Source organism: Salvelinus namaycush, chromosome 37 (genome assembly GCF_016432855.1).
Source record: "Salvelinus namaycush isolate Seneca chromosome 37, SaNama_1.0, whole genome shotgun sequence".
Classification (NCBI taxonomy): Eukaryota; Metazoa; Chordata; class Actinopteri; order Salmoniformes; family Salmonidae; genus Salvelinus; species Salvelinus namaycush.
This window is the reverse complement of record NC_052343.1, coordinates 22,342,079-22,407,490: the sequence shown is the minus strand read 5'-3', so window position 1 is coordinate 22,407,490 and position 65,412 is coordinate 22,342,079. Positions and strand designations below refer to the sequence as shown.

At 41.6% G+C, this 65,412-nt stretch overlaps 5 protein-coding genes across 7 annotated transcripts; 4 read left to right on the top strand and 1 right to left on the bottom strand.

The window, feature by feature from the left end:
- Positions 1–4,812: 4,812 nt before the first annotated feature.
- LOC120031155 (frizzled-6-like) lies at positions 4,813–19,753 on the top strand. Its single transcript, XM_038976755.1, has 8 exons — positions 4,813–4,926; positions 6,819–7,130; positions 10,826–11,022; positions 11,321–11,729; positions 13,632–14,234; positions 16,731–16,879; positions 17,095–17,532; positions 17,652–19,753. Exons 2-8 carry the CDS (start codon positions 6,945–6,947, stop codon positions 17,806–17,808), a joined length of 2,139 nt encoding a protein of 712 aa, XP_038832683.1. The 5' UTR covers positions 4,813–4,926; positions 6,819–6,944; the 3' UTR covers positions 17,809–19,753.
- Positions 19,754–24,154: 4,401 nt separating this feature from the next.
- On the top strand, positions 24,155–27,605 carry LOC120030905 (collagen triple helix repeat-containing protein 1-like). The gene is made up of 4 exons (XM_038976414.1): positions 24,155–24,193; positions 25,563–25,781; positions 26,088–26,304; positions 27,260–27,605. The coding sequence occupies exons 1-4, from the start codon at positions 24,155–24,157 to the stop codon at positions 27,400–27,402; spliced, it is 618 nt and encodes a 205-aa protein (XP_038832342.1). The 3' UTR covers positions 27,403–27,605.
- A 2,221-nt stretch (positions 27,606–29,826) lies between these two features.
- On the bottom strand, positions 29,827–38,578 carry LOC120031276 (mitochondrial folate transporter/carrier-like). The gene is made up of 7 exons (XM_038976952.1): positions 37,955–38,578; positions 37,551–37,701; positions 34,569–34,654; positions 33,707–33,861; positions 31,626–31,739; positions 31,248–31,393; positions 29,827–30,960 (listed from the first exon to the last, which is right to left on the bottom strand). The coding sequence occupies exons 1-7, from the start codon at positions 38,172–38,174 to the stop codon at positions 30,837–30,839; spliced, it is 996 nt and encodes a 331-aa protein (XP_038832880.1). The 5' UTR covers positions 38,175–38,578; the 3' UTR covers positions 29,827–30,836.
- A 147-nt stretch (positions 38,579–38,725) lies between these two features.
- Positions 38,726–41,341, top strand: LOC120031394 (tRNA selenocysteine 1-associated protein 1-like). Of its 2 annotated transcripts, none has more exons than XM_038977124.1 (7): positions 38,726–38,836; positions 39,245–39,342; positions 39,508–39,607; positions 39,823–39,875; positions 40,103–40,259; positions 40,352–40,385; positions 40,568–41,341. In XM_038977124.1, the coding sequence occupies exons 1-7, from the start codon at positions 38,813–38,815 to the stop codon at positions 40,711–40,713; spliced, it is 612 nt and encodes a 203-aa protein (XP_038833052.1). In that variant the 5' UTR covers positions 38,726–38,812; the 3' UTR covers positions 40,714–41,341. The 2 variants fall into 2 exon arrangements, with proteins under 2 accessions (XP_038833052.1, XP_038833053.1); XM_038977125.1 differs by having other exon boundaries at positions 38,772–38,831.
- Positions 41,342–43,912: 2,571 nt separating this feature from the next.
- On the top strand, positions 43,913–52,106 carry LOC120031132 (syntaxin-12-like). Of its 2 annotated transcripts, none has more exons than XM_038976723.1 (10): positions 43,913–44,006; positions 44,992–45,146; positions 45,589–45,658; positions 47,472–47,565; positions 47,959–48,096; positions 48,261–48,304; positions 48,424–48,535; positions 48,948–49,020; positions 49,177–49,259; positions 51,445–52,106. In XM_038976723.1, the coding sequence occupies exons 2-10, from the start codon at positions 45,047–45,049 to the stop codon at positions 51,535–51,537; spliced, it is 807 nt and encodes a 268-aa protein (XP_038832651.1). In that variant the 5' UTR covers positions 43,913–44,006; positions 44,992–45,046; the 3' UTR covers positions 51,538–52,106. The 2 variants fall into 2 exon arrangements, with proteins under 2 accessions (XP_038832651.1, XP_038832650.1); XM_038976722.1 differs by having other exon boundaries at positions 48,258–48,304.
- Positions 52,107–65,412: the final 13,306 nt, after the last annotated feature.

Genomic DNA, 65,412 nt, shown 5'->3' with positions numbered 1-65,412 from the left:
ATACAGTTACAGCTCATATAAGGAAATCAGTCAATTTAAATAAATAAATTAGGCCCTAATCTATGGATTTCACATGACTGGGCAGGGGTGCAAACCGGATGTGGAGGTCCTGGGTTGGTGTGGTTACACATGGTCTGTGGTTGTGAGGCCGGTTGGACATACTGCCAAATTCTCTAAACCGACGTTGGAGGTGGCTTATGGTAGAGAAATTAACATTACATTTTCTGGAAACAGCTTTGGTAGATATTCCTGCAGTCAGCATGCCAATTGCACGCTCCCTCAAAACTTGAGACATCTGTGGCATTGTGTTGTGTGACAAAACTGCACATTTGTTTGTGGCCTTTTATTGTCCCCAGCATAAGGTGCACCTGTGTAATGATCATGCTGTTTAATCAGCTTCTTGACATGCCACACCTATCAGGTGGATGTATTATCTTGGCAAAGGAGAAATGCAAGGATGTAAACAAATTTGTGCATAGACTGAGAAAAATAAACTTTTGTGCATATTTTTTATTTCAGCTCATGAAACACACTTTACATGTTGCGTATATATTTTTGTTCAGTATACATTGATAAATCATGGCTGATGGGTCTATGAGACAGTATAATGGCCTCTTTAAGATTGAGGAACATCAAGTGCCCGCTGGGGAAATTATTTGGGGTCATTCTGTAAGCTGCATGGTCAGATTTCAGAGTCATTGCCAGATCAACACAGCCTCAGAAACAGACACCCTGGCTGTCAACCTCGGCAGCTATTCCCCAGCCCCAGCCACTTTCTGAAGCTATGTCCCAGCCAGCCCCTGCGCTATTCCCTTTCTGTCTCACTGAAAAGGACACTATGACGAAACAGCTTTATGCCATGAGTTCAGCGGGTAGGCATGTGAGCAATGATTGATGCAGTGATGGAAGATTGAAGATGTCTCCCTGAACTGACATTCTCTGCATACAGTGCCTTGCAAAAGTATTCATCCCCCTTGGCGTTTTTCCTATTTTGTTGCATTACAACCTGTAATTTAAATGGACTTTTATTTGGATTTCATGTAATGGACATACACAAAATAGTCCAAATTGGTGAAGTGAAATGAAAAAAATTACTTGTTTATAAAAAATTTAAAAAATTTAAAACTGAATATGTATTCACCCCTTTGCTATGAAGCCCCCAAATAAGATCTGGTGCAACCAATTACCTTCAGAAGTCACATAATTAGTTAAATAAAGTCCACCTGTGTGCAATCTAAGTGTCACATGATCTCAGTATATATACACCTGTTCTGAAAGGTCCCAGAGTCTGCAACACCACTAAACAAGCGGCACATGAAGACCAAGGAGCTCTCCAAACACGTCAGGGACAAAGTTGTTGAGAAGTACAGATCAGGGTTGGGTTATAAAAAAATATCTAAAACTTTGAACATCCCACCGTTAAATCCATTATTAAAAAATGTCAAGAATACGGCACCACAACAAACCTGCCAAGAGAGGGCCGCCCACCAAAACTCATGGACCAGGCAAGGAGGGCATTAATCAGAGGGGCAACAAAGAGACCAAAGATAACTCTGAAGGAGCTGCAAAGCTCCACAGCGGAGATTGGAGTATCTGTCCATAGGACCACTTTAAGCCGTGCACTCCACAGAGCTGGGCTTTACGACAGAGTGGACATAAAAAAAGACATTGCTTAAAGAAATAAATAAGCAAACACATTTGGCGTTCGCCAAAAGGCATGTGGGAGACTCCCCAAACATATAGAAGAAGGTACTCTGGTCAGATTAGGCTAAAATTGAGCTTTTTGGCCATCAAGGAAAATGCTATGTTTGGTGCAAACCCAATACCTCTCATCAACCCGAGAACATTTAAATGTCTTGGAATGGCCTAGTCAAAGTCCAGACCTCAATCCAATTTAGAATTTGTGGTATGTCTTGCTGTACACCAGCGGAACCCATCCAACTTGAAGGAGCTTGAGCAGTTTTGCCTTGAAGAATGGGCAAAGATTCCAGTGGCTAGATGTGCCAAGCGTATAGAGACATACCCCAAGAGACTTGCAGCTGTAATTGCTGCAAAAGATGGCTTTACAAAGTATTGACTTCTGGGGGGTGAATAGTTATGCATGCTCAAGTTTTCTGCTTTTTTTGTGTTGTTTCTTGTTTGTTTCACAATAAAAAGTATTTTGCATCTTCAAAGTGCTAGGCATGTTGTGTAAATCAAATGATACAACCCCCCAAAAATCTATTTTAATTCCAGGTTGTAAGGCAACAAAATAGGAAAAATGCCAAGGGGGTGAATACTTTCGCAAGCCACTGTACCTCATACAAACTTTCTCTCTTTCCAGCATTGAAAATGTACTGTCGATGATTCAGGAACAGAACAGTCAAAGTTGATTATGTCATAATTCAGTGCCACATGCCATTGTCAGCAAGAGGTGCTGCCGCTGTTATCATGCATTGGTCCAGGAAGCTACATTGGTGTCACAAAGCTTAGTACTTCAAATACATCAGCAATTCTTCAGCCCAACTTCACATGGAAAATTAAATGAACAAGCTGTCACAGGCTATGGCGTGGGTTCTTGGCATTACCCTCTAGCCGTGAGGCTGAAACTCAGTAAGCTGGTATTGGGCAATGACAGTTATCTTGGATTCATCCCAATGAGAACAGCCTGCTCTGTTGAATCCATCAGTTCCCAAGGAAAATATTTATGATGCAGAGTTATCATGGCACTGAAAGTAAATGAGCAAAGGTTGATTTCAAACAACAACAACAGAGCATAATGTTACTTCTGATTGAATCTAAAATATGTATCTGTTTCCTTTCCTCGGATAATTCTTTTTATAACTTTATAACATATAAAACATGATTAATCACCCTCCAGGTATGGTATCAAGACTAATTCAAGGTTGAGTAGGCTAAGTAAGAATTGTGTCCACAAATGTACTGAAATTTCTATTATATGTAAATAGTTTATGATTAGTGAAAGCCATAATGTAGTTATTTTGCTAGATACTTCACCCTATTAGCAGAAATCGTATTTTTTCAAAGTAATTTTAGCTGTCGGCTGTGGCGTTAGCTGTTCGGTCTGAACTGATTCAAACTGATTCACAAATCATGGGAGTGTATCGTGCTATGCAGACTGACTCCATCTGAGGCAGATGCTGCTAGGCAAACCCCTGCACTTGCCAGGGTGTTGCTAAAGCCAATGTGAGAAACGTGCTAATAAACATTTGTGCTATGAAACAAAATAAATACGTCACTCTGCCCCACAACAATTATTTGCTAGATTCATGATAGTGTTGTTCGACAAAGCAAGGAAAGTAAACTTCAAAACTTTATGCTTTATTGGAATTTGCAGCTGTTGCTGGTAAGTAATGAATCTGCTAGCTTCTGACATGACTTTCTATATCTTTAAGTGTCTGATATCGCTGATTAAGACATTTCAATTAGGTCTGAATGGTGAGGAAACATGATAGGGTTGATGGACATAGACGGGGAAAACAGGACATAAAGTCCAAGACACGATCCAGTGGGATAATCAGAAGAGTGAAATACATGTGTGATTAAGTTAAAGATGCAGTCCGGGATCTTAAGCACAATACATTTGTTAACATATTGTACGAAGTGGATTCAAAACATTTCATACAAATTGCAAAAATGTAAAAATGTAACTGTTAATGACAAAGTACACCATTGGATTACATAGTAAACAAAAAAATGTGTACCCGTTTTGCTTTGTGAGCACTACATTCAAAACTACTGTCTGAAATTATCCAAAAGTTCTGGAGCATCACTTTAATGTTTGCCTGATGACAAACTGAATTATTCAGCTCCATTGTTCCTACAAACCAACGTCATTGGGCGTGGCGTATCGTTTCGCCAGAGCAAGGAGTTTGAGTAGACAGGCATCTTTAATTCTGTACCATCAGGATGCAGTGGTCGTCCATTTATGGGTACATGATGGAGGCTACTTGTGTGAAAGAAACAGCTGCTGATGGGACAGCGTGAATATAAGTGTTTTTCAAGTTAAAGGTTTTCTAGTAAATCTTTCTTTTCTGAAGGCAAGTCAAGTGCTATGCTGCCAGACCCAATCCCCCCCAGTTGAGAAAAAAGGAATGGGCAGCACCTTTGACCAAAATTAGAAGGTATAGAATGCAGCCGAGATTGTAGGCTATTATTGTGTTGATGACATGTGACCCCCTCAACACGACTTCAGTTACTGTAGTGCACTGCCTCTCATTTGTTTTTATAACCTGATAGGCCTACTATCTAGTCGCTAAGTGTCTCAACTCAAGACTTCTCAACTGTATGTGTCAAGATGTTTCCAGACATCAAGATAAAGATGATGGCTAAGTCCTATGCATGACATTTAGATTTTTGTTACCGTTTTTTGTCCCCAAAATTGGCTACAATATGATACACTGTAGGCCTATGCTTTGTAGAACCATTCCTGCCATCTGCTGGCGAACCCAGTCAATCACATAATACAACCATGATCAGCATTTCTTTGTGACATTTCATCTGCAGCCTTTTTATGTGAATTTTGTATCTTTAATGTACAACTTGAATTCTCCCCTTACAGTGAAAAATATAATAATTTAACAAAAATCATCACTAAATTGTACAAAGTTGATACAGCGTTATGATGCATGTATTATCTGAGATGGAGGACTATCCATCTACTTTGAATAGTACCACTATAAAATACATAATGTTTGTGGCTACACTGTCTACGCTTGATAATAGCACTTGCATATAACAACGGCCAGTATTTCCCCGGATTGTTACTGTATATGGGTGTTGTATCGAACACGGAGTCAGACAGGATGTGGAGCTGAAAGGAAGAAGGCGGGGGATAGTTCAAAGTCGCTGGAAACATTGTCGCAAAATCCGAAAGGATTGCAATGGAACGATGCCCTTTCTTTAGGAAAAACTAATAACGAAAGGGTAAGTGTAATTGTGTGACTTTTCTGTCCTTGTCTAAATAGATGTTACATTCGAAACTTATCGAGGCCCTTTCCAAGGCACTGAGACAGGGATATTTACTAGTCGCACTTCCCGAAGTTGGCTGCCAGACATGGGGAACAAATGGAGTTTCCGAATGCCAATTTGGGAAAAACATGAAGAAAGGAACTGTATATTCCTATTCTAAGTATTCCATGTAACTGCAGTGTAATTTTCTTAAACCTTTGATAATAGGGTTTATTCTGAAGTAGTTGTTTTTTACTTTAAAAATGAAAAATCGATGTTTTTTAAAATAATTTGACTGGAGTGTACGTGAATTGTAACCAAGTCAAACCATTTTACTATTCAATAGCCTTTTCTCAGTGCTATTTTTGTTAGTAGCCTAATTTGGGGATCGAATATGTTTTTTGTTGGCTCAACTATTCCAAGCTACTGAACATAATAGAAAAAGTCACGTGGTTCGCTATATGCAAATCGATACAGCAGCAAAACATTAGATTGTTTGGTAAAATCATAATAATAATAATAATAATTAAATCAGTTTTGATTGATTTGTTTGTTTATTGTTAAAGCAATTCTCTCCACAGCTCAAACACACACATACATGTAAACATAAACAAAACAACAAATAAAAAACCATACAAAAGTGCATAGGACTATTGCAGCAGATTAAAAAGGGAAATATGTGATTTATCTTCTGCAGTACAGCAAATTATACACTTATTGAATGCAAACTGCATGCATTCCAGACAGTGCTTTCTGTGAATCATTACCTGTGTGAGATTAGATGGCGTGGCATGCTCCAATCAGACATTGTTACGTACCAGACTTCACAAGACACTTAAAGCTTTAAACCTGTATCAACAAGCTGATGCTGTTATTGAATTAGTTTGCAATTCAGTGTGCAATTCTACCACATAATCCACTGCAGAAGAGACTGGACAGATGTATTTCTCACTAGCAATAATCCACTCAGATCAATATGAATTATCTGTGTGTAACCTTTATTTAACTAGGCAAGTCAGTTAAGAACAAATTATTATTTACAATGACTTTGTAAATTTTATCACTAAGGTGTTAGAAATATTGGCGTTCAAGGCCCAATGCAGTGAAAAAACGTGATTTCCTGTGTTTTATACATATTTCCACACAATGAGATTGGAATAATATTGTGATAGTGCCCTTTTAGTGTAAGAGCTGTTTGAAAACGCCACCTGAAATTTCAGCCTGTTTTTCTGGGATGGTGTTTTGGCCTGCCTGGTGATATCAATTAGTTAATAGACCAATAAGAAAGAGAGTTCAAAACCTCTCTGCCAATAACAGCTAGTTTTTAGTTATTTCAGGAGTGAGACCACTCCCAGACAGTCCAACCAAATATCTTTGCTAATGTAACAGTTTAACTTTAGTCCGTCCCCTCGCGAACCAGGGACCCTCTGCACACATCAACAACAGTCGCCCACGAAGCATCGTTACCCATCGCTCCACAAAAGCTGGGGCCCTTGCGGAGCAAAGGGATCCCACAACTTCAAGGTCGCAGAGCAAGTGGCGTCACCGATTGAAAGGCTATTAGCGCGCACCACCGCTAACTAGCTAGCCATTTCATTTTTTGGGGGGGGGACCACTTTAATTGAAAACAATCACAGTAAGGTACTTAGTTGTAACTAGAAATGATTTGATATTGAGAAAAAAACTGCTGCACACGACCTTTTAATGCTTTGGAACCAAACTCCATACTAGCCCTTCAAAACATACCAGATAAATTATACTCTGTTCTTTTTTAAAGCTTGCGATTTCCGAACATGCCACCGTGCCGATGATGTGGTGGCTGATGGGAATGTTTTACCTGTCATTACTCCTTTTGTCTCCATGGATAGGACCCCAGCAAGCCTAGAGGAATGTGGATGAAGAGTGATTTGGGCCCCAAAATAAAGTTATCCCTCCACTGAACCAAATAGAGCTGTTTATACACAAAGAGTTTAGCCTAGCAACCGGCTGCCACCATGATGATATCCAGGCTGGTCTGGGTGTGCCTGGCACTGATAGGGGCGAGGAGCTGCCACGCCCACAGTCTGTTCACCTGTGAACCCATCAAGGTGCATCGCTGCCTGGGGATGCTCTACAACATGACCTTCTTCCCCAACATGATGGAGCACTATGACCAGGACATAGCAGCCAGCAGGATGGAGGTGAGTGTTTCTCACTGTGATAAAACCCTTAGATTTCCCATCAGACTTGGAGCATAGAGGGGACATTTTTGTAGGGTTTTGATACATTTTTCGTAAGGGGAAATCAAGTCTAAAATGTCAGAGGAAATTACCAACTACAGAAGCCTTTTTAAACCTCAAATACCCAACATGTTTTAAATGACCTGCATCACAGGGAATTTATCCTGCTGCAGGATGATCAAATTAAGATCGTACATATGTAATAGCTTTTTTTCATATGTTTGCCTTGAATCCAACAGGTGCAAAAGGATAATTGTGTATTAAAATAACTATTTTTCAAACCATTCTCTATGAACTTGCTAAGATGTAGAGGAAATGCAGTCTTTTTAATGGAAAAATATTTCCTTAACTTCTTGAACAGCACTGTTGGTTAAGGGCTTGTAAGTAAGCATTTCAATGTAAGGTCTACACTTGTTGTATTCACCGCATGTGACAGTTTAATTTGATAGCTGAGTATTGAAGCTTGTGTCTTAGCATTCTCAAAGGTCTTCCATCCGCTCTCGCTGTAGATGCAGTGTTCAGTTACATGTAATGTAGTTTACGAAAGTTCAATCAGAAGACTGCATGCTCGTTTAACTTCATCCAGTCAGCATAACATAATTCACTTTTGTTTCCTATTCTACTGGCATCCTGGGAGTGAATACAAACGTATCATCGTCAGCATAGCGTCCTGTTTCTTCTCTTTCCTATTAGCCATGTGTGGAACGTCATTCACCTATTTACCTTATAGCCTATAAGCACGGCACAATAATACACATTCCTCACGCTTGCCCATGGACTCACTTTTGCAATGATCACCTTCCTCTCTCAACCAATGGGTGTAAATCTAAGGAGGTATTTATATGTCAACTTACCCTCGTTCTCTCACTTGCTGTTTTTCAGCAACATTTTTCAACAACCATCCACCTCCCCACCGCCACCAGTTATAATAGCCTTAAGGCCCGCCATTGGAACTCCTTTCCCCCAGTGGGGGGGTTTCGATGCCAGCAGTCTCGCATAGGGCTACCAGCCATCTTTGCCATAAGAGACCGACCCTACCGTTATGCTTTTTTACACAGAGCAGGACATAGTTCGGAACGCAATCATGGTTCCATTAAGACACCGTGGAGCTGGTGTGAGATATGGGTTGGAAAAGGTACCTCAATGCAGGGATGGGAGATACCTGAACTTCAATAGAGGAGGCACTACCGTGTGAATGTTCTCTTTTTGCTTTGAAATTGTACTCCAAATGTTACCTTTATCCACACTGATGCATTGAGAAGATTGAAATACTGCTAGTTTCCCCACCACACTGATACATCAAGAAGATTGAAATACTGCTAGTTTTCCCCCAAAACTTCCCTTTTCGTCCTCATGCTAGCTAGCAGTAGCCACCGCAGCCATTTTGGAATGGTAGTGTCAGCCAATCAGCTCCCTTGTTGTTCATTCCATAATGGCTGCTGTGGCTACTGGTAGCTAGCATGAGGACGAAAAGGGAAGTTTATGGGTGAAATGTTATTCATATTTTCATAATTTAATAATTAATAAACATTTAAAAAAAATAACTGCCAGTAATCTGGTGTTTCTATGTCAAACGGTTTTGTTATATTTCAGTCTTCTGTGATGTATATAAAGTGTAATATTGGGATGCAACATTTTTATTTAATACATTTCAACTATATTTCTGACATGGTACAGGTGTTTTCTTTTTTTAAAGCCCATAACCATGTGTGTGAGGTGTATATTTGTTTAAGACTACCAAGAAACACTCTGTGTGACCCTGATTTAGCCCACTGCTTTCACGACTTCCGCCGAAGTCGGTCCCTCTCCTTGTTCAGGCGGCGTTCGGCGGTCGACGTCACCGGCCTTCTAGCCATCGCCGATCCACTTTTCATTTTCTATTTATATTTTGTCTTTGTTTTACACACCTGGTTTCAATTCCCCAATTACATGTTCATTATTTAACCCTCTGTTTTCCCCATGGTTTTTGTGCGTGATTGTTTTATGTATGTTCGGTCCGTTATTGTGGGTTCGGTATTACGACATCTTATTGGAATATTTGAGTAAAGTTACTTGTGTTACTCATCTCTGCTGTCCTGCGCCTGACTCCTCTGCACCAGCTACACCCAGACCATTACAACTGCAGTAAAAGGTTAATTGAGTCATTGTTACCCATAGTCAAGGGACCTTGTGTGGAAATCCACAGTAGAGGGAACAAGCTTTTTGAATGAGGATATACAGAGGCCCCAATTCCAATACACTCTAAATGTATTCCTATTTACAGTGGCTCCACAGAAAAATACAAGAAACGGCAGACTAAGAAGAGCTCTTTGAGATGTAGTTTGGAACCTCTAAAGAAGTGAAACAAGGACTCATACAGTCGGAGAGCCAGTTCCCCAGGCCCCATCTAGATCTGGGCTGCAGCCAGCCTGAGGCTGGAGAAACCATCAGGGAGAGAATGTTGAATAGTGTAGTTGTTAGATTGGCCCTGTGTTGATGGTTGGATTGATGGGGAAATGTTGCTTATACAGTGTAAACATCGGCTGGATTTACTGCCTCCAGCAGTCATAGTTCTTTCTGCACAACTGCATTTGTAAACTGAACAGGAATGTTTGATAACATGGAGTATCTGATCCAAACCAAGTGGCCCTTAGATTAAGATGGCCACATGATACAGTCTGTAACCTTTGAAGGATCCAGTTCTAATTGTTTTGGGAATGATTTGTGGCAGTCGTTACAGATGGTATCTTAAGCTTTTGTGATATGGTCGTTACTTCGACAAGATCTGTTTATTTGGAAAAACTCTGTTAAGCGTGACTCAACAATGCCAAAAATCACCATTCATGCTTTGGAAAGATATGTTTTCATACTTTGGTAGAAATCACTGTGAACTGTTTACCGGTTGTTAGATCAGAGCAGCAGCTTTAGTGTGATGGAATGGATACTGAGCAGAAACCCAACAGTTCTGTCCAATCCAGTCAACATCCCTCTTGACTCCTGGTTTCCAAATAGTCCCAGAGTCATTTCCTGATGCCGACCCCCACCCCCCTCTACTCAAACCTGTTGAAACTGAGACAGCCTGTGAAAGGAACCCTTTGTGTGGCACCATAATACAGTGCAGTACAGCCTTATGTACTGTAGCCTTTTTAGCTTTTCCAACCAAGTCACATGTACAGGAAAATAAAACAATTTTATTTATGGATCTGCCCATGGCAAGGGAACTGCATGGACTGTATTGTGGCCGTGAGTGACGGTATTAACCTCACGTTGACTGACTTTTTAATTACAAACTGTTGTGATGTCTAGATGAATCTAGTTGAAATCAATATTGGTTATTGGATTAAAAACATGCCTGACCATTTGTTCAGCTCCACCCTTACAGGTACAGCTACAGGAACATGGTACTAGTATTTACTCGGGTAGCAAAATTCCAGTAACTTTCCCAGGTTTTCCCAAAATTAGGACAGAAATCCAGAAACTACAACCAGGACTTCTGGAAAACCTTTGAATTGAGGGAAAGATACTGGAATTTTGCAACCCTAGTATTTCTTGAACCATAAAAATCTGAATGGATCTATGTCTATCTTTCTCCCTCTCCTTCTTTCTTTCTCTCTCTCTCTCCCTTTCTCTCTTTCTATTTCACTCCCCCTCCCCCTTCCCTCCCTCTGTCTCCATAGCCCTTCATGCCGCTGGTCAACCTGCGCTGCTCTCCGGATGTACATCACTTCCTGTGTCAGGCCTTTATCCCAGCATGCACTGAGGACACCAAAGTGATCCGGCCATGTCGTGACCTGTGTGAGAAAGTGAGGTCAGACTGCAGGAAGGACATCGGCACCTTCGGCATCACCTGGCCTCCGGAGCTGAAGTGCGACAGGTAAATGTGACTGACTGAGTTGAACTCAATTCTCCAGGTCTCAGGCCAGGTTACACATCACGTGTGCGAGGTTCACTGAGCCACAACATCTGTTACATACATAGGCGTGTTGTACTGTGCCAAGTTGTATAGATGAAAAGGCACATGCCTGACTTTTTTCAGATGACCAAATAGTAAGCGTTTATAAACTGCTTGCTAACAGCCAGTTGACCAGTTATTACATTTATCAGCACTACGTTTTGAATTGGTATTCATTTAGTTATGGTTTTGATTCTTCACCCTACATTTTCTCCTCTAGATTGGAAGATTGCCTATACTCTCCAGATGGCTCAGTCCTGCCACCAACCAGACTGACCACACCCAAGACCTCTCTGTCTGCCAAGAGGGACATGGGCTTCTGGTGCCCCCTTCAGCTGAAGACCCGACCCGGCCAGGGATCCACGTTCCTGGGTGCCGGGGACTGCGCTCCCCCTTGCGCCAACATGTACTTCAAGCCCCATGAGATCGAGTTCGCCAAGACCTTCATCGGGGTGTGCTCCATCGTCTGCCTCTGCGCCACGCTCTTCACCTTTCTCACCTTCCTCATCGACGTCAAACGCTTCCGCTACCCCGAACGGCCAATCATCTTCTACGCCGTGTGCTACAGCTTCGTGTCGCTCATCTACTTCATCGGCTTCCTGCTGGGGAACAATGCATCCTGCAACAAGGTCTGTGTATGTCTGTGTCTGAAATGGCAACCAATCCCCTGTATTGTGCACTCCTTTAGACCAGAGCCCTATGGACCCTGGTCTAAAGTATTGTACTACAGTGCATTCGGAAAGTATTCAGACCACTTTTTCTACATTTTGTTACATTAGTCTTATTCAAAAATGTATTTAATTGTTTTTATCCTCATCAATCTACACACAATACCCCATAATGATGAAGCAAAAACAGTTTTACATTTTATGGGAGGCAAATGTATTAAAAATAATAATACAAATATCACATTTACATAAGTATTCAGACCCTTTACTCAGTACTTTGTTGAAGCACCTTTGGCAGCGATTACAGCCCTGATTCTTTTAGGGTATGATGCTACAAGCAGCTTGGCACATCTGTATTTGGGGAGTTTCTTCCATTGTTCTCTGCAGATCCTCTCAAGCTCTGTCAAGTTGGATGAGGTGTGTCGTTGCACTGCTATTTTCAGGTCTCCAGAGATGTTCGATCGGGTTCAAGTCCGGACTCTGGCTAGGCCACTCACGGACATTCAGAGACTTGTTCCAAAGCCACTCCTGCATTGTCTTGGCAGAGTGCTTAGGGTCATTGTCCTGTTGGAAGGTGAACCTTTGCTCCAGTCTGAGGTCTTGAGCGCTCTGGAGCAGGTTTTCATCAAGGATCACTCTGTACTTTGTTCTGTTAATCTTTTCCTCGATCTTGACTAGTCTCCCAGTCCCTGTCGCTGAAAAACATCTCCACAGAATGATCCTGCCACCACCATGCTTCACTGTAGGGATGGTGCCAGGTTTCCTCCAGACATGACGCTTGGCATTCAGGTCAAAGAGGTCAATTTTGGTTTCATCAGACCAGAGAATCTTGTTAGTCATGGTATGAGAGTCCTTTAGGTGCCCCCTGGCAAATTCCAAGCGGGCTGTCATGTGCCTTTTACTGAGGAGTGGCGTCCGTCTGGCCACTCTACCATAAAGGCCTGATTGGTGGAGTGCTGCAGAGATGGTTGTCCTTCTGGAAGGTTCTCCCATCTCCACAGAGGAACGCTGGAGCTCTGTCAGAGTGACCATCAGGTTCTTGGTCAACTCTCTTACCAAGGCCCTTCTACCCCGATTGCTCAGTTTGGCTGGGCGGCCAGCCCTAGGAAGAGTCTTGGTGGTTCCAAACTTCTTCAATTTAAGAATGATGGAGGCCACTGTATTCTTGGGGACCTTCAATGCTGCAGAAATGTTTTGGTACCCTTCTCCAGATCTGTGCCTCGACACAATCCTGTCTCGGGAGCTCTACGGACAATTCCTTTGACCTCATGGCTTGGTTTTTGCTCTGACATGCACTGTCAACTGTGGGACCTTATATAGACAGTTCTATGCCTTTCCAAATTATGTCCAATCAATTTGAATTTACCACAGGTGGACTCCAATCAAGTTGTAGAAACATCTCAAGGAGGATCAATGGAAACAGGATGCACCTGAGCTCAATTTCTAGTCTCATAGCAAAGGGTCTGAATAATTATGTAAATAATGTATTTCTGTTTTTAATTTTTAATAAATGTGCAAAAATATCAACCTGTTTTCACTTCGTCATTATGGGATATTGTGTGTAGATTGAGGGACAAAATGAATTTATTCAATTTTAGAATAAGGCTGTAACGTAACAAAATGTAGAAAAAGTGAAGGGGTATGAGTACTTTCCAAATCCACTCTATGTAAGGAATAGGGTGCCATTGGGATACAGCCCATGTCTTGTGATGTATGTTTTATGACGATATCTGAAGTCATGTAACTATATATTGTGATGTTTTATATGTATGCCAGGTATACTTCTTTTCCTAGCAAACTTCTCTATGGGACATAAAAGTAGTCATTCATTCGTTAATCTATTTATTCATTCATTCATTCCAGGCGGTGCACCCGGCTGCCATGGACACGGTAGTGCTGGGCTCCCAGAGTAAAGGCTGTACGTTACTCTTCATGCTACTCTACTTCTTCTCCCTGGCTGGCATCGTCTGGTGGGTCATCCTCACCATCACCTGGTTCCTGGCCGCCGGGCCCAAGTGGAGCTGCGAGGCCATCGAGAAGAAGGCGGTGTGGTTCCACTCTGTCGCTTGGGGGATCCCCGGCGCACTAACTGTCATGCTACTGGCTCTCAACAAGGTGGAGGGAGATAACATCAGCGGGGTGTGCTTCGTGGGGCTCTATGATCTGGACGCGCTGCGGTACTTTGTGCTGGCGCCGCTGTGTATCGGGGTGGTGGTGGGGCTGTCTCTGCTCCTGGCTGGGATCGTGTCGCTCAACAACGTGCGTCAGGTGATCCAGCACGATGAGAGGAACCAGGAGAAGCTGAAGAAGTTTATGATCCGTATTGGGGTGTTCAGTGGTCTGTACCTGGTGCCCCTGGTCACTCTGCAGGGGTGTTATATCTATGAACAGAGCCAGCGCTCCACCTGGGAAAACACCTGGATCAATGACCGTTGCCAGGAGTACAGTATTCCTTGCTCACACAAGGTAACACACGCTTAGCACTAGAACATTTTCATAATAATTTGATATCTCTATGAAGATATACCACTGCAAAATTAATCTAACATTAATAGATGTTAAAAATCATTGCTCTTCTTATGCCTTCTTTCAGCCACAGTAAAATGTATGATTATATTTGGCAGATGTTTAAATGAAAATGGTCTCATTAAGCAATAAGGCACGAGGGGGTGTGGTACAACATCCGTAGAGTATGACCCTACCTCACACAGGAAGTTGCGCAGGTCCTAATCCCAGCACTTGTCCTCTCCCGTCTGGACTACTGCAACTCGCTGCTGGCTGGGTTTCCCACTTGTGCCATCAAATCCCTGCAACTTATTCAGAATGCTGCAGCCCACCTGGTTTTAAAACTTTCCCAAGTTCTCCCATGTCACCCTGCTCCTCAGCACACTCCACCGGCTTCCAGTCGAAGCTTGCATTCACTACAAGACCATGGTGCTTGCCTACGGAGCACTGCCTCTCCCTACCTATGCTCAAGCCCTACACCCCAACCCGAGCACTCTGTTCTGCCACCTCTGGTCTCTTGGCCATCTCACCCCTATTGAAGGGCAGCTCCTGCTCAGCCCAGTCCAAGCTCTTCTTTGTCCTGGCTCCCCAAGGGTGGAACCAGCTTCCCCCTGACAGCAGAGTCCCTTTCCATCTTCGGAAAGCACCTGAAACCCTACCTCTTCATAGAGTATCTTAAAAAAATACTCCCAAAAGGGATAATAATAAAATATTCCTGAAACAACAAAATTGCACTTGACCCCCCCCACCCTATTTCTAGCTTTGCTGATAGCTACTTTATTGAGAAAAAGTATACTTACTGTGATATGTGGTTGTCCCACCTAGCTATCTTAAGAGGAATGTACGTCTCTCTGGATAAGAGCATCTGCTAAATTACTCAAATGTAAATTCTCTCAACCAGCTTCACCTGGAATGCTTTTCCAACAGTCTTGAAGGAGTTCCCACATATGCTGAGCACTTGTTAGCTGCTTTTCCTTAACTCTGCGGTCCGACTCATCCCAAACCATCTCAATTTGGTTGAGGTCGGGAGATTGTGGAGGCCAGGTCATCTGATGCAGCACTCCATCACTCTCCTTCTTGGTAAAATAGCCCTTACACAGCCTGGAGTTGTGTTGGGTCATTGTCCTGTTGAAAAACAAATTGTAGTCCCGCTAAGCCAAAACCAGATGGGATGGCATATCGCTGCAGAATGCTGTGGAAGCCATGCTGGTTAAGTGTGCCTTGAATTCTAAATAAATCACAGTGTCACCAGCAAAGCACCCCCACACCATAACACCTCTCCTCCATGAATCACGGTGGGAACCACATGCGGAGATCATCCGTTCACCTACTCTGCGTCTCACAAAGACACGGCGGTTGGAACCAAAAATCTCTAATTTGAACTCCAGACCAAAGGACATATTTACACCGGTCTAATGTCCATTGCTTGTGTTTCTTGGCCCAAACAAGTCTCTTCTTCTTATTGGTGTCCTTTAGTAGTGGTTTATGTGCAGCAATTCGACCATGAAGGCCTGATTCACAGGTCTCCTCTGAACAGTTGATGTTGAGATGTCTGTTACTTGAACTCTGTAAAGCATTTATTTGGGCTGCAATTTCTGAGGCTGGAACTAATGAACTTATCCTCTGCAGCAGAGGTAACTCTGGGTCTTCCATTCCTGTGGCGGTCCTCATGAGAGCCAGTTTCATCATAGCGCTTGATGGTTTTTGCGACTGCACTTGAAGAAACTTTTAAAGTTCTTGACATTTTCTGTATTGACTGACCTTCATGTCTTAAAGGTATGATATACTGTCGTTTCTCTTTGCTTATTTGAGCTGTTATTGCCTTAATATGGACTTGGTCTTTTACCACATAGGGCTATCTTCTGTATACCACCCCTACCTTGTCACAACACAACTGATTGGCTCAAACACATTAAGAAGGAAAGACATTCCACAAATTAACTTTAAACAAGGCACACCTGTTAATTGAAATGCATTCCAGGTGATTACCTCATGAAGCTGGTTGATAAAATGCCAAGAGTGTGCAAAGCTGTCATCCAGGCAAAGGGTGGCTATTTGAAGAATCTCAAATATGAAATATATTTTGATTTGTTTAACAGTTGTTTGGTTACTACATGATTCCATATGTGTTATTTCATAGTTTTGATGTCTTCACTATTATTCTACAATGTAGAAAATAGTCAAAATAAAGACAAACCCTTGAATGAGTAGGTGTTCTAAAACCCTTTGACCGGTAGTGTATATGGCTAATATTCCACGGCTAATGGCTTGGCCATATACCACAAACCCCCGAGGTGCCTTATTGCTATTATAAACTGGTTACCAACTTAATTAGAACAGTAAAAAGTATTTTTATGTCATACACGTGATGTACCACGGCTTTCAGCCAATCAGCATTCAGGGCTCAAACTACCCGGTTTATAATACAGTTTATAACACTGTAATGTTGTGTTTCAGACTACAGAGTCTGGTCGCCCGGACCTGTCCCTATTCCTGATTAAATACCTGATGACCCTGGTGGTTGGGATCTCAGCTGTGTTCTGGGTCAGCAGCAAGAAGACCTGCTCAGAATGGGCCTTCTTCTTCAACAGGACCAGGAAGAAAGAGTAAGGACATTTCACTAATGCCTGTCTCTCAACTGCTGAAACAAATCATATTCTTCCATGGATTGTATCCCAAATGGCACCCTAGTGCAAAAGTAGTGCATTATATAAGGAATAGGGTTCCATTTGGGAAGCAACTTGGGTTTTACAGTATGCAACATTTACAGATTGCAGATAGATATAATTCTACTGTGTTCTAATTATATTTCTCTATCCAGCCCCATTAGTGAGAGCCGTAGAGTTCTCCAGGAGTCCTGTGAGTTCTTCCTCAAACACAACAGCCGTGTCCAGCACAAGAAGAACCACTACAACCCCGGCTCCCACAAACTCAAGGTCATCTCCAAGTCCATGGGCACCAGCACCGGTGCCTCAGCCACAGGCAACCACGGCACCTCAGCAGTGGTCAACCATGAGGTCATCCGGAGTCAGGCTTCTTTCTCTGAGGCCAGGGGCTCATCTGAGGCCTCTGCCAGGGAGCAGCTGGAGAGAGGCAGCTCCACCCGTGGCTCCAGGCTGGGGGAGAGGGACAGGGAGAAGCAGCCCAGTGGACAGGCCCTGTCTGGGGGGAGAGAGGGGGCAGAGAGACGTAGTAAAAAGGGCAGCTCCAGCAAGGTTAGCAGCCGCTCAGAGAGCTTCCACAGAGTCCCAGAGGGAAGGTAAAGACAGATACTTTCACCCTTTTGCCCAAGTACTTTCTGACCTATACATACGTACTTCAAAAGGTTTTGTCCGCTCCAATGTTTATAGGTTGTTTTTTTACAAACTTGTCTTGTAGGATGACTCCCCGGAGTGAACTATCAGAGACGAGACAGGTGCCCAGTGGACAGCACCTGGCTTTAAGCCACTCCCACAGCGGCAGTGCGAAAGGCTCTGTCCCTCACCTGGTTCGCCAGTTACCGGAGGAGAAAAAGGACAAGGACAGCAGCTTCTGAGCCCAACCAGCAGGCTCCTATGATACTTAACACCAACAAAGATGGGTGACTCTGGTCCTCAGGGGCTGGACTGAGTGTCTGCTGGTTTTTGTTCTGTTCTTCCTTTCAAATGAGCAACTGATTTAGCCTGTCATACCATACCAGATGTGTACACTCTCGGAACAATCAGTGATATTAGTGGATCGATTAAGTACCTGAGGGAGAATAGAAAGTTGAGAAAATCCAAAGGACAGGAGTTTTCCTTCACACCACAGAGACCGGAAGGAGGAGACTAGGTGGGCCACCAGGGTCCTAGAGAGCTCCCTTCAGTGACCGACCCAACAGGTGTAGCTACTGTACATCAGTCAGCTTGACTGGATCACTGGCCACCAAGGTGAATGAGGTTAGAGAATCATGCAGCTCTTCAGACCAACGGTTGCATTTCCCTGCTGTAAAACAGTCACTTAGGTTGACATATTGTTTATTTACTTATGAAAGCTGTACTTTTCTGAGGGTAGATTGATATGTAAAGTGTGTAGAATATACACTGGCAATATTTATGTAAACTATTTTATTTTTTATCACTGGACTAGTCTTTACACTGAGTTTAAGCGCTTGAAAATCGTGAATGTTTCACCAAACAATCAGAACTTCAAAGATATCTAGCTGTGGTGGTTAACTCTTTTTATTTTATTTTTGTATTCAAATGGTTAATGTCATGTGTATGTAGATAATTCCATCATGAAACAATGAGTAGCAAGCATAGCAGTTCTGTAGTTAAAGTAATTGCAGTAGACAGGTTCTGACTACCAATACACTCAGTCTGCTACTCTACTTTTCATTCCTTTTCCATTACAGTGTTCTTCAGTATATCTATAAATAGTTACATAAGCATTTTTCAATTTTGCTGACTCTCGTCATGAACTTCATTTCCAGTAAATCTGAGTGGAGCATGTATTTTTTATACTACAGTTTCTAGAAGAATGTGCCTTGTGAACTAAATCATGGTCTTCAGATAACCTACTTTTTTGTCTGTCTACCTACAGATGCTTTACATGTGTGACATAGTCATTCCATGTGCATATTCATCTCCAGTGAAATATGTGGACAAAGTAACCAGGCTTATTTCTGACTCTTGACATTATGTAAGTTGTTGTGGTTTGACATCTCACTACACTAGAGGAGTTACCACTTAGAGATGAACCCAGTGCAAAGTACTGAACCCAGTACTGTACAATTTGTACAGAGATCGGATGTCTTTTTTTGGAGTTTATATTTCTGTTACGCAATTATCTTTAAACCAAATATATATAGTATGTATACCTAACATACTAACTGATGATCCAATATGAAAACAGTAGAAAAATCAGAGACGAAATCCAATCCAAAGCATGTACCTAGTTGAGTTGATCTATTTTGACCAATGTGTGGCTTTTGTTCAGTATTTAAATTGTCATGATTCTTACTGGTAATCCATGAACTGTGTTTGACGACACATTTTTCTTGCAAGCATTTTCCCGAAAGGCCTGTTGGGAATAAGTCTTGCACCCTTTATTAATAAAAAACATTTATCCATCCATACATACATACATACATACATACATAAATAATTTGAGAAGTATTTGAATCCCTCCATGCTGAATTGTTTTATTGTCTTTAATCTGACCCTGTCCTTGATCTTCATCCATATGTATTGTATATTATTATGTGGCTATCAGAAGACAAAGGTTACAGCTAAAGGGAATTTGTTCTCTTGCTTCCATTCCTTCACACATGACTAATATAACCACTACTCATCCTTGATTGCATATAGACTTGTTTAGGCTATAGATGTTTTAAATATATTTTAAATTCCCTGTACATTTTTGTGAACTTTTGTAGTCTTATGTTGTATGTACTATTTGATATATATTTTGTATCAGTTATATTTCCTTTTAATAAAAGATTATTGAATAAAATAAAATAAAATTTGTCTCATGAATGGATGCCTAGTTTTGTATCGCCCATACACATAGTGAACCATGTTGTCATGTTTGTGTTAAATTCCGCGATCAAAACAACTGGGAACTCGTAACTTGCAGACTTCTGACTTCAGTGCGTTCAAGACGGGAAAAAACTAGCTCCGACTGGGAAAAGTCTTTTTCAACGTTCATCCAACTCGGAATTCCAAGTCAGAAACTCTGGTGTCTTTCTAGAGCTCAGACTTTGCGACCTGAAAATAACTGACATCATGATTTGACCTCGTTCTTTTCTGGGTTCCAGTTGTCTTGAAAGCACCAATAGACATAACCTATAATTGTTTGTAGTCATCAACATAATCATCATCAGCTAGTCTACAGGAAAAATACTTAAAGATCTCAATTAAATACGCCTCCTTCTCAAAACCCATTGGAGGAGAAGATCAGAGGGGAGGGAGCTCTGCCTTTCTCATCCAATGGGTTTGAGAATATTTATTTTTATTTTACCTGGTAAATTGACTGAGAACACAATCTCATTTACAGCAACGACCTGGGGAATAGTTACAGGGGAGAGGAGGGGGATGAATGAGCCAATTGTAAGCTGGGGCTGATTAGGTGACCGTGATGGTATGAGGGACAGATTGGGTATTTAACCACCGGGGTTAACACCTCTACTCTTACGATAGGTGCCATGGGATCTTTAGTGACCACAGAGAGTCAGGGCACCCGTTTTAACGTCCCATCCGAAAGACGGCACCCTACACAGGGCAGTGTCCCCAATGAGGTGAGGCGAGCGGACACAAGGAGTATGCCATTGAGTTCTTCCCAATTTCATGAAATAACAGACTAGAATACCCACATATAACTGATTCTATACATTGATGTGGGTCTACAATATATGAGAAATTACATAGTTCCATTTTCCCAATCTGTTATTAGTGGTGGGGCACCGGGCAGCCCACAACAACTGTAAACAAGCTGAAGCATAATCAAGATGTTGGGCTCTATTCAATCTCTAACGCTGAAGACATTTCCTCTTTTGTTCTTTATTGCTCCTCTATTATTCCTCAAGCAAGGTGGGAGGCCGATGACATCACCGATTCCCATCACACCAACTCCTTGAAGTTTGCAGTTGTGAGTAAAAAGCACTCTTTTGCTCAGCAACAACAAAATAATCTCCCTTTAGTGTGTGCACTTTACGTTATTTATACTTGAGATATCGCTTTTCAACAGTAAAAGTTCAAAATTCGCTGGAGCCGTTTGTTGTGAAGCAATTGAGGGGGAACAAATAGCCTAAACGGGTCTTGAACAAGTGACCATGTGGTTAACACATGTTCCACTTCCAGACCAATTGACACGCAGTAGGCTCACATTAAGATAATTTATATTTTCAAATAACATTTTATTTCCCGCCCATGACAACTTCTGAGTAGGTCCAGACATTTGACAAACTTTAGTGGCAAAAACTCATAAATCATACGCTATGTGAGAACACATTTATAGGCAGAGCATAGGCGCGCTCTAAACTTCCCTCACCCCCACTCACTTGAAATACGGCGCAGCAGAGCAGCAGGGAAGTGCTGTGGTCTCTCTCGATCTTTTGGGAAAATAAAAGATGGTATCAGCTCTAACTCGTCTGCTGCTCCTCACCTGCGTGATTCTACCTTTCCACGGAGCAGAGAAATTGAGAAAGGCACTTGACAGGAAGGATGTTGAATACGAAAAGGTAAAAAAACATCTCAAATAAACTATTTTGGGTTAAAGCTGCACAGCCCTCAAAGTCCCGAAAACTACAGAATCTCATCCCGATTCATTTAACCAAAGTTTAAGCCTTTAATTTTTGCAATTTTCTTTCATTATTTCATCCTTTAAAATATCAAACGTTTTTTTTCAAACATATTTTATTTTTTAGTGATTTTCAGTTCTATATCTACAGTACCATAATTTTGAGTGGGCTATGGATGATTGGTGCCACGTTGACCAGTGGCCACTCGCTAATGTTCTTTCAATATTATATGGCATATTGGGCATAATTGATGCAAACAAGAAGTTGGCAAAGGTCCAGCATGCAGAAGAATAACAAAGACCCAGACAGAAGTCATGAGGGGTCTGGCTGGTTCATTGTTTGTTCACTGGGCACAGACGTCAGCTCAACTTCTAGTTTTGATTTACATTTGGTTGAGTTGTCAACTAACGTGAATTCAACAAAACATGTCACCATGTCATTGGATTTAGGTTAAACATTGGGTGAAAAAAAGACGAAATGTCATTATGTTGATGACTTTTTGCAAATTCAATTAGTTTTTCACGTTGATTCAACTCGTCACATTGGAATTACGTGGAAACGACGTTGTTTCAACCAGTTTTTGCCCAGTAGGTTTAGCCTACTGTAAACTAGTGGGTGTTTGCTTTGGTGTAGTCCTAGTGCATACATCTGACCAGCAGTAAAGGACTGCATGGTAATAACTGAGTAATGTGATTTGATGAACATCATCTTGTTATTATCTGTCTAGTGTACTGGAAACGATGCAGACAAACCAAACTGCACCAGAATCTCTGCTGAATCCGATTCAAGAACCTCTTATTTGAACAACATGGTAATAATCTCATCCTTTCCAGAGCATATCGTTTTTTTATTGCCACTGTAACGTTACTGTGTATTCTGTATGTCTGTAGCAGCATGCTCTCACCCTGGTTTGAAGTCTGCACACGGTTTGCTGAGACGTCACTTTTTTCTCTATGTTGGGTCTTCTTTTTGTCCAGCTCGTTTGAAAAGTTTGGATCTGTGTAAAACCTAATTGAGTCCAAACTTAACGTATGGTGTGTTGGGGATTTCTCAATGTTAGTCCACAGTTACAATAACAGTCACTTTCTCTATTATCACAGCAGAAGTATGTTTGTGTGTGTAAAGTATAAACACTTTATATTATACAGTGGGCTACTGCAGTTTGTTCAGCACGTTTCGGATTAGTTAATAGGAAAGTCAGCTGTGTAGCTGAGCGGAACAGAGGTGCCTTTCATGGCTTTTGAATTCTCTCCAGAAACAAATCAAACCCTAATAAACGTCTGAGACATTCCCTCAACGGTGGTCTTATAATGATATTGGATCCAGTCCTGTTTGGCTCAGTTGATAGAGAATGGCGCTTGCAATGCCAGGATTGTGGGTTGGAGTCCCGGGACCACCCACAAGTAATGTATGGATAAAAGTGTCTGCTAAATGGCATATATTAATAAAGGATAATAACCACATTCAAATATATTTATAGTCACAGAGGCATTTACATATTGTCACTTATAGGCTACTGTATTATGCATCCCAAATCCCATGCATGTGCTCAAGTGCTTTTATAGGAGAATACTTGGTTTATCTTAAAGTCACAATCTGTCATTTCAACAGCATGACCCTGGTACTTTGTTTGGTAAGCTGCGGGACCCAGACACATCACTCCCCCAGTCAGAGCAGACCCCCTAGGTGGCTCCACCATAGTCACTTAATGGCAAAAACAGACCCGTGTCCGGTTTTCCAATAGCGATGGAATGTAGGCTTGCGAGTGTTTTAACGATGCATCTTTCCTACAAAAGCCGAAGATATATCAGGCGTTTTCCTAAACACCATGCAGAGAGAATTGTCGCTGTGTATCGTTGGAGCATGTGTTGATACTGTTAGGATCGAAAGAAAGCGAGTGCTGCTCTTGGATCAGCTTTCTCCATCAAAATCTTTCTTTAACATTATACTTATTTCACAATACTGACGACGGATCAGCTCCTAGACCTAGAGAGATATTTGTATTTATTTATTTTTTATTTTACCTTTATTTAACTGGGCAAGTCAGTTAAGAACACATTCTTATTTACAATGACGGCCTAGGAACAGTGGGTTAACTTCCTTGTTCAGTGGCAGAACGATATTATCACAGATGGCTGGAAATATTGAGTGGTATTATTCTAATGATAGAATTGCACTAAATCACTGATTTGGCAGATCATTGTGCACATGTTAGGCTACACATCATAAAATATGTTGAGACAAATTAAAGACAGCAAAATATAACTAAATTTATTGAACATGAAATGTATTTCAATATGATTGAAATAGGCCTATAGCTTACTGTTTATATTTTAATTCGGCCATCTCTCATTTGAAACATATTTTTATAGGTCGCTAGTTTGTATCAATTGCAAGGACATTGGCAGCTTTGAATTTCTAGTCAACTTTGTTCTGAAGTTTTCATGGTCACAGAGACAGATGTGATTCTATGTTTAGCAGAGATCTTCTGTGTATAAAGTGACGTGGGAGGGCAAGATTTCGAGTGTTTTCAAGTGCAACGTTAATAACGATGGTTTTGGGAAACAGCTCGGAGATATAACGATACTCCTACGAAGGTTCTAACAATGAACTTAGTCTTAAGATGCTTTTGGGAAACCTGGCCCAGGTCTCTTCAGGCCTGGTATATTGCTCAGTATACCATTTGTGTCTTGACAGCTGGAATTTAAATATGGCATGTAATTCCATAGCCTACCCCATTTTATATTTGATTTTTGCATTCCTGAAATGCTCATTGTCTAAAAGTAATATGAACAATATCAGCTCAAGTTAGAACAAGTTCTTGAAATAACCAGTTCACTGTAATATAAGCTGACTTTGTCTTTGGTTTCTTTTTTGTTATAGAAGACTCAGTCTTTGCACAGCACAGCACAACCTAGCACAGCACAGCTGCATGACTAATTCCTAGACGATTCTCAACGGTTACTAATGACTCCATTGAGCACTGGCTAACTTTTTCCTATGTCCTTTTATATCCTTTAAGTGAATGTTCTTGATCTGAGAACAATGCTACATTATTTATTCTGATACAATGTGCTTAACTAAGAGTATCACAAGTTTGAATGTTAAATACTGGACTCTAGGCCTAGTACATCAGACAACAGCACAGAAAAATTATTCCTGATTTCCCCCCATTTACATCTACTCAGTTGCAGATTCACCAAGTATATCTAAGTATGAGAGTCTTGCGATAAACAGTCGTGTTAGAGAAGCATGGTTTCTCTGTGTGTGTGTGTGGTATGGTTACTTTGGCCAGCCAGCCTGTCTGTATGTCTTTGAGTCACTGTGAGTAAGAGGGAGCATCTGTTTAAACAAAACAGAACTGGACATTGAATCATGCTGGTCTGTCTGTCTCAAGTCACCGACTGACCACAAACACAGGAACACAGATTTACACTCTGAATTCCTGATTCATTCACTCTATCACTCACTTAATTTGGTCACAAATGGCTCAGACATTTGACATCTTCTTTTGCACTTTTGTGATTGGGAGTCAAGTCCCCCTGGACACAAACTGGTTGAATCAATGTTGCTTCCACATCATTTAAACAAACAAAAATCAATGTGATGAAGTTGAATCAACGTGGAAAACTGATTGGATTTGCAAAAAGTCATCAACGTAAAGGAATTTTTTCACCCAACCTTTAACCTAAATCCATGACAAGGTTCACATTTCTGTTGATTTCAGGTTGAATTCACGTTAGTTGACAACTCAATCAACTGTACATCAAAACTAGACATTGAACTGACGTCTGTGTCCACCATTATCCATTACAGGTCTAGATGTTCATTGTCATGAATGTGGGCACATACATTTGATGTAGTTCATATGATGCTTAGATGACAACCTGGTATTTCTTAACTCTAGGTGGTGTGTTATTAGTGTGGTTATTAGAACAGTCTGTCTCTCCTTCTTGTTCCCCATTATAACAGTGTCTCTCTCTCTCTCTCCCTCCACCTCTTCCTCTCTCACTCCCTCTCTCATTCTCCAGTACAACAGCTGCCCCCAGGGTCCGGCTGGCACCCCTGGAAGGGAGGGTAACCCTGGCACCAATGGCATCCCTGGGACCCCTGGCATCCCGGGGCGCGATGGCATCAAGGGGGAGAAAGGAGAGTGTGTGAGTGAGGTGTTTGAGGAGCCCTGGAAACCCAACTACAAGCAGTGTGCCTGGAACTCACTCAACTATGGGATCGACCTGGGCAAGATAGCTGTAAGTAGCAGGCAATGCTCATTAGACAGGATCTGGGGCACGGAGTAATATAGTTACATCAGCATTATTACTATATTGATCATCCATAATAATGTTGATTGTGTTTGTTTAGAGAAAAACATTTGTTAACATGTTATTTTCATTTGCTCTTAAGCCTGTGTACTAACAGTGTAATTACTAGTAACAACATTCTATTATTCACACTGAATTGAAACGAGACATGAATACAAAACATAAAACATTGAAGATGCTATCATTGGATGCTAGTGTTAGGATTTCCTCTCCGCCTCTCGTGTCTCCCTGTAGGACTGTACATTCACCAAGCTGCGGTCAGACAGTGCCCTGCGTGTGCTCTTCAGCGGCTCCCTGAGGCTGAAGTGTAAGACAGCCTGCTGCCAGCGTTGGTACTTCACCTTCAATGGAGCTGAGTGTACAGGACCTCTGCCCATCGAGTTCATCATCTACCTCGACCAAGGCAGCCCTGAGCTCAACTCCACCATCAACATACACAGAACCTCATCTGGTAATCAACCTTATACTCACTATACACAGAACCTCATCTGGTAATCAACCTTACACTCACTATATACAGAACCTCATCTGGTTACAGATTATACCACCAACATGTATAGCTCATCCGGTAAGTGGAACGGAGCTAAACTGAGATAGTGTAGCTAGGGGTAGCTATTTGTTTGTGGTGGTATTTTGCTTATATATCTCAAATGTGAAATTTATTGTAGCCTTAAAATATTAATAATATCTCTACTATTACTGTTTAAATTCCACTGTGAAGCAAGACATTTGGCATACGGATGCCTACTCCATAGTTTTTCTTCTTTAGCTGCCAAGTTCACCAGTGTAGCAAGACCAAAACAAAGCAATTAACAGCCCTCGTCTTGGCACACATACGGCAGTGTGGGTGTTCAATGTAACTCAGGAAGTTGTCTTGAAAATAAACCTCAATTACTTTAGTTTTTCTCTCAGTGACACTTTACCTGAATTTAGAGTAACTTCTCTTGTCTTGTCCCAGTCTAAGGGTTTTGTGAGGGGATCTATGACCTGTGTATTCCTCTTGTCTTGTCCCAGTTGAGGGTTTGTGTGAGAGGATCTATGACCTGTGTATTCCTCTTGTCTTGTCCCAGTTGAAGGGTTGTGTGAGAGGATCTATGACCTGTGTATTCCTCTTGTCTTGTCCCAGTTGAAGGGTTGTGTGAGAGGATCTATGACCTGTGTATTCCTCTTGTCTTGTCCCAGTTGAAGGGTTGTGTGAGAGGATCTATGACCTGTGTATTCCTCTTGTCTTGTCCCAGTTGAAGGGTTGTGTGAGGGGATCTATGACCTGTGTATTCCTCTTGTCTTGTCCCAGTTGAAGGGTTGTGTGAGAGGATCTATGACCTGTGTATTCCTCTTGTCTTGTCCCAGTTGAAGGGTTGTGTGAGAGGATCTATGACCTGTGTATTCCTCTCGTCTTGTCCCAGTTGAAGGGTTGTGTGAGGGGATCCGGGCAGGCCTGGTGGACGTGGCTATCTGGGTGGGGACCTGTGCTGACTACCCCAGAGGAGACGCATCTACAGGGTGGAACTCCGTATCCAGGGTCTTCATAGAGGAGCTGCCCAAATGAGGCCGTCTTTATTAAGTGATGGGACCAGGCCCCATAGAGAAAGAACCCCTAACAGTCCTTCTGAAGCCTTTGACTACATATCAGTTTAGTTTCTGGATGTGTTCCTAGTCTTTGACAATGTCCTCTGGCCAATCAGACAACTTCAGTTGTGGCTAAAGCCTACTACAGGATCACTGATGTTCACTTGAATGTTTTGTACTACAGCACATAGGTAGGGTCTAGTTTATTGGCCACCTGAAATTAGATTTATTCCTCATTAGTCCCATTCCTGTTTAATAAGGCAAGATTTTGGCTGCGCTTGTAATCTGTTGAAGTCGTACATTTTTAAATGAATTACTGTCAATAAAGTAATATTTTGTATGAATCAAGCATTGTGTTACTCATTACACTATAACATGTTTTCCTATCAGAGAATATATATATTTTTTTAACATTTGTGAATTCATAAAGAAATGCATTTAGATTTAGATGCATTTAAATGCATTTAGACATAGTTTTTTCAAGTGACAAGTGAACACAGCATAGCTGTTAAATTTAATCTGAAGCTAAAGAAAATCTACCAAATGTTTTCCTATCAGAGAAGAACATTCTTTGAAAATTGCTTTGTTGTTATGCTCGTCGTTTGAATGAGGAGACCAAGGTGCAGCGTGGTAGGCGACTTGAAAATAAAGGAGAGCCGCACACTCTAGGAGCTCAGATGCAAAAATGTAATTACCAACGTTTCGACAGCCAAGCTGTCTTCATCAGGGTATAATCACAAACACTGCGGAATGACTCGTTTATATAGTGTCAAAAGACACACAGGTGTCTGTAATCATGGCCAAGAGTGGCCTAATATCATTGGTTAATTCTCAAATATTAAAATGACATACAAAGAACAGCATACAAAAAACAAATGGATAGCATACGATCATAGATTCATTTTAGACTACACAAGCCCACAAACAATTACAATGGCAAAGTCACAATAGTCACAAGAATGGCTTCAGATCAAAGTCTACGTTGAGACCGAAGTGAGCAAGGGTCTTTAAGTTAAAGATCCAGACAGCCTCTCGTTTTAACAATAAATTATCAAGGTCACCCCCTCTCCTAGGGAGGGTGACATGTTCGATGCCAATATAACGCAGAGACGAAATCGAGTGGCCTGCCTCCAAAAAGTGGGCCGCAACTGGGTAAGTCAAGTTTTTGCACCTAATGGTGCTACGATGCTCTGAGATATGTACTTTTAATTTGCGCTTTGTTTTACCCACATACTTTTTACCACAAGGACTGGGATCGATCAAAGGTGGCGAACATCTTACTTTTATTAAAATGAACACTGAAAAACAACAAAATACAAAACGAACGTAAAGTTCTACAGGCTACACAGCAACTATACAAAATCAAGATCCCACAAACTAAAGGTGGGAAAAAGGCTGTCTAAGTATGATCCCCAGTCAGAGACAACGATAGACAGCTGCCTGATTGGGAACCATACCCGGCCAACAAAGAAATAGAAAAACTAGAATGCCCACCCAAATCACACCCTGACCTAACCAAATAGAGAAATAAAAAGGCTCTCGAAGGTCAGGACGTGACATTTGTATGACCAAGTGTTATGAGAATTTTGTTCTCAATGTTCATAAACTGAACTTCAATTAACATACTCTGTCTGTTACTAAGAATTTGTAAGGTTCTTATTAAAATGAAACAGACAGAGGCCAGTCTACCATAGTCAGCATGTTTATTTACGACAGACAAATCTATGGATATAGCAGCCTACAGCCTAATTTCGTCTGTCAAACAGGTAGACCTATCTCTTATTTCTTAAATAGGAATAAATATGCTCCAACACAAAGCCCTCTTGTTGTCAGTAAAGTCTAAAATGAAGACTGTGCCTACTCGAATTTGCCTACTTTCAGCACCATGAGCTATCCATTTCCAATTGTGCCGCGGCTTCTGCTTCAAGTTTCAGCACCACAATGTAAATTACTCAAATCTGGCTTATTGTGACGTCAATAACTCTGATAAATACATCATGGGCAAGTGTTACGAGAATTTTGTTCTCAATGTTCATAAACTGAACTTCAATTAACATACTCTGTCTGTTACTAAGAATTTGTAAGGTTCTTATTAAAATGAAACAGACAGAGGCCAGTCTACCATAGCCAGCATGTTTATTTACGAGAGCTCTGCCCATCCTTACATGTACATTGGTTTATATACCTCTCATTTCGTCATAACTGTCCCTCCTCCTCTAAGACAATGACAATATAGTTCACAAGTCTTCTCCTTCTCATACATTGTCTGCCACCTGTTATACAATCTACTTCAAGCCCAAGGTCTCTCCCCTCCCTGGGTGGGGACAGAATGTCCTGTAAGGAACACAATAGTACAGCTTGTCTGTCGATAGCTCCTCTTATCATTTGTTTCACACTTGCACCCTGCTTACATACTAAAAAGTAACAAAAAGTCCTTGTTCTAATTCTGACTAAAACTACACACATCAGATTTATAGATTTATGATTTTAATAAATTTCATACAATCATACAATGACAGGGTAGAATTCTGTTAGTTATAGTTCTACGTTAAATGTATACATCATTTAGTCATTATTCATAAAAATCATAACACCAGGTGAAATCATAAAGAAATGCATGTGCTGATCCCTTTTTCCAAATGACACGTGAACACAGAACAGCTGTAAAATGTAATCTGAAACAAAAAAAAGCTAACAAATACAAAAGCAACAAAGGTTGAAACTTGAATAGAATATTTTACCTGAAAGAAATTGACTAATGCCAATTCAACACTGATATTTCAGATGAAGACTTCTGAAATTAACAATATTTCAAAGATGTTGAACAGTGCAATCAGTCTTCTGTGATCATTTCCTATGACATAATCAACATGAAGGTTTACATGCACTACAGTATGATGCCAATAAGTTAAATTAAAACAAATTGGGGGTACATTAGTACCCTGAAAATAGCAGGTATGCTCTTTAACACACACACACCACAGCCAGCAGCATTGAAAGAATGGTTGATTTTTTCTTTGATGTTTCACACCCACATCCTGTACAGTACCTCCAGTGAGGTCTGTTCTTCTGTGATGCATCCAAGAGACAGAGAGACCAGTCTTTAATTACCAGCATTGTCAACATCATGTCTCTGAGAATGCCAAACCTCAATTGCATACGATAGACGCGAGTCCTGGTTTATCATAGTGGTAATAAGATCTAATTCCACCACATGCTTTAGGAGTTACTTTATGGTTGTTTTGACTCGGCTGCCAGAAGTGTATCCAGGTGATATGTCCGCTCCAGTTGTCCAGTTACCTGCTGTGACAGTTCTGGAGACTTCAGTTCATGGCTTATCTTATCTAGCACCACATACACTGTCTGAGTCCCTTCCTATTTGTGGTCCTTCCATGGCTGTCTCCTTAGTCCTCCTCACTTCTGGCCCATCAGGAAGCGAGACATGTTCTCATAGACCACGAAGGTGATACAGCATGCTGGGGTGACACGGATCAGGTTGGGCACCATGCCTTTATAGAACCCTACAGCTCCCTCATTCCTGTGGAGGAGGGGCCAAAAGAAACACAGTAGTCACTATGTGGGAGAAAAAAACTGACTGAAATGGCAGCATTGGTATGGGCGTTAGCAAGCTTTCTTGTGGCTCTCTGTCGAGTTAAGAGTTTGAAGCTGCAGATCTTAGTTGCTTCACACTGTTATGTTACCAAATCCCATGAACATGGTTATATGCCCACTTAATAGTCAATTATACCAAGTTTTGGCTAGTTAACCTAAAACTAGCTGTTTTCCCTGTATGTACAGTAAACCAACAGTGTGGTCTTGGCCTACCTCCATGTCCTCCTGACCACATCCAGGACTCCATTGTACTTATTATGCTGGTCCTGCAGGCGAGCCCGCACCACCTGGTAAGGGTATGTGGTAGCCACAGCAAATATTTTGGATAGAGCTGCCATTGTGATGTATTCCAATGCATTCTGGTTAGACGGAGAGAGAGTGGGAGAGAGAGAGAGGTTGGAGGAATGATGCCTTAGAGTCACTTCTTTAATAAGCATTACGGTAATTCTTCCAGAAATCCTGCAACACTTAGATGTATGTGGGTTTTCTTTATAAGTACTTTAAAGGTTTATTCCCCATATAGTTGAGTCATTAAAAGTAGGTGTGGTTATAGAAGTCTTAATGTTTCCTCACTCTGCAGTCTGCACTCACCAGTTTAGCTTCTGAAGGCATTTTCTTGTATTTGTTGTAGTCTCTCTTCAGCTCCTCATAGGCCATGAACTGCAATGCCCCGTGTGATGTGCCAAACAAACCAGGAACATACCCCTGGAGGATTAAACACTGGGGTCATTATCTGTACCTGACAAATAAACTTTTAAATGAAATGTTATATACTAACTTCCAAATCCAATTGATATGATCATGGTATTTATAATATTGAAAAATACTTATAGCTGATATAAAAACACTAATATCTTGAAAGACAATTTATCCTATCGACTACCCAGGCTGTTCAATTCCGGTCCTGGAGGTCCGAAACACTTGTTTTTGTTTCTACCTGGTAGTTAATTGCACTCAACTGGTCTCCCAGGTCTGAATTAGTCCCTTATTAGGAGAAGATGACAACCAGAAGTGTTTTAGCCCTAGAGGACTGTCATTGATCAGCCCTGCCATGTGCATGATCTACTCCTACTAACACTGACTTTGCTGATAACTACTTTATTGAGGAAAAAATGTACTTATTACTATGACTGTGAACAGCTGTGTAAAGTAGTTAAGTAAAAATACTTTAAAGTACAACTTAAGTAGTTTTTTTAGGTATCTGTACTGGTTTGGTGCCGCCTGGTTTGCTTAATATAAGGAATTTGAAATAATTTATACTTTTACTTTTGATACTTAAGTATATTTTAGCAATTACATTTACTTTGATACTTAAGTATATTTAAAACCAGATACTTAGAATTTTACTCAAGTAGTATTTTAATGGGTGACTTTCACTTTTACTTGAGTCGTTTCCTATTAATGTATCTTTACTTTTACTGAAGTATGACAATTTGGTACTTTTTCCACCAATGACTGTGAAATGTGGTTGTCTCACCTAGCTATCTTAATTAAGATGAATGCACTAAATGTATATCCCTCTGGATAAGAGTGTGCTAAATTGCTCAAATGAAAAATGGAGGTACTGCCCCCTAGTGGTAGTCTATAAAACATGCATTCAAATCTTATGCAACTACAGTACATACGTAAAACTTAGAAATGTGAACTATAGATATGTCACTCATTGAAAGAAAGTCTAAGAAGTGGTAGATCTGTTCTATGTGGCTATTTCTATGATTCTGGTTCTTAAATTTTGTTTTTGCCTATTTTACTTTCGGTTTTGAACACCAGCTCAAACATCTGAAAAAACAATGTTTGGGTATGGAAAAGCTATTTCACAGCGGGTTAGATGGTAGAATGATTCTCTACACTACACTATACTTGCTTGTAAAATGAAATGAGGCTAACTATTCGAATTTGAGCAACCAGGAAATGGTGGAGCAATTTCTGCATAGTGCATCTTTAATAGCAGGGGCGTTTATTTTCTTCAATCACTGAACACAATCTGTGCTTATTAGAGACAGGCTTCTATTAGAGACAGGCTTCTATTTGAGCCAGGCGGCTATTTCGTTAATGCACACAACTTTTGCACAATGAAAAGTTGAAAAGACTACCACACTGTTTATTGTGACCAGTATAAACATTATAATAACAAATCCATTGTAGATCAGACTTGCAAAGACAAGGCTGCCAAATCATACCCCAATTTCACCCATCAGCTCCATGGAGAGCTCCATTTCATCTCGTGTTTTCTTTTTGGTGGCGCCATGGCTAGCAACAATGACAGAATTAAATAAAAAATGTTGATTGTGGGAATATCAGAGCTTTGTCCATGGTAACCTCGTAAACAATTCATTTGTGTGTTTATTTGGAACAGTGTTTACAGTGTTTATTTGACAGTGTTTATTTGAAACAGGCTTTTACTTGCTGAAATGTTTGCCGATGCCCGGCTATTAAAAAGGACAGCTATTTGAGACTCAGCGTTTAATTGAAGTTTTATGGTACAATGCCTAATTTTAGGCTGTGAGGGATCATAAGGAGAAAACATGTTTACATGTGACACCATTCACATGTCCTGCACATTCACTGGACCTGGACTTGACTTCTAAGCAGACAAGAGTCCTAATAGCCTCTATTCAGGATACAGCCATCATACATACTGATGACAAAACCTGGGTTATACTGAGCCTCACCCTGTACAGTCCAGGTATCCCCTCATGCCGGTAGATCTTCACCAGTGCATCTATCATCCCTTTATACTGTTTCCTGGTGGGATCAGCGTTATACTGCAGCACCAGGCGAGTCTTAGTCACCCAGATAGGGTTGGTTAGGGTGAGAGTCAATACACCTGGAGACGGAGGAAACAGAGGTGAGTTTCTGAGCTAACACACACACACACACACACACACACACACACACACACACACACACACACACACACACACACACACACACACACACACACACACACACACACAACATGAATTAAACCAAACTACAAGCTCTACACTACACTACATGGAGCCTGTGAAGCATGGAGCTGGTGAAGACATCCCTATCTCATTATGTTGAATTAAAATCACTTGAGGTTGGTAGAACATGATACAGGGCAGTCAGTGTCTTTCTTCCCTTTACCATTGTCTGTCAGTGAGTGCAGTTGGATTAGTTTATTCCACTGAACTCTCTAACATGATTAGGGTAAATCACATGACTGTATATAGCCAGAAAAATGATAAAATGTCAGCAAATTGACCAGTAACTATATACATATGTACTTTTTCCTTAGTCAGAGTCAAATATTTTGTTCCAACCAGTCAGTCACACACCTGATTCAACTAATCAAAGTCTGGACTAGTGGAGCAGACTATGATATGTTTATTTAGGTGTGTAACGGTAACTGTTTGATTGGAATGAAAGCATGGACCCACCCACACTGGTCCTATGGGGATAGATCAAACAGTGTTGACCTTCGAAGTTGTGGTTATAGACATTGTATTGACCTCACGCCACCATCAGTGTGTGTGTCCCTGGGGTCTAGACAGAGGCAGTACTAACCTGCTTGGGTGGCTGACAGCAGGTGTTCTGTGGCACTCAGTTCAGAATGACGGCCTTCCTTAGTGTACGCCTTGATGGCATTGTAACTGTGGGGTAAGTTAAAACAAACAGAACAGAAAATTAATTGGACACTTCAATAGACAAATCCCGAAGCTACCATTGCTATTTAAAAGTGCTATTGTCAACAGTCATGTTAAGTTATGAGTTCATATTTGATTGGATAGATCAGAGGGTTTCAAACTGGGCTACAGGATATCCGCCATCATGTGAAAAATAATTATATTATGAATATCGCTAACTGCAACAGAATACCATTGTGTATACCATTTTTATGTCTCTGTGTCCAGTATGAAGGAAGTTAGAGGTAGTTTCACAAGCCAATGCCAACTAGAATTAGCGTAATGACTTGAAGTCTACACGAACCGTTAGCATGCTAGCTGTTCCTGTTCAACCGACTCTGGGGAAGTCTCAAACTACCACTTTAATATGGAGGAAATTACAGTCATTGGAGCTAATTACAGGTTTTTTTCTGTAAAGGAAATTCTTAGGCAGGCCGTGGTCATTTTCAGGACAGAAAAACTGTTTCAGTGTCAACTTAAAGAACCAAAACCAGATAGAAAGCATGCTATATATACACAATACAAGTCAAAATTTTGGACACACCTACTCACTTATAACAGAATCAATAGACATGTGCCCTGAATGCGATATAAAAAAATAATAATAATAGATTCTCCCTGACTGTCTAGCTATTATTTGACTGTTAGTACTCAAATATGGTATTATTAAAAATATATACAGTACCAGTCAAAGGTTTGGACACACCTACTAATTTTAGGGTTTTTATTTATTTTTACTATTTTATAAATTGTAGAATAATAGTGAATACATCAAAACTATGAAATAACACATATGGAATCATGTACTGTAGTAATCAAAAAAAAGTGTTGAACAAATCAAAATATATTTTATCTTTGAGATTCTTCAAATTAGCCACCTTTGCCGTGTGCTTTGCACACTTTTGGCATTCTCTCAACCAGTGTAACCGATGTGAAATGGCTAGCTAGTTAGCGGTGGTGCGCACTAATAGCGTTTCAATCGGTGACGTCACTCGCTTTGAGACCTTGAAGTAGTGGTTCCCCTTGCTATGCAAGGGCCGCGGCTTTTGTGGAGCGATGGGTAACGATGCTTCGTGGGTGACTGTTGTTGATGTGTGCAGAGGGTCCCTGGTTCGCGCCCGGGTCGGGGCGAGGGGATGGATGTAAAGTTATACTGTTACACCAGCTTCATGAGGAATGCTTTTCCAACAGTCTTGAAGGAGTTCAAACATATGCTGAGCACTTGTTAGCTGTTAACTCTGCGGTCCAACTCATCCCAAACAATCTCAATTGGGTTGAGGTCGGGTGATTGTGAAGGCCAGGTCATCTGATGCAGGACTCCATCACTCTCCTTCTCGGTCAAATAGCCCTTAAACAGCCTGGAGGTGTGTTTGGGGTCCTTGTCCTGTTGAAAAACAAATAATTGTCCCACTAAGCGCAAACCAGATGGGATGGCATATCGCTGCAGAATGCTGTGGTAGCCATGCTGGTTAATTGTGCCTTGAATTCTAAATAAATCACAGTGTCACCAGCAAAGCACCCCCACACCATAACACCTCTCCTCCATGAATCACGGTGGGAACCACATGCGGAGATCATCCGTTCACCTACTCTGCGTCTCACAAAGACACGGCGGTTGGAACCAAAAATCTAAAATTTGGACTCATCAGACCAAAGGACAGATTTCCACCGGTCTAATGTCCATTGCTTGTGTTTCTTGGCCAAAGCAAGTCTCTTCTTCTTATTGGTGTCCTTTAGTGAAATAACACATATGGAATGAAATAACACATATGTTGAAATAACACATATGGAATCATGTACTGTAGTAACCAAAAAAAAGTGTTGAACAAATCAAAATATATTTTATCTTTGTGATTCTTCAAATTAGCCACCTTTGCCATGTGCTTTGCACACTTTTGGCATTCTCTCAACCAGTGTAACCGATGTGAAATGGCTAGCTAGTTAGCGGTGGTGCGCGCTAATAGCGTTTCAATCGGTGACGTCACTCGCTTTGAGACCTTGAAGTAGTGGTTCCACTTTAGTAGTGGTTTAGTAGTGGTTTCTTTGCAGCAATTTGACCATGAAGGTCTGATTCACAGTCTCCTCTGAACAGTTGATGTTGAGATGTGTCTGTTACTTGAACTCTGTGAAGCACTTATTTGGGTTGCAATCTGAGGTGCAGTTAACGCTAATTAACTTATCCTCTGCAGCAGAGGTAATTCTGGGTTTCATCATAGCACTTGATGGTTTTTGTGACTGCACTTGAAAAAACTTTCAAAGTTCTTGACATTATCAGGATTCCCTGACCTTCATGTCTTAAAGTAATGATGGACTGTCATTTCTCTTTGTTTATTTGAGCTGTTCTTGCCATAATATGCATAATATGGACTTGGTCTTTTACCAAATAGGGCTATCTTCTGTATACCACCCCTACCTTGTCACAACACAACTGATTGGCTCAAACACATTAAGGAAAGAAATTTCACAACTTAACTTTTAACACGGCACACTTGTTAATTGAAATGCATTCCAGGTGACTACCTCATGAAGGTGGTTGAGAGAATGACAAAAGTGTGCAAAGCTGTCATCAAGGCAAAGGGTGGCTACTTTGAAGCATCTCAAATATAAAATATATTTTGATTTGTTTAACACTTTTTAGGTTACTGCATGATTTCATGGGTGTTATTTCATAGTTTTGATGTCTTCACTATTATTCTACAATATTGTCGCCTTGAAGTAAAAAAACAACAACCTGGGATTGACTACTAAAATAAAAAATAAATGTCAGCTGATGCATGCATGCTGTCATGTCATCTAGCGTAATATTGTAAAGTTATTATCCCAGAGAAAGTAGACCAGTTTTACTTCTTCTGGTTATACATACAAGAAAAAGTAGAGTCCCCATGATGCCCCAGCACCCCAGATGTTTGGGGTGACTCCTTGGTAGAGTCCACGAACCCCCTCCTGCTGCCACACATTTTTCAAACAATGGATAATGCCATTATATTTTGGTCTCAAGTCCAGTCCATCACTCACTGCAAAGAAAATACAAGGCAGGGGAAAATATACACTGTCAGAGTCAACAGAACATCAACTGTCCATGCAAGTTATAGCCAGGTAGCTAGCTACTCCTATGTTATTACCATGTGCTGATTGCATCATTTGCAGGTTCCCAATCTTACACCTGTCAAATGTAGAAGTTAGCTAGCTGCTGCAAATCCTTTTTAGTCCGGACAAATAAACAACTTGTAGCTAAGAGTTTTAGAACCACACATTGACATACGTTACCTGCAAACCTGATTTTGACTAGGTCAAGAGGGTGAAGCACCAGTGTTGACACGACTCCTCCACTGAGTCCTGCAACCAAATTCTCTATTTTGACATGGCTGTAGACTTGCTGGATGTATTCAGTTATGGAGAAAGGTGTGCTACTTCCAGGGGATCCCGAAGAACCAGGAGCAGGAAGTCCTGTTGCAGCTGTCTCTTGATTTGAAGCAACAGGACTCATGTTTAGCTAGTTATTCTGTGAATTTAGCTAGAAGTTAACGTCAGCTACTTGATTATTCAGATGTTATTCAACAGAACGCGTACGGTATCATGCTACAGTAAAATCTAATCCCGGAATCCAAAAGGCACATACTTGAAGTAATCACATCATATTTTAAAACGTTTTAGTGACCCACGTTTTTGTCATGTGGACAAGCTACATTTCTGTCTGGCACGACCTTTCCAATGACTCGTTCGCAGCAGTTATGCCGCGTTCAAACCAACTGGAGGTTTCCGACTTCAGTAAGTTCAAGACAACTGGGAACGAGCTCCGCTTGAGAAAAATCGTTTTGAACGGTCATCCAACTCAGAATTCCAAGCCGGGAACTCGGGCCCCTTGCTTGAACTCCGACTTTCCAACTTGAAGATGACTGCCGCTCTTTCCGAGTTCCCAGTTGTCTTGAACGCACCAAAAGCACCAATATGTTTTAGGAAATGTGACGCAATGTGGAGGACTTTACTATCCCATAATGCAACAATGAACAGCACACCCCCAACCACCAGCCACAAATCCTCTAGATGGCAGTCTGTAGATTTGCAACAGTCGCAGCGTGTGTTATGAAGCTGCACTTACGTTGGTGATCTGAAATTGTAAACAAAATGAGTTGCTTATGGATGGGTAATGTAAGTCCTGATATGTTATTATAATAACGTTGCATGCATAGAAAACTAGCATTAGCATATCCTAGCTCTTGTGTGACTCCCACTTTAGGATAGCTAGTGTTACCAACCCTCAGTGCTACCACCATGCGAGAAACTAGCTCGTTAGCTAATAGATGCACCCTCAGGCATTTTCATTATTTGGCCAACGTTAACTAGTTCTTGCTCACTGACAAGCCCTAAAGAGCCTCTAGTCTCATGAAGCCTGTCATTTCCAGGTGATAAAGACCACACCAAGTCAGTGACCCTGAATGTTTGAGAATATGTTAAGTTGAATGTAGCTAGCTAGCTACATTAAGTTACAGAGTGTAGGTAGCTAGCTAGAGTAGAGGTTTTCTGTTCAACTTAGTGTTTTTCTCTCATCCCCTGTAGCTAGAGCCTTACATGGATGAGAAGTTCATCTCTCGTGCATTCGCCACCATGGGAGAGCTTGTGGTGGGGGTGAGAATCATCCGGAACAAAATGAACTGGTAAGAAGGGAGAACATTAGGCTACTGCAATAGAAGGGTTATGACTGATATACTTTTTGTCTTTGGGAATGTCTAGTAGCCACTGTATATTACTATCACTATTCAACAACAGAAGAAATCGCACAAACACGACACGTACATGTTTTGGTCCTTCACTTTGTGTAGGGGTGCGGCAGGCTATTGCTTTGTTGAGCTGGCGGACGAGGCCACTGCTGAGAGGTGTCTAAGGAAAGTCAACGGGAAGCCTCTCCCTGGAGCCACACCGGTACAGGGCCACCACACACACACACCACTTAATGATTCCACATTGATTTCCAATCTCGAATCGACCCATACCTCCTTCACCTATCTCAGGCACTCTGAGAGGATTGGATATGTATAGGGCATATGGTGAACTCTTGATATACCCATTAACTTTATTAGAGATAAATAACGTCTGGAATAATCCATTCTGAACAAAACACTCTCTCTTTTCTACAGCCGAAGAGGTTCAAACTAAACCGTGCCACGTATGGAAGACAAGGAGAGAGCAGGTATGTACTGCATGCCACTGAACTTACTTTGTCCAGGGACTAACAGAGCCTCCTTTCATACAGTAGAGAAGGTAGTTGTGTGTAGATGAAGGAAGACACTTTTACTCCATTCGTTTGGTATGTTCCCAAATAATCCACGCTTTTCATTCATTACTCATTATTAATAGCATATTGATTTTTAATAAATATTATGTTTATTCATAAAGGTTTTCTTTCCTGTAAAACAGAGGTGGTTACTCAGACAACAGGTACAATCAGCCATACTCGTACAACAACAGCCAGTACTACCAACAGTACCCTGACTACTACTCCAACTGGGGGTATGAGCAGAACACAGGCAGCTACGGAGGTTACAACTACAACCACTATGACTATAGCAACCAGGTGTGTTCTCCCACCCACCCTCTACTCTATCGCTCTTTACATATACATAAGCGGTACCATGTTGTGAGTAAAGACCTGTCTCTTTGTTTTAGGGTTATGGGGAGACTGAAGATGATGGGCTGGAGTGTGAGTGCTCTGTTTTCTTTCATTTCTCAATCTTCATTGTACAAAAAAGCAGCTTAAGAATTTGACATAATGTATTGAACCCAGGCCTGGAGTATAGCCTACAAACTGTCCAGTCTGTCTGATCTTCATGGCTCTCGTGCTGTGCGATCTTACTGTGTGCCTTGTGTGTGTGCCTCCTGCAGACCCAATGGTGGTACTGGATGTGGTGGCAGCCAACAGGCAGTACATGGAGGACAGTGAGGAGCTGTATGATGCCCTCATAGACTGCCACTGGCCTGCCCTGGAGCCTCCTGGTCCTACTGCTGCTGCACCATCCAAGGCACAGTAGAGCTAGCAGACCCCCTGGTCGACAGACAGCAACAGTCGGACTCTCTCAACCTCTTGATGTGGATTGTTTGGAACAGCCCAGTGTGAAGGTTCAAAGGCATCTCGTCCTGCCTGCCAAGAGTAGCTGGTCTTCAGTGTCTCGTACACTTGCAATGGGCTAAGCGAACAGACCACAGTGTATGATTCGTGTGAACCCAGCTCCAGTGACTGAAAGGATGCCCCCCTCATGTCTGAATTTTTATTGCTCACCCCCACTAATTTCTTTGGGGTTATTGGGCACTGGTTTGGTTCCATTTGCCCAATGAACAGGTTTGTTTCGGTGCTTGATGTCTTTGTAATCATATCTTCAAGGACCGCGGTGCTAGTTTGAGCCTGTCTTTTCCCTCCCTCACATAGCTACCCTTTTCATATTTATTGTCCACACTGGAAAATAGAATAAGATTGAAATATAATCCCTATTCGACACCCTATTCAACCTATTGATTAAAAAATCTAGGGTCACTTGCTTCTTATTGTGGAGTGGAAGACTGTGTAGTGGGTGTTTTAAACCTTTCTCCTCCATGTTATAATTTGAAAGCTGTGGTACAGACAGAATTGTTGATTCTGCTTTATGTAAATATTCGTCAACAGAAGACAATGTGGAGGCGCGTGTATTCACTTTATAATAACTTACATGAATAATACATTATAAATGCTTAATAAATTATAAATGCTTTAAAAATATATATATATAATGAAATACTTTAATAAATAGGTTATGAATCCTTAATCTTCAGAGTTATTATAAAGTGTAACTGTTTCATCAATGTCAAATGTGATGTCCTGTATAGCAGGATATGATGGTATTCTTTATGGCTAGTCTACAGATCACCTCATATTACTGTAGTAGAAATACAGTATCAGATCAGCTTGTTCAGTGTTAATTAGCTCCGAGACCACATGCTGACTGCAGCAAAGAATATCAGTATCTACAAGCTCAAATCACCAGTGTTCATATTTCTTGCTTTTGACGATAAATACTTGTGACATTGATGCTCTAAGACCGGCATGTATTAAAATGTGGCCCTAAAATAATCTGTTACTCTATTTGAAAAGATTAACTACAAACCTGCTCCTGTAATAACAGAGTAGAGAAGCACAAAAACTATGATATATGTTTTTGCTCCATGCACTTGAAAATCCATATTTTACTAGTTTAAATTCACCAGATGCCCAGTAATTAATTGAGGGGAAAGTAGTCCTTCCTAGAATCCTCAATTATAGGCTGGAATCAGAATCCTGAAACAATAGTAAAACAGCCATTCAGTTTGCATCTGGCTACCTCAATCATTCCACACACCCAGCACCAGAGAGAGAGTATCGTTGCAGACTGTTCTCATAGACTCAATGTAATATAGTATACGTATATCCAGATGTTATGTTTCGTTTGGTATGTTTACATAGGTTTCTTATGGCAAAAACAAAAGTAGGTTGGTCAGTCGGTTGGGATGGGTGGATCATGTGAACGTCTAGCAGCCCGAAGGTTGCGAGGTCGAATATCAATATGGAAATGTTTTGCATTTTAGCAACTACTTAGCATGTTAGCTAACACTTCCCCCAACCCTAACCCCTTTACTTAACCCTTCCCCTAACCTTAATCCTTTTAGCTAACCCTTCTCCAAACCTTAACCCCCAGAGCTAGTTAACATTAGCGTTAGCTACCTAGCTAACGTTAGCCACAACAAATTGGAATTTGTAACATATCATACGTTTTTCAATTGGTAATTTACGAACCTGATGATGGACATCAACAAATTAATACATACCATATGAAACGTAACATATACTAAATCAGTGGTCACCAAACAGTCGATCTCCAAGGCATTCCTAGTCGATCACCAAACATTTCTGTAAAAAACCCAACGATAAAGCATTGCGTTCCTAGTTTTTGTTTTGCTCTGTTGCCCTAGCACCGGGAAGGCAAAGTGTTCCCATGTTTAACCATTTCATGTGTCTGAAGGTAGAACTCCGCCTACCCGGCAGGCCCAGAGAACAACTCAAGTGCATCTATAGGCCTACAGCTGGCCAATGAGATGGCTCAGATTACTGTGTCTGCACAGTTCCTCGAGCCATAGACTGGAATAAAGAAGCATCAAACGCACAGCAAAATTGATACTGAGATTGAAAAACTTTTAAAACCATGACTAGAGAGAGACAACGAATACAGCAAAGAGGTGCTGTTTTTATGTGTAAGTTCATGTTTAAGTTGTTATTCAGCACTGTCAACACTTTGTTCAAAACCGCTATAAGCCATTAAATGTGCGTTCTCCCTACAAACAGTACTGCAGCTGCAATGAATGAGTATAGCGAAGTGTTCCGATCAACTTGTCTATTTTAATATCAATAAATATTTAACTTTCTCTGGACATAGGAGTAACAACATGAATTGGTGCATGTGATTTGAGTTTCGCCATCAGCTGGAAGACTGTCCTCTTTCTCTAGCCAATACGCAGTGATAATGTATTGGGCCTACTGCACAAACCTCATTGCTACAGTACTGTTTTTAATTGGTTAATGTTGCATAGGCTTACGTTTTTTAAGTCATGATTTAAAAAGTCAGCGGTAGATCTCGGCTTACATTTTGATTAAATGGAATGTCACGGATTTACGTACAGAATAATACGAAATGCTCTGAGACCATGTTGCAACATCCTACCCACTCAATCTGTTCATGCCCTACTAATGGACCTGACACCGGCTGGTCATGTGAGCAGCCTTTGGGATCCATTATAAGAAGCAGTGTGAAAGTCAAGGGACAGGCACAGGGCAGCCTACTATTGCTTGCCTCTATTAAACCAAAAGGCTTAGTTATTCTATCGTTAGTTATGTTGACCTAGATTTTAGGACTGACTGACGGATGTTGCTCATAGTGGCTTGATAATAATGAACCTGCAGATTGAGCTGCACTCCAATCATATCCCAACCCTCATATCAGAGATACGAATCTCTCATCAACAGAGAAAGTAGCCTATAACCTAACATAAACAAATCAGAATTCATAAAATGAGTTACTTTTCTATAGGGATACACTTAACTCGAAGTGGCTATTTTACTTATGTAGTACAGATCTAGTATGTTTCAGTTTATGAGTTTTTGTCTGCTGCCTCAGAATATGAGCAGAGTAGCGAGTTTGACACAATGACATGCGCACGCTGAAATACTGTGACGTCGCATTATGGGCTCGGTCTTAAAGAAATCTCATAACACAGAGACATAAACTGGAAACGACGCATTATACTGCAATCCCATTGAAAAGTAAGGGTTTTATCATAATATTGTATCAACCATTTTACAGATGTAAGTAGAAAACATATTTATATTGATTGTCTACACTGGTAAAATCACCCAGAAAGTAGGTTACGTTGCGACTGCCAGTGCCCCTAACTGTCAGTGATTCAGCTGGATAGGCTACGTTGTATCTACCGCGTTCAACACATAATGGAACTGGTTACAATTGTTTCTAACCCGATGCAAAGTGTAGCTGTTTTCTTAATTAAGTTGAATTGCTTGTCTTCTGCCTTTCGATTTTAATTATGCTAGTGGCCTATAGGCTTTACAACCCATTGAACCCAATAGCCTATATGAGCATGTCAGACTGACTTAGGGCTCTATAAAAATTGTTGAATGTTACGCAGGCTTGTCGCTGTCACTTTATATTTTTTTGCCGAGATTTCAGATGTTATGGTTGAATAATAGTGTTAGACCGAGGCTATTCTTAAATAGTCATTCATGTTCAATTGGGCTATACTATAGCCTACAATCATGAAATGAGCAGCCCACAGAATTGTCTAATTAATAATCAGTTAACATGATAACGTGACCTCATATCTTGGTCATGGTTGACCCGCTAAATACAATTTCTGGGATATTTTTTTGCAACAGTAAACTACTGTTATCTGGGCCATTATAATGAAGTAGCGCGCCAAGTAGACGGGTATTTTTGTTATGTGCACATGGATAGCCAGCCTACAGTCGGCCCGGGTGCCTGCCGAACCTTCGCTCCGATTGTAAACAACCTGCGTTCATGACGAAATGTGGCCTAGCCTATGCGGCAATGTGCACTGTAAGTTGTCGATATATTATAGCCCACCCATGTGGTCGGATGGAGGATAAACCACAACTATTTCTGTCTTTCAATCCTTACTTAGTCTTATGTAGCTTCAAGTGATGATATTATATGCAATCTGATAATGGTGCTTGTTTGAATATTTGAAGGCTGCTATATGTGACTGTATGACAGGTGTGTCCAACAATTCAGTTCCCACTACGGAGTGTGACAGACGCCAGGAGCAAGGATGTCATACGGGAGAACAGACAGCTATCACCCGCAGCCGCGAGACTTCAGCAACCTCACCCAGACATGCAGTGCAAACATCCAGAAAATCACACAGAACAGTGAGTGGTGAAATGAACAAGACAGTGACAGAACGCAGTGTTCTACTGCTGCGAGTGACACCTTGTTGCAATGCACATTTCCCTATATGGTATATTAAAGTAGGCACATTCTATTCTATAACCTACCCTAACACCAGACACCCACACTTTGGACAATTTACTATCACAAATAAGTCTAGGAGGCTTGATGCTTTGGGTCTATTTGTGTCTTCCACCTACTTCTGATCTCCTCTGGAATTAACTAATATTAGGCAGAGAAGATGACTGAAGTCAAAAAGAGGACCTTCTGAGACAAGAATAGCCTGAGTCTGCCTACAGTATATAGTGCTCTATTTAGAGAGAGAGAGAGGGATAAAGAGAGAGAAAAGTTGTTCTATCCTGCTTTCTCAGTTCCCCCTTCTCTTAGTTCAGCTCACTTCACAGTTTTTGTTTTGCTATACAGCTGGGCAAATCAAAAACATGCTGTACCAGATGGGGACGAGACAAGAGACCCCAGAGCTGCAGGACAGACTGTGAGTACTACTGACACTAATGCTGACTACTACTACTGACTACTACTCAGTAACTAAGTAACTACTAACACTAACTGACTGCATCAACAGTTAGTCTTTTCCACCACTGATGGGGACAGCAAGAGCATCACTAATGAAATATATACAGTTGAAGTCGGAAGTTTACATACACTTAGGTTGGAGTCATTAAAACTCGTTTTTCAACCACTCCACAAATCTCATGTTAACAAACTATAGTTTTGGCAAGTCGGTTAGGACATCTACTTTGTGCATGACACAAGTAATTTTTCCAACAATTGTTTACAGACAGATTATTTAACTTATAATTCACTGTATCACAATTCCAGTGGGTCAGAAGTTTACATACACTAAGTTGACTGTGCCTTTAAACAGCTTGGAAAATTCCAGAAAATTATGTCATGGCTTTAGAAGCTTCTGATAAGCTAATTGACATCATTTGAGTCAATTGGAGGTGTACCTGTGGATGTATTTCAAGGACTACCTTCAAACTCAGTGCCTCTTTGCTTGACATCATGGGAAAATCAAAAGAAATCAGCCAAGACCTCAGGAAAAAAAATTGTAGACCTCCACAAGTCTGGTTCATCCTTGGGAGCAATTTCCAAACGCCTGAAGGTACCACGTTCATCTGTACAAACAATAGTACGCAAGTATAATCACCATGGGACCACGCAGCCGTCATACCGCTCAGGAAGGAGAAGCGTTCTGTCTTCTAGAGATGAATGTACTTTGGTGTGAAAAGTGCAAATCAATCCCAGAACAACAGCAAAGGACCTTGTGACGATGCTGGAGGAAACAGGTAGAGAAGTATCTATATCCATAGTAAAACGAGTCCTATATCGACATAACCTGAAAGGCCGCTCAGCAAGGAAGAAGCCACTGCTCCAAAACCGCCATATAAAAGCCAGACTACGGTTTGCAACTGCACGTGGGGACAAAGATCCTACTTTTTGGAGAAATGTCCTCTGGTCTGATGAAACAAAAATAGAACTGTTTGGCCATAATGACCATCGTTATGTTTGGAGGAAAAAGGGGGAGGCTTGCAAGCCGAAGAACACCATCCCAGCTGTGAAGCACGGGGGTGGCAGCATCATGTTGTGGGGGTGCTTTGCTGCAGGAGGGACTGGTGCACTTCACAAAATAGATGGCATCATGAGGGAGGGAAATTATGTGGATATATTGAAGCACCATCTCAAGACATCAGTCAGGAAGTTAAAGCTTGATCGCAGATGGGTCTTCCAAATGGACAATGACCCCAAGTATACTTCCAGAGTTGTGGCAAAATGGCTTAAGGACAACAAAGTCAAGCTATTGAAGTGGCCATCACAAAGCCCTGACCTCAATCCTATAGAAACTTTGTGGGCAGAACTGAAAAAGCGTGTGCGAGCAAGGAGGCCTACAAACCCGACTCTGTTACACCAGCTCTGTCAGGTGGAATGGGCCAAAATTCACCCAACTTATTGTGGGAAGCTTGTGGAGGCTACCCGAAACGTTTCACCCAAGTTAAACAATTTAAAGGCAATGCTACCAAATACTAATTGAGTGTATGTAAACTTCTGACCCACTGGGAATGTGATGAAAGAAATTAAAGCTGAAATAAATCATTCTCTCTACTATTATTCTGACATTTCACATTCTTAAAATAAAGTGGTAATCCTAACTGACCTAAGACCGGGACTTTTTCTCTGATTAAATGTCAGGAATTGTAAAAAAAAAACTGAGTTCAAATGTATTTGGCTAAGGTGTATGTAAACTTCCGACTTCAACTGTATGTTTGTGTGTTTGCTACTCACAGCCAACAGGTACAGCACTACACCAACCAGCTGGCCAAAGAGACCAACAGACACCTGAAAGATCTGGGCTCCATGCCTCTCCCTCCCTCTGAACAGGTGAGTGGGAGTTATATGCATAGATACTGTATATTTCTATAGTTCTAAGGAAGAATTCCACATCTATGGACTGGTCCGAGATCTGTTTGTGTAAGCATATCTGGGACCAGGCTACATCAAAGTCCTACTAATGCTAACATTTCAACTAACTGTATGTCGATATTCTTGTGTTCTGTTTCCTGATACAGTATATCATCTTATCTAACAACCCAAATGTGTAAATCATATCTAACTCTGGCGAGGACATCTCACCATACAGTATATTCTACTGAATCTATTCTGCTCTGCTCTTCTCTACTCTATTCTACTGTACTCTGCTCTACTTTGCTATACTCTACTTTGCTGTACTCTACTCTAATCTACTTTACTGTATTGTGGGATTGATCCTTCCAGAGACAGCAGAAGATCCAGAAGGACCGACTGATGAGTGACTTCTCTGCAGCGCTCAACAACTTCCAGGCAGTCCAGCGACGGGCGGCCGAGAAGGAGAGGGAATCAGTGGCCAGGTCCCGTGCCGGGTCCCGCCTCACAGTAAACACCCTGCTTTCTCATTGGCCTAGAATTAGCCGTCTGTCATAGTCACTCACCAATAGTGTTATTAGAAATGCATTGTCATATTACAGTATGATGACTGATTAGTGTAATGCAATGTGAATGAGAGTGTTTCAATGATGGGTTTGTTTTTATTTCAGCAGGAAGATGAGGGGAACGTCGATGAACAACTTGTGACATTTGAAAAGTAGGTACACAGTGGAGGTAGAATCCTATCAAATATTCTGTTAGAATAAAAATGTTAAGTTGTAACAAAGGTGTGTGTCTGTGTCCGTTCGTGTGTGTGTTTGGTGTGTGTGTGTGTAGAGATGATGATGACTGGAGTCAGAGTCAGACCCAGCAGCTGGAGGAGCCAGAGGTCACAGAGGAGGACCTGGAGGTCATCAAGGAGAGGGAGACCAACATCAGGCAGCTAGAGGTACTCACCCAGCTACCAGCTCCACTCACATTCCATACAGGAATCACAGAGCCACATTACATTTACATTTGAGTCATTTGGCATATTGTTCAACTCCAAATCAACCCTTTGCCCAAACTCTCTAGTCAGTGGAGGCTGGTGGGAGGAGCTATAGGAGGACGGGCTCTGTGTAATGGCTGGAATGGAATAAATGGAACGGTATCAAACATGTCAAACATATGGAAACCACATGTTTGATACCGTTCCATTTATTCCATTCCAGCCATTACACAGAGCCTGTCCTATAGCCTGGCCCTTAGCCCCTATTCCCGAGTATAGCCACTCCTGTAAATCTGACAGGTAGGGGGTAGGGTTCGATTTGGACATCAGCCTAACTAACCCTGGTGGTGATTTTCTCCTCCTCTCCCTCCAGTCTGACATCATGGATGTAAACCAGATCTTTAAGGACCTGGCTGTGATGATCCACGACCAGGGAGAGATGATCGGTTAGTAGACATGAAATGGATTTTCTCCCTCTCTGGTTTGATATCATGCTGGTTCTGAAGGTTGCTGTCTGTGATGGTTTAGAATTCCATCTGATACTGTATCAGTCCTGGCTCCTGTGACCCTGCCCTTCACTGAGTCTCCTCTCTGTTTCACAGACAGCATTGAGGCTAACGTGGAGAGTGCAGAGGTCCATGTAGACAGAGGGACCGGACAGCTCCAAAGGGCCGCCTACTACCAGGTAGGGCTGTGACAATCATGGAATGACCACCATTATTGTCATAAATGTCATTTTTGTTTAATAATGTTTGAGCTTATAATGCATCTTTGAAAATTAGCTATATCATACCTAATGAATACTAATCTAATAAAAAGCATGAGCTGGCGCACACCCAGAGAAAATTATTTAGTGTAGAGGTGCTGACTAACGGAGAATATACCTAATGTTGTTTTTATACCTAATGAAGTTTTTATACCTAATGAATACAACACGGCTTTGGTGATACCCCTGTCGTGTCTTTGGCTATGCCGGATTAAGTGATATGACATGCTATTCTATAAAATAATTTCTCTGTAATTAATATTACCTGATTAAGCTAATCAGGAAGATAATTAACTAGAAAGTTGGGGCACCACGAAATAATGTTTATAGAGCTATTATCTTCCGAATAAACTCTTAAAGACCTAGTAATCGTTTACATCAGTAGCAGTCAATATTTAATCGTCACCTTATTTCAGTCTAATCTGAAAGTTGTACATTCTTGGTTATCTTCACGAACCCTGGCTAACAAGTTGAATCAGCAATACAACATTTGGTTTAATCATTTATTTACTAAATACCTAAATAATCACACAGAATTACATATGCACAGAATGTATCATACATTGATTACAAATTATGTCATAAAGGAAAACGTCCCTAGCGGACGGAACAGATATGACAGCTGGTTACACACAGAGAGGGGATTTGGGTTTGAGTGAAAGAGCTGGAAGACTGAGTAACAAAGGGAGAAGCTATGCTATCGTAAATACAGTATCTTATGCATTCTAAATTACCGCCCATGTGAAAAAGGAAAATGCAATAAATATTTACTCTGAGCTGCGCTTCGGTAGATTGGTCGTAGATCGTAGGCCGGGTTGTCCAGCATGGATCTCTGGTCCTCTGAAGACTGTCTAGTGGTGAACTGGAGCGTGGTAGAATGGATACTCTGTCCGTCCTCTCCTAGCCCACGTTTAGCGGGCGGAGGGGGTAGCACTTCTTTAATGAATAAGAGTTCAAAGTTCACACCAAGTGGTCATACTTTAAGCTCATGCTATGTTCTGGCTGGTATAGTCGAAATTCATCCTTCCGGCATGTAGGTCGTCAACTTCACATTGAAATTCGATGCCAATTGCGTTAGGTTCTTGCTGATGTTGGCTTAGTTCTGTAGGTGGTCTTTGTCCTTTCAACGTGGGGACTGCCAGTCCGCACGTCCTTGGAACAGGAAGTTACATTTTTGTAAAGGGGCTTATATAGGATTGGGAGAGAGGACCATGTTTCATAGTTTACAACCAGTGTCTGTTCACATGGGCGGGCCACTGAGTTGAGCATAGTTTCTCTATGATAAACCGTTCTCTCATTTAAGAAGCTAAAATTACATTTAATCTTTTCACAAATAGTTTAATATTTAAACATTTACATTGCACAACAATTCCATGTGAATCTGATAACTAGAATGTGTCGACTTTCCAAGATACAGTTTATGTCATCCTGTCATCAGTAATCATGCCTCAGACGCCAACTGAACTGACATCATATTCATTAAGTCCCAACGCATATTTTTAACTGGTTGGATTACCGAAATATGTTTCCGTTTCCCACCTTTTGATGTCCCCAGAATCTCTATGTTAACAAAGGGCTTTTTCAAGAGTCAACTCTATAGAGTAGAGAGAGAGAAACGGGGGGGAAGGTATTTATGGGGGTCATAAACCTCCCCCATCAAGCCAACATCATGACACCCTTGTCTCAAAAACTAAGGGTTTTGACCATTTGGAACTTTTGGAAAGGAAGGTTTTCCTCCCAAACGTGCCGTTCTGCTTGTAAAATAACTTTACCCTCTTCATGTAATGAAAAACTGCTATTGGGTAAACTATTTCTACATGAAAATAAAGTTGAATCCCCCCTCCTAAAATGAACGTATTAAGACCATTCTAACATTAGTTTTGGTTATTGTCCATACTTGTCGGTTACACAATTATACGACGATTGTGTCAGCCCTACTACCAGGTATCAACACCATCACAACATGGGCCGTGTTTGATTTGTAGATAAGTCCGAACACTCTGTCGATGATCAGCGTCCTTCATTTAACCAGGCGAGTCAGTTAAGAACAAATTATTATTTCCAGTCACAAATCACGGCCTGTTTGTGCTCCCTCCCCCTGTAGAGGAAGTCCCGTAAGAGGATGTGTATGCTGGCCATGGTGGTGTCTCTGGTGGTCACCGTCCTGGCTATCATCATCTGGCAGGCCATCAAATGAGAGGACAGGAAGAGTACCGGGGAAGGATTTTAATGGCACATCGCACTGACAGCCTAGAATGGCTTCCAATGGAAAGTCTGAGTGAGTGAATGTGTGTGTGTGGGGGCACGGGTGTGCGTGCTTTCAAGCAAGATATAGACAGAGGCGTAAGGAATAGATTGTATAAATTCTCTTCCCTATCTGTATATATTATATACTAACTGTTCTAACACAGCCCTGCACTTACTTCCATGTCAGAAATGCAAATCATCTCTGTCATCATTACATACATTACTGTGTCAGAATATGTCTGATCTAATGCAATGTTGCACAAGTTTGTATGTATATAAATGCCATGGGTACGGTTTGATATGGTTTATTTTCTGCCTCTCTTCATGTTGTGAATGTCTGATTCTCTTCCAGATGTCTTATAGTCTATAGTATTACGACAAGGACATGGTGTAGTTGCGATAAGGATTCCTTTGATAGCACACAAACAACAAACAAAATGTTTGTATTATTACTATGATTATTATGATGATTATTATTATTATGCTCACTTTCATTAATAAAATCAACTGTGCAAAGAGTCCCGACTGTGTCACGCATGGCTATGTACGTTCCACAAGATGGCGCTGTTATGCCGGTATTATGAGGTAAACGTATAAGGTGACACAAGAACCATGTAGTCTACCATGCTTTAATTAGCTATTTAACAAGTCAAGATATACTAAAGAGCGTAGTAGTCTTGCAATTTTGCAGTAGTATTGATGATGTGTGGTAGGTTGGTTAACATATTGGTACCTTAATAAAACATGTTTACCATATGTTTATAAGACACTGTCCTGCTAACTATGCACAAGGTTAGAGATCATTTCCCATGGTACTGTCATGGTGATTTGAAGCGGTGATGACGGTTATTGTGGAGACTGTCATGCTCGACTCATACCTCTCCCTTGTGATTAGTGAGCTAGGCTAGTTTACCCCTGCTCCAGGTCTATTACCTACGGGTGTTGCCTTTCCAGGTCTTGTCCCAATCCTAGTGCCCTGCTGATTCCAGCTGCGGCACCAGCCTTACAGTCAATGGTCGCCAGGGTGGGGGAAACATGTATTAAAAACCACTCAGCAAGACAGCTAACTCAGGGGATAGGGCGACCAATAGTTCCCCAGACTCTCCTAGGTCTATAAGATACATTCTCCACTCGACAACTGTCATTATTAAAATAATTTTTACACCTACAGGTGCACGCCACAAACCCTTCACCTGTGGACCTGGAGTTACTCCCTGTAATGGAAAGATGAGAGGTATAGTTACCGTCAGGGTTGGGTAGGTTACTTTCTAAATGTAATCCGTTACTAGTTATCTGTCCAAAATTGTAATCAGTAACACAACTTTTGGATTACCCAAACTCAGTAATGTAATCTGATAACATTCCGTTACTTTAGATTACTTTCCCCTTAAGACGCATTAGAAGAAGACAAAAATTACATCTATTTCAGGATAAATCAATGTTAAAGTTTACATAGCTGGCCATAAATGGATGTTAAATTTAATTTCAAACTTCTTCAGGCTAGGGTCTATTTTTCTCCACTTCCTGTCTGACTGACGTGCCCAAAGTAAACTGCCTGTTACTAGGATATGCATATAATTGGTACCATTGGATAGAAAACACTTTGACGTTTGTAGAAATGTTAAAGATAATGTATTAGACTATAACACAATTGATATGGTAGGAGAAAATCCAAAGATAAACCAACCACAATTTTTTTTATTTTGAGAGACCATGCTCTAACAATGGAAAGCTATGGGGCATATGCAATTCCAGCTCACATATTGTAATTCCTATGGCTTCCACTAGATGTCAACAGTCTTTGTTCAAGGTTTCAGGCTTGTTTCTTCCCAAATGAGGAAGAATTTTGAGTTTTGGTACTGGGAGTCAGAGTTGGAAATCAGTCTGTGCTCGTGCGACGAAGAGGACACGCACCTGCTAATTTTACTTTCCTATTGAACATACTTCTTTCCGTATGAAATATTATAGTTTAATTACATTTTAGGGTACCTGAGGTTTAAATAGAAACATATTTTGACTTGTTTTAACAAGTCAGCGGTAGCTTTTTGGATTCCTTTCTCCCCTGTTGAACGAGTGGATTACTCAAATCGATGGCGCCAACTAAATTGACTTTTTGGGATATAAAGAAGGATTTTATCTAACAAAACAATCATGCATGTTGTAGCTGGGACACTTTGGATTGCAAATCAGAGGAAGATTTTTAAAAAGTAAGTGAATATTTAATCGCTATTTGTGATTTTATGAAGCCTGCGCTGGTTGAAAAATATTTTGATGTGGGGCACCGTCCTCAAACAATCGCATGGCATGCTTTCGCTGTAAAGCCTATTGTAAATCGGACAATGCAGTTAGATTAACAATAATTGAAGCTTTTAACCAATATAAGACAGTTGTATGTACCTAGATGTTTAATATCCATAATTTTCATGATTATTTATTTGAATTGTGCGGCCTCCAATTTCACCAGAAGTTGTCGACAGGTGTCCCACTGGCAGGACGCCTAGCCCTATTTATGGGTTGGTTATGTAGGCTTCTTCTAACCCATCGCTTTCTACTACATATAATAATATGATGAAATTATAGCTTTACATTTAAAAACCAAAGTATATCAGAATTCTAGTCATTCCAATAAATGTTATACCCCTTACTCTTCAAGAATAGGACATTGAAATATGGAAGTATAGATTAGCCTAATTGTTTTACCTGAGCATGACCCCAAAACTAAGGACTTATTAGCCAGCCCTACTGTGTTGTTTATGATTTTGCTGTCATGGAGGACCGATTGGGCTCATTGATTTGAGTTGAAAAATAAATGCTGCGCTCATGGAACAGCATGCTTTGAGCACTACTGAAAAGTGCTATTTACCTGTGAAAAATGAATGCCATATGCTGCATTTGCTATAGGACTATTGTTTACCTTTTTGTTGGTGACACTTTGATATCTTGATAAGATGCAGCTGTTTAAAGGGCAAATCCACAGATGAAACAATAACAAAACGGTTGCCCCGCCTCTGTTTTGGTAAAAAGCTGAGGGATGGGCCTGCAGAAATGTAACCGCTCGGGGATTAATAGACAGAGCTATGGATGCAAAGACTGACCATCCATGATATAAAAATGATTGATAAATCAAAAAATTTATGTAGCAACAGATTGCCACTTTAAGTCTATCAAAAGTGTGCAAGTTTGAGCATGTGTACATTAGGCCTATGGACTCATTTTCTTTATCAGCATGAATTAGATTGAGTAATAAAAGCCCCACTTTCATTCCATAGGCTTGGATCCACACTATGCAACTGTTGCAAGAACGCAGTCCCCTGGTTTCAAAAACAGTGATTGATAGGCAGCTTAAACTTCTTGAATTCAACCATTGGTTCAAATACACATTTTGATTTGTGAACAGCCATCCACAACAACCACAATCCGTAAGGCGCAAATAGCTAAATGAGAGAGAAGCAGTGTGATTCACATCAATGCGCTATGTAGATATCAATAATAAGTGAAATCCAAGCGTTTATTCAAATTGGATCATCTTTAGATGCCGACAGCAGTTGTACCATTGGAAGATACAGTTGAAGTTGGAAGTTTACATACACTTAGGTTGGAGTCATTAAAACTCGTTTTTCAACCACTCCACAAATTTGTTAACAAACTATAGTTTTGGCAAGTCAGTCAGGACATCTACTTTGTGCATGACACAAGTCATTTTTCCAACAATTGTTTACAGACAGATTATTTCACTTATAATTCACTGTATCACAATTCCAGTGGGTCAGAAGTTTACATACACTAAGTTGACTGTGCCTTTAAACAGCTTGGAAAATTCCATAAACTTATGTTATGGCTTTAGAAGCTTCTGATAGGCTAATTGACATCATTTGAGTCAATTGGAGGTGTACCTGTGGATGTATTTCAAGGCCTACCTTCAAACTCAGTGCCTCTTTGCTTGACATCATGGGAAAATCAAAAGAAACCAGCCAAAAGAAAAAGAAACCAGCCATAAACACCATGGAAAGAGAAATGACAACGAGAAAGAAGCACCCCATTTCCTGTTGAATTTGCAGACGTGTTGCTGTGCGTTTTGTTGCTGTGCGTTTTGCTGCCAACTTTACTTTGCTAGCTGACAACTTTACATTTTCTTTTTTTTCTTTTTAATTACCGTTTATATTTTTAGTTTTTCCATCGCAACTTTTTTCCCTCATTCAACTTTTTCACTCCGGACGCTTTATCTGGACATGGTTCGTCAGCACCTTCAACAGCCGAAGCTAAGTAGTAACATTAACATGATGTCTTCTAATTGCAGTCGCTGTACTCATAATATACAGGAGAACGATCGCCTTACGGCGAGGATAGCTGTGCTACAAGCCCAGCTTCAGACGCAATCGTTAGGCAAGGGTAATTTCAGTGTAGGAAAGGAAGAAACAGCGTCTGTGCCACCAGTAAGTACAGATAGTAACGTTAGTATAAACCCCCCCGCACAGTCCCCGCAGCCGGACAACTTTCTCATGGCTTCTGGAGGGAAATGCTGTAGGAATGCTCAACTGGTGTCGCTCATTCAGCCGACAGAAACTTTCAACCGGTTCTCCCCATTATGTAGCGAGTCGGAGTCTGAGGCTGAGTCTTCTCTTGTCTCTACTCCTCCCGCTACGGGGTCTGAGACGCCGAAGGCTCCAACCATTAGCTCTGACAAATTGAAAACCCTAGTCATTGGCGACTCCATTACCCGCAGTATTAGACTTAAAACGAATCACCCAGCGATCATACACTGTTTACCAGGGGGCAGGGCTACCGACGTTAAGGCTAATCTAAAAATGGTGCTGGCTAAAGCTAAATCTGGCGAGTGTAGAGAGTATAGAGATATTGTTATCCACGTCGGCACCAACGATGTTAGGATGAAACAGTCAGAGGTCACCAAGTGCAACATAGCTTCAGCGTGTAAATCAGCTAGAAAGATGTGTCGGCATCGAGTAATTGTCTCTGGCCCCCTCCCAGTTAGGGGGAGTGACGAGCTCTACAGCAGAGTCTCAGCACTCAATCGCTGGTTGAAAACTGTTTTCTGCCCCTCCCAAAAGATAGAATTTGTAGATAATTGGCCCTCTTTCTGGGACTCACCCACAAACAGGACCAAGCCTGACCTGCTGAGGAGTGACGGACTCCATCCTAGCTGGAGGGGTGCTCTCATCTTATCTACCAACATAGATAGGGCTCTAACTCCTCTAGCCCCACAATGAAATAGGGTGCAGGCCAGGCAGCAGGCTGTTAGCCAACCTGCCAGCTTAGTGGAGTCTGCCAATAGCACAGTCAGTGTAGTCAGCTCAGCCATACCCATTGAGACTGTGTCTGTGCCTCGACCTAGGTTGGGCAAAACTAAACATGGCGGTGTTCGCCTTAGCAATCTTATTAGGATAAAGACCTCCTCCATTCCTGCCATTATTGAAAGAGATCGTGATACCTCACATCTCAAAATAGGGTTACTTAATGTTAGATCCCTCACTTCAAAGGCAGTCATAGTCAATGAACTAATCACTGATCATAATCTTGATGTGATTGGCCTGACTGAAACATGGCTTAAGCCTGATGAATTTACTGTGTTAAATAAGGCCTCACCTCCTGGTTACACTAGTGACCATATCCCCCGTGCATCCCGCAAAGGCGGAGGTGTTGCTAACATTTACGATAGCAAATTTGAATTTACAAAAAAAAAAATGACGTTTTAGTCTTTTGAGCTTAAAGTCATGAAATCTATGCAGCCTACTCAATCACTTTTTATAGCTACTGTTTACAGGCCTCCTGGGCCATATACAGCGTTCCTCTCTGAGTTCCCTGAATTCCTATCAGACCTTGTAGTCATAGCAGATCATATTCTAATTTTTGGTGATTTTAATATTCATATGGAGAAGTCCACAGACCCACTCCAAAAGTCTTTCGGAGCCATCATCGACTCAATGGGTTTTGTCCAACATGTCTCTGGACCTACTCACTGCCACAGTCATACTCTGGACCTAGTTTTAAATGTTGTAGATCTTAATGTTTTTCCACATAATCCTGGACTATCGGACCACCATTTTATTACGTTTGCAATCGCAACAAATAATCTGCTCAGACCCCAACCAAGGAGCATCAAAAGTCGTGCTATAAATTCTCAGACAACACAAGAATTCCTTGATGCCCTTCCAGACTCCTTCTGCCTACCCAAGGACGTCAGAGGACAAAAATCAGTTAACCACTTAACTGAGGAACTCAATTTAACCTTGCGCAATACCCTAGATGCAGTTGCACCCCTAAAAACGAAAAACATTTGTCATAAGAAACTAGCTCCCTGGTATACAGAAAATACCCGAGCTTTGAAGCAAGCTTCCAGGAAATTGGAACGGAAATGGCGCCACACCAAACTGGAAGTCTTCCGACTAGCTTGGAAAGACAGTACCGTGCAGTACCGAAGAGCCCTCACTGCTGCTCGATCATCCTACTTTTCCAACTTAATCGAGGAAAATAAGAACAATCCAAAATTTCTTTTTGATACTGTTGCAAAGCTAACTAAAAAGCAGCATTCCCCAAGAGAGGATGGCTTTCACTTCAGCAGTAATAAATTCATGAACTTCTTTGAGGAAAACTACTGAAAGAGCTGCTTCCTGTGCTTGGCCCTCCTATGTTGAACATAATAAACAGCTCTCTATCCACCGGATGTGTACCAAACTCACTAAAAGTGGCAGTGATAAAGCCTCTCTTGAAAAAGCCAAACCTTGACCCGGAAAATATAAAAAACTATCGGCCTATATCGAATCTTCCATTCCTCTCAAAAATTTTAGAAAAAGCTGTTGCGCAGCAACTCACTGCCTTTCTGAAGACAAACAATGTATACGAAATGCTTCAGTCTGGTTTTAGACCCCATCATAGCACTGAGACTGCACTTGTGAAGGTGGTAAATGACCTTTTAATGGCGTCAGACCGAGGCTCTGCATCTGTCCTCGTGCTACTAGACCTTAGTGCTGCCTTTGACACCATCGATCACCACATTCTTTTGGAGAGACTGGAAACCCAAATTGGTCTACACGGACAAGTTCTGGCCTGGTTTAGATCTTACCTGTCGGAAAGATATCAGTTTGTCTCTGTGAATGGTTTGTCCTCTGACAAATCAACTGTACATTTCGGTGTTCCTCAAGGTTCCGTTTTAGGACCACTATTGTTTTCACTATATATTTTACCTCTTGGGGATGTTATTCGAAAACATAATGTTAACTTTCACTGCTATGCGGATGACACACAGCTGTACATTTCAATGAAACATGGTGAAGCCCCAAAATTGCCCTCGCTAGAAGCCTGTGTTTCAGACATAAGGAAGTGGATGGCTGAAAACTTTCTACTTTTAAACTCGGACAAAACAGAGATGCTTGTTCTAGGTCCCAAGAAACAAAGAGATCTTCTGTTAAATCTGACAATTCATCTTGATGGTTGTAAAGTCGTCTCAAATAAAACTGTGAAGGACCTCGGCGTTACTCTTGACCCTGATCTCTCTTTTGACGAACATATCAAGACTGTTTCAAGGACAGCTTTTTTCCATCTACGTAACATTGCAAAAATCAGAAATTTTCTGTCCAAAAATGATGCAGAAAAATTAATCCATGCATTTGTTACTTCTATGTTAGACTACTGCAATGCTCTACTTTCCGGCTACCCGGATAAAGCACTAAATAAACTTCAGTTAGTGCTAAATACGGCTGCTAGAATCCTGACTAGAACCAAGAAATTTGATCATATTACTCCAGTGCTAGCTTCCCTACACTGGCTTCCTGTTAAGGCAAGGGCTGATTTCAAGGTTTTACTGTTAACCTATAAAGCGTTACATGGGCTTGCTCCTACCTATCTTTCCGAGTTGGTCCTGCCGTACATACCAATACGTACGCTACGGTCACAAGACGCAGGCCTCCTAATTGTCCCTAGAATTTCTAAGCAAACAGCGGGAGGCAGGGCTTTCTCCTATAGATCTCCATTTTTATGGAACAGTCTGCCTACCCATGTGAGAGACGCAGACTCGGTCTCAAGACTTATCTCTTCAGTAGGTCATATGATTGAGTGTAGTCTGGCCCAGGAGTGTGAAGGTGAACGGAAAGGCTCTGGAGCAACGAACCGCCCTTGCTGTCTCTGCCTGGCCGGTTCCCCTCTCTCCACTGGGATTCTCTGCCTCTAACCCTATTACAGGGGCTGAGTCACTGGCTTACTGGTGCTCTTTCATGCCGTCCCTAGGAGGGGTGCGTCACTTGAGTGGGTTGAGTTACTGACGTGATCTTCCTGTCTGGGTTGGCGCCCCCCCTTGGTTTGTGCTGTGGTGGAGATCTTTGTGGGCTATACTCGGCCTTGTCTCAGGATTGTAAGTTGGTGGTTGAAGATATCCCTCTAGTGGTGCGGGGGCTGTGCTTTGGCAAAGTGGGTGGGGTTATATCCTTCCTGTTTGGCCCTGTCCGGGGGTATCTTCGGATGGGGCCACAGTGTCTCCTGACCACTCCTGTCTCAGCCTCCAGTATTTATGCTGCAGTAGTTTATGTGTCGGGGGGCTAGGGTCAGTTGGTTATACCTGGAGTACTTCTCCTGTCTTATCCAGTGTCCTGTGTGAATTTATGTATGCTCTCTCTAATTCTCTCGTTCTCTCTTTCTTTCTCTCTCTCTGAGAACCTGAGCCCTAGGACCATACGTCAGGACTACCGGGCATGATGACTCCTTGCTGTCCCCAGTCCGCCTGGCCTTGCTGCTATTCCAGTTTCAACTGTTCTGCCTGCGGTTACGGAACCCCTACCTGTCCCAGACCTGCTGTTTCAACTCTTAATGATCGGCTATGAAAAGCCAACTGAGATTTATTCCTGATTATTATTTGACCATGCTTGTCATTTATGAACATTTTGAAAATCTTGGCTCTCTCTAATTTTCTCCTTCTCTCTTTCTTTCTCTCGGAGGACCTGAGCCCTAGGACCATACGTCGGGACTACCGGGCGTGGTGACTCCTTGCTGTCCCCAGTCCGCCTGGCCTTGCTGCTATTCCAGTTTCAACTGTTCTGCCTGCGGTTATGGAACCGCCACCTGTCCCAGACCTGTTGTTTTTCAACTCTTAATGATCGGCTATGAAAAGCCAACTGAAAATTATTCATGATTATTATTTGACCATGCTTGTCACTTATGAACATTTTTGAACATCTTGGCATAGTTCTGTTATAATCTCCACCCGGCACAGCCAGAAGAGGACTGGCCACCCCTCATAGCCTGGTTCCTCTCTAGGTTTCTTCCTAGGTTTTGGCCTTTCTAGGGAGTTTTTCCTAGCCACCGTGCTTCTACACCTGCATTACTAGCTGTTTGGGGTTTTAGGCTGGGTTTCTGTACAGCACTTCGAGATATTAGCTGATGTACGAAGGGCTATATAAAATAAACTTGATTGATTGATTGATTGACCATGGGACCACACAGCCATCATACCGCTCAGGAAGGAGATGCGTTCTGTCTCCTAGAGATGAATGTACTTTGGTGCAAAAAGTGCAAATCAATCCCAGAACAACAGCAAAGGACCTTGTGAAGATGCTGGAGGAAACAGGTACAAAAGTATCTATATCCACAGTAAAACAAGTCCTATATGGAAATAACCTGAAAGGCCGCTCAGCAAGGAAGAAGCCACTGCTCCAAAACCGCCATAAAAAAGCCAGACTACGGTTTTTAACTGCACGTGTGGACAAAGATCCTACTTTTTGGAGAAATGTCCTCTGGTCTGATGAAGCAAAAACAGAACTGTTTGGCCATAATGACCATCATTATGTTTGGAGGAAAAAGGGGGAGGCTTGCAAGCCGAAGAATACCATCCCAACTGTGAAGCACGGGGGTGGCAGCATCATGTTGTGGGGGTGCTTTGCTGCAGGAGGGACTGGTGCACTTCACAAAATAGATGGCATCATGAGGGAGGAAAAGTATGTGGATATATTGAAGCAACATCTCAAAACATTAGTCAGGAAGTTAAAGCTTGGTCGCAAATGGGTCTTCCAAATGGACAATGACCCCAAGCATACCTCCAAAGTTGTGGCAAAATGGCTTAAGGACAACAAAGTCAAGGTATTGGAGTGGCCATCACAAAGCCCTGACCTCAATCCTATAGAAAATTTGTGGGCAGAACTGAAAAAGCGTGTGCGAGCAAGGAGGCATACTAACCTGACTCTGTTACACCAGCTTTGTCAGGAGGAATGGGCCAAAATTCACCGAACTTATTGTGGGAAGCTTTGACCCAAGTTAAACAATTTAAAGGCAATGCTACCAAATACTAATTGAGTGTATGTAAACTTCTGACCCACTGGGAATGTGATGAAAGAAATAACAGCTGAAATAAATCATTCTCTCTACTATTATTCTGACATTTCACATTCTTAATATAAAGTGGTGATCCTAACTGACCTAAGACAGGGGATTTTTACTAGGATTAAATGTCCGGAATTGTGAAAAACTGAGTTTAAATGTATTTGGCTAAGGTGTATGTCAACTTCCAACTTCAACTGTAGCTGTGGTGCTATAAGTGGTACTCATCACCAAGAGATTATCTATCTGTCATTCCTCCCCCGCTCTCTGTCTCCGTCACCTGCCACTTTGGCTCAATGGTTTATCAAACTGCCCTCCCCTCTTCTCCTCCCCTTCATCTACACTGATTGGGATAGATTTGCTAAGTGGAAACAATATGGTGGAAGCTCATCATTAGGCTGGCTTTAACGTGGTCAGGTCTTTCAAATCAGTGCAATGGAGGAGGCGAGGAGAGAACAGACTTTTAGACAATGTAGAGAGAGCCAGTGAGTCAGTCCTCTTGTGTTAGACACACACCTTCCTGGTCCTCCTAGCTGTGACTATGCAAGCAGCTTCCTGATTACTGGAGTGGGACCTACAGTTACACTGACTAATGAAGAAGACAAGGAAATGAAGACCCTCTCCTCTGCTCCTGGACATGTGTTCACATGAGTGTGTGTGGGAGAGATGGAGAATTTACTGAGTATGACTTGCAAAGCAGAACCAATGGCTCTAGCTAGCTACCAACTCTGTGAAGCTAGTTGGGATGTTTTTAATGCCAGTACTTTATGTTGGGGACATATTCAGAGTGATGTGTGTGACTGGAGCTTTGAACTCTGGAAAGAGTGTCTCTGTGTGTGTGTGTGTGTGTGTGTGTGTGTGTGTGTGTGTGTGTGTGTGTGTGTGTGTGTGTGTGTGTGTGTGTGTGTGTGTGTGTGTGTGTGTGTGTGTGTGTGTGTGTGTGTGTGTGTGTGTGTGTTTGTTTGTGTTTATACACTCTTTTTTTTTAAAAGGTTCCAAAAGGGTTCTTTGGCTGTCCCCATAAGAGATCTCTTTTATGATCCGGGGAGAACCCTTTTTTGTTCCACGTAGAACCCTCCATGGAAAGGATCCTAATGGAACCTAAAAGGGTTCTACCTGAAACCAAAAATGGTTCTTCAAAGGGTTCTACTATGGGGACAGCAGAAGAACCCTTTTAGTTTCTAGGTAACTACTTTTTTTCTAAGAGTGTAGGAGCCATACTCAGAGTTTTGACAGGTGCCATACTCGAAGACACCGCTCACCTTTTCTCTTTTTCTTCAAGTCCAAAAAAACAGAAGAGTCTCTTGTTCGTCAGAAAGAATGAACAAATGAATGTCTCTGGAGCACAGAGAGAGAAAAGGCCAGATAAGTATCCCCCGTCTGAGTCTCTCTCATTATACGAGAGGAATGAAAGGAGGCACTTCGTTTTCCATATTCTCTTTTATCAGAGGCCAGTCCCCTTTTCTCCTTTTCCCTTTCCCTGTTGTGTGTGTGTGTGCGTGTGTGTGCGTGTGCGCATGTCTGTGCGTTGTAAAGACCCAGAAACATTTTGGCGAGGCTGATCTGCTGCTCTGATGGACACGTACAGGATGAAGACAAAGAGGAGGAGGAGGATGGCCTGTTTTCTCTTCTCCACTACGAGATGCAACAGATTCTCTCTGCAACAGGAAATCAAAGTAGGCTAATAAATAGCTCTTTTTGAGGTAATGACAAATTAAAATGTCTCTAGTTCCACTCCCAGGACAATCTCAGTCCTCCTGTATAATCTGGGCTCTGGTAGCCTATCAATATTTTGCTGGTACCTGTAGTTACATTACTTCATTTGTATTTATTAGGGATCCCCATTAGTTCCTGCCAAGGCAGCAGCTACTCTTCCTGGGGTCCAAACACATTAAGGCACTTACATTACACATTAAACATATAACATTATTACACCACTACATATCTACAATACAAAATGTATAATACCACCATAAAACAATATTACAATGTACGTGTGTAATAGCGTGTGTTCATGATTTAAATTAAACACAATATTCTCTTCCTTCATAGAATATGTGCCATAATATAATTGTAAATCAATACTGTCATAGCCTCGTTGCAATATAAGGCTTTCAGAGACAAACAAACCCACACCGCTTTCTTCGTCTGATCTGCCTTTCACCCCCACCCCAGCTCAGTCCATGTATCTGTCTGTCCCCTCTACTCACCCCACAAATCTACCTGTCCCCCACCCCTCCTTACATGCCCCCAGTTATGTCCCCTTCCTGTAGCTCTGTGTTCCCCTAACATGATGCAGCAGGCCTGTCACCCTGCATTTGTAGAGCTGGACTGCCTCCTGGGACAGTGTGTGTGTGTGTGTGCGTGCGAGCGTGTGTATGTGTGTGTGTGTGTGTGCGTGTGTGTATGTGTGTTTGTGCCTCCCAGGACAGTCTGACTCATTTGTATGCAGGAATGGAAAACTATCAGTTCCATGGAAACTGGGGTCAATCATAGCAAATCTCCGTCTCGCCTGTCAGTTAATGAGGAAATAATTGAGTTCATCGTCCAGACTCCCAGATGAAGAAAGGGACACAGGAGAGTATGTGTGGTATGTATGTATGTGAGGTTAATAGTTATGGGCTTGTAGTTAATGGCTGCATCTAATGGAGAGTAATGGGACACTATCACAAGCCTGTCACTTGTCGGACTTATCTTGTCAATCATGGTGTGTGTGTGTGTGTGTGTGTGTGTGTGTGTGTGTGTGTGTGTGTGTGTGTGTGTGTGTGTGTGTGTGTGTGTGTGTGTGTGTGTGTGTGTGTGTGTGTGTGTGTGTGTGTGTGTGTGTGTGTGTGTGTGTGTGTGCATGACAAAATACACCAGTGTATATTTGCATGAGTAGAGTCATTAGAGTCGGCGTACAGTGTGTGTGGTTTCCTCAGTCAATCCAAGGTCCAGGGCCTCTATCTGGGGAGTCTCTAAAAATAACACTAATGACAGTGCTGAGAATTCTCTGAAAGAGATTCATTACGCCTCGGTTTGAGTTCACCAGTGTTGTGTGTGTGTGCGCGCGTTTGTCTCTGTGTCTGTGTGTGTGGAGTGTGTGTAGGGGTGGGTGTATTTGTCTGACATATTTTCTCCTAAGCAAAGCTAGTACCAGACATCCAGATATCCCTACATGCTCATACTAATTGGCATTTTTCATACCCACCTGCTCTCTCTCTCTTCTCTCCCCCTCTCTCTTTCTCTCTATCTGTCTCTGACTGCCTGTCTCTCTTTCTCTCTCTCTATCTGTCTCTCTCTCTTTCTTTCTCTCTCTTTCTCAGATGAAGACCGAAGGGATAGATACTTCTCTCCCCTCTCTCTGCCAAGGTTGTTTAATGCCATGGCCCAATTAAGACCATCCTTCTCTAAATTAATGAGGGAGAAGGTCCACCATTTGTCAAACACGCACCTGGAAAACACACACACACACACACACACACACACACACACACACACACACACACACACACACACACACACACAC

Excerpts from the sequence above, each read along its gene's own strand:
- LOC120031132 (XM_038976722.1), top strand. The coding sequence starts at position 45,047 with ATGTCATACGGGAGAACAGACAGCTATCACCCGCAGCCGCGAGACTTC. Across the intron at positions 48,305-48,423 it reads CAACTTGTGACATTTGAAAA|AGATGATGATGACTGGAGTC; the intron begins GTAGGTACACAG and ends GTGTGTGTGTAG. Across the intron at positions 49,021-49,176 it reads CGACCAGGGAGAGATGATCG|ACAGCATTGAGGCTAACGTG; the intron begins GTTAGTAGACAT and ends TCTGTTTCACAG.
- LOC120031394 (XM_038977124.1), top strand. The coding sequence starts at position 38,813 with ATGAGTTGCTTATGGATGGGTAAT. Across the intron at positions 39,343-39,507 it reads ATCCGGAACAAAATGAACTG|GGGTGCGGCAGGCTATTGCT; the intron begins GTAAGAAGGGAG and ends CACTTTGTGTAG. Across the intron at positions 39,608-39,822 it reads CTCTCCCTGGAGCCACACCG|CCGAAGAGGTTCAAACTAAA; the intron begins GTACAGGGCCAC and ends TCTTTTCTACAG.
- LOC120030905 (XM_038976414.1), top strand. The coding sequence starts at position 24,155 with ATGCTTTTGGGAAACCTGGCCCAGGTCTCTTCAGGCCTG. Across the intron at positions 25,782-26,087 it reads TCGACCTGGGCAAGATAGCT|GACTGTACATTCACCAAGCT; the intron begins GTAAGTAGCAGG and ends GTCTCCCTGTAG. Across the intron at positions 26,305-27,259 it reads CATACACAGAACCTCATCTG|TTGAAGGGTTGTGTGAGGGG; the intron begins GTAATCAACCTT and ends GTCTTGTCCCAG.
- LOC120031276 (XM_038976952.1), bottom strand. The coding sequence starts at position 38,174 with ATGAGTCCTGTTGCTTCAAATCAAGAGACAGCTGCAACAGGACTTCCT. Across the intron at positions 34,655-37,550 it reads TGGGGACTCTACTTTTTCTT|TTACAATGCCATCAAGGCGT; the intron begins GTATGTATAACC and ends CTTACCCCACAG. Across the intron at positions 30,961-31,247 it reads GTGGTCAGGAGGACATGGAG|GAATGAGGGAGCTGTAGGGT; the intron begins GTAGGCCAAGAC and ends CCTCCTCCACAG.
- LOC120031155 (XM_038976755.1), top strand. The coding sequence starts at position 6,945 with ATGATGATATCCAGGCTGGTCTGGGTGTGCCTGGCACTGATAGGGGCG. Across the intron at positions 14,235-16,730 it reads GTATTCCTTGCTCACACAAG|ACTACAGAGTCTGGTCGCCC; the intron begins GTAACACACGCT and ends GTTGTGTTTCAG. Across the intron at positions 16,880-17,094 it reads AACAGGACCAGGAAGAAAGA|CCCCATTAGTGAGAGCCGTA; the intron begins GTAAGGACATTT and ends TTCTCTATCCAG.